This window comes from Megalops cyprinoides, chromosome 3 (genome assembly GCF_013368585.1).
Source record: "Megalops cyprinoides isolate fMegCyp1 chromosome 3, fMegCyp1.pri, whole genome shotgun sequence".
NCBI classification, from domain to species: domain Eukaryota; kingdom Metazoa; phylum Chordata; class Actinopteri; order Elopiformes; family Megalopidae; genus Megalops; species Megalops cyprinoides.
Genome location: NC_050585.1, coordinates 19,953,969 through 20,013,851, shown reverse-complemented (window position 1 = coordinate 20,013,851; position 59,883 = coordinate 19,953,969). Strand labels below are relative to the sequence as shown.

At 43.0% G+C, this 59,883-nt stretch overlaps 2 protein-coding genes across 2 annotated transcripts; one reads left to right on the top strand and one right to left on the bottom strand.

The window, feature by feature from the left end:
- Nucleotides 1–11,886: 11,886 nt before the first annotated feature.
- On the bottom strand, nt 11,887–33,910 carry gjd1a (gap junction protein delta 1a). Its single transcript, XM_036524310.1, has 2 exons — nt 32,297–33,910; nt 11,887–12,788 (listed from the first exon to the last, which is right to left on the bottom strand). Exons 1-2 carry the CDS (start codon nt 32,371–32,373, stop codon nt 11,948–11,950), a joined length of 918 nt encoding a protein of 305 aa, XP_036380203.1. The 5' UTR covers nt 32,374–33,910; the 3' UTR covers nt 11,887–11,947.
- Nucleotides 33,911–42,685: 8,775 nt separating this feature from the next.
- On the top strand, nt 42,686–47,318 carry h3f3c (H3 histone, family 3C). The gene is made up of 4 exons (XM_036523712.1): nt 42,686–42,781; nt 43,745–43,888; nt 44,852–45,005; nt 45,855–47,318. Exons 2-4 carry the CDS (start codon nt 43,761–43,763, stop codon nt 45,981–45,983), a joined length of 411 nt encoding a protein of 136 aa, XP_036379605.1. The 5' UTR covers nt 42,686–42,781; nt 43,745–43,760; the 3' UTR covers nt 45,984–47,318.
- Nucleotides 47,319–59,883: the final 12,565 nt, after the last annotated feature.

Here is a 59,883-nt window from a genome sequence, read left to right as displayed (position 1 = left end):
TCTCAAAGTCTACAAAATAGAATTGTGGTTATGTAACCATTATTTTATAATTAAGATTGAATCCTATTTTCTGAGACCAATCAATTAATCTAATACAATAATATTAATAGCTCCCCTAATGAAGTTAATGAAGCAAAAGCCCTAATAACTACGCACACTAATAAAATATACAGAACAGATGAAATAAGCAGAAAGTGGTACAGGGAATTATTTGCATAGGAGATGATGTGTAAGCAGACAGGGCAGAGAAGGGGCAATATGTTATGTTTCAGCTGGATGGGAAGCAGAGGACAGCACGTGATTTTCTCCAAACACACACACACACACACACACACACACATCCGATCTTCTCAATTCAACATTTCAAGGTTTTGTCCCAGAAACTTCACATGAATTCATTTATTTCTTTATATGTTAGAATTAGTCATCTGTGTTACTTTGAAAGAACTTTGAAAAGAAAAGACTTCGAAAGTTATTGTACTGCTCACTATTCTCTATGAAAAAAAAATACTTTCAAGTTTATTTTGCATGCATGTGCAAAAACAAAAAAAAAAACTAATTCATTATTCATATTTTGTTAACAAGCAGAAGAACATGAACAGCTGCTTAAGATGTATAATGCAGAGAGAAATAGAGTGCATGCATGCATTTGGTAAGGAGGCCTCGGTGTGCTTTTCTGGTGTTCCGTGGAGCACGCATGCTTTAGTCAGGCATTGTCCTGATTGTTTTCAGTCAAAGCTCTGTTGCTCCCCCCTGAAGACAGGGCGTGAGCAGCCAGGCGAGAGAGACGGCTGCTTCCCATCCTCAGCTGTTCCTCTCCTCCATCCTCCATCCTTCATCCCTCCTTTCTTCAGACCAGCGTGGAGGAAGAAATTGTTCTGAGAGGAAGCATTTGTTGTTTTTTTCTTATTCCCTTCAGTGTCTGCTTTATCTTGAGACGTTGTGTTCCTATGAGACATTGTGACATGCGTGTGTGCATGTGTGTGTGTTTGTGTGTGTGTGCACGCGCGTGTGTGTGTGTGTGTGTGAGAGAGAGAGAGAAAGAGACAGTAAAAGAGTCAATTAATGAACGCTGTTGATTAATAAGTGTTTTCATTGAGTATATTCATGTATATATTCTTATTCCTTATGTGTACTGTGTGTGAATGTTTGTTTTGTTCTGGCAATATGGATGTACATTACCAGTAGAGCTTATTGAATTGAACTGAACTGAACTGAAATTATAACTGAAATGAAATGAAAATATGGCTGTGCGTATTCAGCATGTGGGACTATTAAAAAAGGGGAGAGGATTGAATATTATTTGGCAGCTGTAAGTTCACAGTTCTCTGCCTTAGACATCCAGAGCCTGGAGAGCTGGGCCCCAGATGTGTTCGTAGTAGCCCAGAGTGCAGGTGAGTTTCGACCTTCTGTGAAAGGCTGGTGTTTGACTGGCACCTGCCAGCGAGCTGTGCTTCTCACACCACATTAGCCTCCTCTTTACCTCTCATCAACCGCCCCACAGCCTCCGTCATCTTTCCCTCTGACTCTCTCCTTCACTCATTCTGTCTGCTTTTCAGACCCTCTCTCCATTTCTGCCAGTCTTACTTTCTCCTTCTCCTCCACCTGTCCTTTGGCCTTCCCTCTCACTCCTTACCTTCTGCCATTATGTCCCCTTTTCGCAGTCTTCTTGACTTTCTGTAGTTTGTTTTTCTCCCTCATCCGATGCTGTCCATTTTCAGACCCTCACATCAATGTGCTACATTATTTCTCTCTTGTTCATTTCCATTCCTTCTTTGTCCTTCCCTCCCATCTTGCCGTCACATCCACTTGTGTCACGTCTGACTTTCTGCGGTTTGCTCCCCCGCCTCCACCCTCAGACTGGCCTGGAGGAGGAGACTGTCTTAGTGTAAAGGACTTTCTATTTCCAATCTGCCCTTTCTGTTGCTGGGGCGTTATACCAATAACATTATGTAACCCTATGATATTGGTGTAATATCAGGTAGGCTGATCATTTATTCTTTTTCACTTCATTTATGTGGTTGGCAGTAAGAAGTCCCATTATGAAGCACCAACAAAGAAGCGAATGACTGGATGTTGATGAAAGTTGTAGTCACCCATGATTGGATTACACATCCACAAAATACATTGCACATTTGTCATCTGTTTGCTTTCTATTGATCTTTTGATTGATGAAAGTCAGCAACCTAATATAATATTCATCTCACTGTGTTTATTGACCCTTTCTGCTGACAGTTTCTTGACATTATTGATCTGACACATCTGCATACAATTTTTGAATAAAATAAATAGATCCCAACTTAAGTCTTAATAGTGTGCATTAAATAATAATTGAATTTGTCTTTTGGTGTAATTGATTATTGCAGGTTAGATAGTTACACAGCTATAGTTACACAGCTGTATGTGAGTTTGTATGAAAATATGTGTTTAATTTAATATGGCTAATTAAAATGTTATCAGGGGCATTTGAAATGTGCAAGAAAAAAACTGGCATACGCACAATGTATAGTCGCCATCAAGAGTGCACAATTAATACTGTATGGATAGTGACAATCATAAAGAAGCATGAGGAGGAGATGATGATGATGATGACGGTGACGGTGACGGTGACGGTGATGACGGTGATAAGGACCGATGAGGACAGTGACAGTGATGCTGCCTTGCCTCTTCTGTCCCCGGCTGTCTCTGTGTTTTAATCCCAGTGGAGCCTGGTGTTATTACATCATGATTTACTGCTGCAGCACCCGGCTTTACATCCTAAACCTGTGCATTGGCAATGTGAATGAGGGGGAGTATAATCAGATCCGGTTTCCACCCTTTCCCTCATTACAAAACCATTAAAAAAGTCCCATTCCCACACACAGCCCTCTTTACCCCACCCTCCCTCCCATGTAAGATCTCACTGAGGTGGCACAGGAAATGGGAAAGCACTCTGAGCATATCCCTGCTGCTCTCTCCCTCTCCTCACTTCCTGCTCAGCTCAACGGTTAATCCCCGTAAAAGCTCTCAGCATCTCTCACTCAACACACAGCTATTATCACTGATACCATCAAGTACAGGATTATTGCTATTGTCATTTCTATTCAAATCTATCATGATGTGATTGTAATTTAGGATTATTGCGGAGTAATGCTGTTATCTCGAATATTGTTATAATGACAGGGAAAGATTGCTGTTTTAATTTGCAAATTGTGTTTTTCTTGGAATTCTTTTTTTTTTTTTTTTTTTTTGGTGATTGTTTTCCTTTCCTTCCACTGGAGTCGTGGAATGTTCATTTCATTAATGATCTCACAAATAAAAACCTAGAGAACAACAGTGATGCTTTCAACATTCACAATTTTTATTCTTTCCTTTTAAATGTGTACACGTCATATGTATATACATGGCGAGTTATGTACAGGAACCAACCTTAAAATAAGGTCATTAGCATACAAAAATGAAATCTGTGCTGAAAACAACAGATTCTTTTTTTTCCATTGAAAGATATGTTTTTTAAAGACAATGTCATGTGTATTAAGGACAGTATGGGGCTACATGTGTGAAAGACAGTGATTTTGGCTTTGTTCTTTCTTACATAGCTACTCTAACTGTCAGACTGGCAACTCTCATAAACTTCTCATCAATTGAGTTTCCTCTGATACCAAAAAAATTTAATGATCCCATTTACAGCAAAAGAAAAAAGCTTAGCCAAATGTTCAATACTTGGGTTGTCTGCTTTTGAACTGATATTTGATAAATAAACTAGATATTCCACTCTTGCATTTCTATTATCCTTCCAGTTGGTAACAGGAGGTTCTGGGGCTGACTGCATAGATATTCTTGCTGTGGGTGTTTTAAACCAGGGCCTTTCAAGAATGCACTTATTAAACCAGCAAATCAGGATACTTCCATCCTTAACATTTAAAGTGACAAAAAAACTTCCAGTGTGAAGCACGCAGCACTGAATATCTGGGCAAAATGTCGAAAAGCTACATGGGAACCTCCTGTTGTCTCCTAGACAAGGAACTACGGACAACGAAAGGACAGCAGGAGCTGAACATCTGGTCAGAATATAGAGTATCTGTTGTGTCACCTTCATGTGCTGCTCTCATTATTCACACATGATACATAATGGCAACATGATTTCTTTCCAAATGATCTGAGGGCAGAGAGAGCCTTCAAAGCCTGTCTTATGCTCACTGAGCAAGGAGGCATCAGTCAGATGAGGATCTGGTTTGAGGATCACAGTGTCATACAATTAAAGGGGCTCTGCAGTCAAAATCTCTCATTTGATGTGTTATATAATATGTATGAAATACTACCTGACCAGAGCGCCCCTTCAACTCCCACAACCCATCTTTTCATCTGTCTGAGTGCCTCTGCCTGGGCGCTAAATCCTTGCATAATTCCACACAGGCTGCTATCTTGGTGGGATGTCAAATTGTAGGGAAAACAAATCCAAGCAGTAAATTAATTTTTCAGATGATTGTTCTGTTGCTGTCATGGGAGGTACAGGTTGCAGGTTGTCATTTTAAACCCTTAACATGCATAATCCTACATTTGAGATATTAACAGATTAAAGGAGAATCCACATTACCCCAACAGCTCAGACTCCGGTTCATGGTATTTACCAAAAAGCTAGCCATCTGTGTAGTTTTTTTTTTGTTGTTGTTGTTTGTTTGTTTTTTGATTGTTACTTAATGGCTTGTCTTCGTGTTGCCAAAGTGTCATTGACAAAAATGCTCATGAATGCCTTTGCTACTGCCTGCTATTGCCTCACCATCCCTGGGAAAGCGCAGAGCAGCATGTGCCATGTATATATATATATATTCACATGTCCTCCAGGTCCTCTCAGTGTTACCTGTCACACTGTTAGTATGAACAGGGCAGTACATGAGAGATGGTGCCGTACCACCTGAATGGCAGGAAAAAGGCACACTTGCCACACAGTTGCATTGAAAAAGGAGTAGTGCCTGCACTCTGTAGCAGCTCAGAACACTTCCACCCTGTAAGGTCTTCATTGGGTGAATGATGAACGAAGAGGCTGAACTGCTGCCTTTCGCTGGCCTGTGTCCTTCAGAATGCTACAAAGGCAGTTTTGGCTGCTGAAACAGAGTGCTGCTCCTTTCTCAGTGTGCCTATCATTCATGCGGCACCTGGACACAAAGGGGCATGGGTATGCCCTCTGCTGGACTTTGCCACTCAGTGTGGGACATGGCTGATTGCCCCTGACTCTGCAGAGGGGCCAGAATCATTCAGCTCAGGATTCCCTCTGTCCAAAACCTTCATCTGGACATACCATGACCAGCAACTGACACCCACAGTAGTGAAAGGTTTGGATACTATCAAAATGCGGGAGATGTTATGCCAATTTGAGGCCAGTGTCCACAGACTCTGGTCTGAACCAGAATCATCCTGCCCTTGTTTGAACTGTTGCGTTCCTGCACCCTCTTGAACTGCCGGACAAGTAAAAAAAAAAAATTGACGGAGGGACAAAAAAATCTATTGCTAGGGATTTTGCCCCTGATCACAGGCTCTCTGTGCATATCACTGCAGGAAACAGCAGGAGCCACAACAAAGCATCAACATCGCTTTCTGTTAAAAAAGGGCTCTGTGCCACTCTCGGCAACACTCATATGCATAATGCATAAATGGTGTAATGCGATCAGAAGCCTGTGAGGTGAACCATCAAAGTCCATTTTTAAAACCGTGAGGCAGTGCGTTTTTAATAATGCATGAACGAAAATACGGATATTCTGAGATTGCGCTTTGCGTCTGTTCCGTAACTTCCAAGAAATGTATATCTTGCACATTTTCAATTATTCAGGATTCGTGAGGCTCTGATATTTCTGAACCTCTGAAACGTCCTGGGACCACTGTAAAACCTGACCCTTTCATGCTAAAAGGCTCAAGAACAGAACTGCTCTAAGGACCAGTGTGGGTTTTCATTTTACATGTGTTCGCAGCTACCTGTAAGCCTGATCAGGAATATTGCTGATTGTCATCAGATCATTCAGAAATAACAGCAACTCAGTTGCATTTTAGCCTGTATTTTTAGAGCAGTTGTTGCTAAGTGGGAGTGGTTGTGGGAACTGAGTAGTGATATCATATTGCAAGTGTGTATGTATAACAGTGTGTTACAAAAAAGGACTGTGGGAAGGAGGTGTGGCAAAGAGGAGAGCCTGTAACCAGAAGCTTGCAGGCTTGATTTCTACCTGGGGTAGTGCTGTACCCTCAAGCAACTTATGTAATTGCTGACTGCTTATGTAAATATCCAGCTGTTTAACTGGATAAAATGTAAGCAATGTGAGTTGCTTTGGAGGTATCTGTCTAGTAAGCAAGTAATGTAAGGGTTAGAAAACAGAGCCATGACCCATCTCCTTCTGCTGATGGGGTAAACAGGCTCATCCTGTTTTGAACTGCATCAGTTATGCCACAGTGTACAGCTATACCTCTCTGGCACGGCCATAATTTAAGTGTTAAAGCAAGGCAGGCAAAGATGACAGGAGAGAGGCCAACTGATGAAGCTGCACAAAGCTAAAACACCCTGCAGCTTTGTGGAGGACATGCTCCAGTGGAAGATCTGTTTGCTGCAGAGATGCTGGGTGGGGCGCCAGCCTCCAGAACCCGTGGCAAAACCTGCCGTTCCCAGCATTTCAGAGAGCAGTGCAGTGGGTGTGGCACCCGCCCATCTGCTACCCTTGTCCGTTAAACCACAGGCTACCTGTCAAAGAACCCTTCCCCCTCCCTGCCAGCCACACTCCACACACTCCCCTTCCAACAGGGCCTTCTGGCAAATTCCGTAATTATGCCAGAGCCCGCATCCTCTGCTCTGCTACCATGCCCCTCTCCTCTTCTCATTCTGCATTCGCTCACTGTGACCGTGTGCTGCACCTGAAAAGGGGCTGACGCAGCTTAATCACAGGCTGTCAATCACCCGGCTTCCAATACCACCAGTCTGTGCTACACAAGTGTACACACTTAGCTTGGAGAAACAGCATTATCTAAAGCCATCCTTTGGATTGAACTCCTTGGCATGTTGTTTCCAGCTGGGGGAGGCGGGCGACGGTGTGGGGGGTGGGGGGGGGTGGGGGTTTGGGGCAAGGTGCACTGATCAGTACCAGATTTGGACTGATTGAACAGGTAGGGTTTTTGCATGGGTCGCTCCTTGGAACCAATTCCCCTCCCTGCTATTCCTAAAGCAAGTTTAACACCTGAGTCCTTAATGATCAGCACCACCTAACCACAAATGATGCCTGAGACAGCATCATGACCATGTCCATGACTACGTCACGACCATGTCCACGTCCACACCATGACCATGATCACGCCCCCTACACCTCTGTCTCTGCCATCCTGCATCTGGTGAATGCGAATCAAGTTCACAGCCTCGGCAGGCACAGACCACTGAGCTGGGGAACAGGGCATGAGAGTGTGGGAATCTCCTGTGGGTGGACAGCCCAGAGGTGGGAGGCGTCAAAAGCTTCCAAGGATATGAAATGGTAAACAACGTCTGTGAATCGACGTCAGGGGATAGCTGCTTTCATGTGACAGAAAAAAGGGAGGAGGCTCAGGTGGAGTGCCTCTGTAGCATTGACAGCACACATTCACCATGTTTCTCATTCTCAGAGCAGCTTGGAGGGTGGCTCAATTTTGGTAAAGGTGCTTGAATATTTTGGCATACTACAAATTCCTATCATCAATGTTGTCATGCACCTCTGTATTGTGAACTCTTCCGGTGTTAAAATGTAGCCTACGTTGGATTTTTTTTCTGATGTATAAAAATGCACTAAACTTTTTTTCTACAGTAAGTGCTAGTCACTTAAGAGTATGGTGGCAAAGTAATTACTTTTCATAAGGCTATCTTCCTGAGACCACTGGGGATGTGATTACAGCAGACAGTTTAATCATTTTTCATATCCTCAATGTCTGATCCTGCAACTTTAGCAGTTATGAAGGAAGGTACGGCATGGCACCATCCACTCAATTCTAGAGAAAGACTTTGTCTAAGCCAGCTCTTTCACTATGTAATTAGCACTTAGTTGATTAAACAGTTACTTGATTAATTAATAAGCCATGTGGCAAGTGTGATTGGAGCTCAATCACTTAATGGATATAGGATTATGGGAAGGAGGTGGACTTGAAATGGACAGGGAGAGTCAAGGTCACCTGCCACTAAGCAATACTGTACAGACTCCAGTACTGCTTCCTATGGGTTTACAAGGGACAACTGAACAAAGTCTCGTTCAATGCATTTTTACCATAAAAAAATCATGCTTATTCTATCCATATCCCATGCACTAAGCATAGCACTTTTTCCAAAATCCTAAATTAGTACCATTAGTTGCATATTATTTTTAGGCCAGGGTCGGCCAGCTATGTTGCTCTCATGAGTTGCATTCATTGTTATATAAAACAACCTTCACCCAGCCTGTTTTGATTAATTTACAGTACTGTGCAATAAAAAATACACACAAGAGTTTAGTCAATTTGTGAAACCAAATGAAATGATACAAGTTACATTGCATAATTTCCTGTTTGTACACATTATCTTCAAACAGTAAAAAAAGACAAAGACTTGACATCATGAAAACAACAGCAGCCAAAGCCACCCCTGTACTGCTGCCACTAACGAGACCAGAGTAAGCAGAAAGGGGGTGAGAGAGAGGAAACGAATTAAGAGAGCTCCCCCAAATAACCATCTGATTGGAGGCTGAAAGTAAGTACAGCCCCCATCTGTTTAGCTTTTTGTAGGACCACAAAATGACCCTGAAGGAACATTAAGTCCCACCCTGGGCCGAGAGAGGACACTGCTGACTGAAAACCACCTGTCAATCACAACGAGGGCACTATAAAAGGTAATGGTGGTCTTCCAGAGGGTGTCATATGAGGAGACGCCTGGTAAGGAGCTCAAAGGTCCCATAGGAAGCGATTTTAGCTTCCAGCAATCTTCTCGTCACTTTTCATTTTGGACCAGGGACAAGGACTATGGACCAGGAAGTGCAGCCAGAAACTTACGCATTAACTCCTGTAAGCCCTGGTGTTCTAAAACTGTCTTTCAAAATGAGAACCCTAGCCCCTGACATCATAATAGATAATGTCCAAAAACAATCGGAACATAGTGGAAAAAGCCCTGGAAAGGTAGGGGTAACTCTGACCCTGACCCCCCTGGCTTTAAGTCCACAGTTAGCCTCACTTGTGGTCCCATTCTACCATAAAAAAGACAACAGGGAAAGAAGGGAGGTCATTAGCTCCACTTCCTCAGAGTTTGAGCTCTGACAGTGGATAAGGGGCTATTATTACTGTGTGTCTCTCAGTAGCTTTGTCCCAAAAGCTGGCTTCAGTCCAAGAGCAAATCAAAACCTTCACCCATTCCCTTAATCGCTCTTTACAAACCTCCTGCATCCCCCCTGGGGGAAAACAGCTATCAGACTCCATCAAAGGGAGGGTGAGAAAAGCCAGCATCAAAGCCCCTGCTATGTAATTTCTGATCAGCACTCGGGTCAGTGTTTCTGATTTGATCCCAGCTGTGATGAATTCAGAGAAGACTGCTGCCTAGCCACCGACTGCATAGGCCGACTGCATAAGTCCAAATGACCCATACAGAAAATTTCATTCCGGAGATTTCAGTGCTGAGAAAGTATAGTGTGAGGACTTGCTTTGTCTGTTTGGTTAATTTTGCCATTTTTATTCCAATCAGACAGAACTGCAAAGCACAAGGTTTTGAAATTCACACTTAGCCATTGGCTGCTGTCTGCTCTATGGGCGTGATTGCTTTGTTTGTTGTTCTGATTTTAGAATCACCAGGGCGGTTTCTTAGCCCTTACCCAGGGCCCCATCTCTGATACAGTCACAGCCAACAACTCAAGGCCCTCAGTACTGCACTTTCATGTGGGGCCACATGTCATAAAAGAACTGAATGTTTCACAAAATGGACTGGACACTTTCAGCTCTCTTTGTCTCGTTTCATCTTCCTCAACAAACCCCTCCAAACATCTCAGCAGTGACTTCAGGAGAGCCGTAGACACCTGTGGGATCCTGGGAGCATTGTTTATGTATGTGTGTAAATTTGGTGTACTTGCCTTGCATATGTGTGTCCTGCGTTTGTGTGTATATGTATGCGTGTATGTGTGTGTGTGTGTGTGTGTGTGCGTATCATGTCTTGTGTGTATGTTTGTGCATGTCCTGTGTGTGTGTCAGTAAGACAGAGAGAGAGAGAAATGTACACAGCTGTTCCTCCATTATCCATGTTGCAGGAGAAGCACATGGTGCACATTTGAGCTCATGCAATCACTTATATGTAGGTACAAGCATGTATGGGGCTCATAACTGTTTCTGTGGTAAGGACAGTGACCAAGCTCGGCATGCTAGCTCCAATGAACAGCATCTGCATCAACAAGAGCAACACTTTGCATTGCATGAGGCAGCACTGCGATGGAAGAAGATGCACTGTGATACATCCTCAAGGGTTTAGCTGTGTCACCAGGGCCTGGGGGAGGACAGGGCTTACGGCTAACCTGAGGCCACTTGGAGGCAGGAGTCTCCCAATGCCAACATTCTCTCCACCCCCCACCATACCATGGCCGCTGTAACATGGAAACCAGGGCTGGGGGCAGTGCCTTGAGGAATTAAGACACTCCTGCATCCACACAGTACCAAACAGCGTGACTCAGTCCACTTCTGGACTGGACTGGCCTTATTGTGCTTTAGGGTCACTCATTCCTGTTACAGTGCAGCTACTTTATTGCATAAATGCTGAAGCTTTATCATACTGTTATTTTTTTTAACTTATTTTGACATACAGTAGATATTATTGCAGGGGCCGCAGAGGATTTCCCCAAGGTGAGTATTTTCCCCATGTCTGCAGGGAAGAGTGCTACACAATTCTCATATACGGTTTAATGCATGCTGTATTTACATAGTCACCAGAGCAGGATGCAAATTAAAGAAAATCAGTCTCTCTATTTTTACAAAAAAATGATACCTCATAACATGATCTGTCCATTCCATTAGTGCTTCGAAAACATGCTCTTTTCAAATTACATACAAAAACACTTTTTTAAGGGGGAGGGGGGTGTGGGGGTGTGGGTTGGAGTATAAATTCATTTCCACCCAAGGACCAAAGCTAAATAAAAACGAAACATAAAAAAACATAATCTATATAGATATCATAAAACATGGAACCACCCACCCCCACCCTGCAACTCCCCTCCATCCCCCCAACCCAACCCCATAAAATAAATCTGAATGATGTCTATATTTATAAATAATTGGGTTGTATGCAGTCATTTTAAATTATGGCACCAACTCTGGCACAAAACATTGATAGTTACATGATAATAAATGTTGGGTGGGCTAGGATGAAACACTAGGAGAGAAAAGGGGTTTTGGTTCTTCTGAGTCTTTCTTTTCAAGTTGAGAAGGGAAAAAGACATCTGCAGTGTTCATTCCTCTTTCTTAGGGCAGAGCAGAAGGGGGAAGCAAACATTACATTGGGAAAAAATGTCTAAACTCCTACAATCATCTCATTTAGACCAGGTCCATTATTTTCTCCCTGGTCATGAAAACGTGTGACCTTGTAGAGCCACTACACTGGAAAATGTCCTATAGTAAGTAATCCTTTTCAATGGTTTGAGCCGTTAGCTTGCAGTCAGCTGGTAAAAAATGAAAAGAGAATCTTTCCGTTGTGTGATGAATGTGAAGAAAACAGTTCAGCGTTCCACTTCAGAAGTTCAAAGCCACAGAGTGACAACCTGATAATGACCCTTGTTCCTCCAAGGGCTCCTCTCCAAAAACAAAGCCAAAAAGGGCCTTCCCCATCTTTCCTCCTCATTGTCTGAAATTCTGCCTGAATACTTTTCTACCAAAACTATGCTATATGAGGAGCAAATGGGGAAGAGGCCCAAACGTTACCTGTCACAAGAAACTCAAGCTCTCCGGCAGCCTGCCTCAACTCAGAGGCCGAAGGTCAAACATATGCAGACTCGCTGGACTGGGTCCTGCCCAGGTTGGGCGCCTGTGACAGGTGAGACAGGTCCTTCTTGCGCACCTCGCAGATGGACTTCCGGCGGGCCTGCACGCCGCGGATGGCCGTCTTGATCTTGCGCCACCCGAGGTGGTTGAGCTCGGCCAGGTTGAGCAGCACGCAGATGCCGCTCACGGCGAACATGAAGACCAGGAAGACCGTCTTCTCGGTGGGTCGTGACACGTAGCACTCCACCTCCTTGACGCAGGGGTAGCGGTCGCACTCGAACATGCCCGGCACGTTGAAGCCATACAGGAAGTACTGGCCGGCCAGGAAGCCTATCTCCAGGGCGTTGCGGAACACCACCTGGATGACGTAGAAGCGGGAGATGCCCTCCTGGCGCCGCACTTTGGCGCTCTTGGCGTGTGTGAGCCCGCGGGGGGCGTTAGGGATCTCCTTCACCTCCAGGCAGTCGTGCTCCTCCTTGCCGCTGTCGGGGTTGTGCACCAGGATGCCGTTGATGTTGCGGAGCTTGCGCGCGCTCTCATGCCTCCCGTGGTCCCGCTCCATGTAGGGGTGCAGGAAGGAGTAGCTGCGGTCGCGCTGCTTGGCCGACTGGTGCACTGAGTAGGTGATGAAGCACAGGCTGGGCGTGCACACCAGAATGATCTGGAAGACCCAGTAGCGGATGTGAGAGATAGGGAAGGCCTTGTCGTAGCAGGCCTGGTTGCAGCCAGGCTGCATGGTGTTGCAGATGAACATGGTCTGCTCGTCCTCGTAGACCTTCTCACCCACAATGCCCACGATCAGGATGCGGAAGATCACCACCACAGTGAGCAGGATCCTGACAGAGATGGAAAGAGGGGAGGGGAGGAGAGGAGAGGAGGAGGTCAATTTCATACTTACACAAAGGAGTATATTTTTTATTTATACGCAGGGGGTTATTAATGCATGAAATTGATAAAGCCTTATCAAGAACTCTGGTTCAGTCAATACGTTCTTCACACCTAGATGCTACCTTCACATAAAATGCAGTTGTGAACTGTATATGTAAATGTAACTCACCCTAAAAGTCTTACATATGTATGGATAAGAACATTCAACAAATTCATAAAAGATAAACAAAGACAAGAGAGCTAAAAAGAGCCTTTTCCCCCCAGTGGTTTGTGTATTGTCTGAAAAGAACATGAAAAGAAAGTGTTTCGACTCCCCCACAGAACCAAATTAGACATCTGTAACAAACCCGTTCACTGTTCTGTTCCCCAACTCAAAGGCAGACATTTTTACATCTTTAAAAAGCATGCATTGCAGAAAAACGTGAACTCAACAGGCCACGCTGAGGTGAACGTTCAGTCAAAACAACCCGCTGAACACAAACACGGTGGCAACAATGACAGAAGCAATAGCATACTAAACACCTGCCAGGGCATGAAGCATGACTCTACATTTTTGGTTTGACCAAGGATTTTGATGCAGGGGTGATTCTATTAATTTCTTTCATTTCAGATGCTTCAATAAATATTTGTGCCATTTAAGCTTTTCATGGAAAATTCATGTTAGAAACAAATACATGAATGAGGTACTTGTTTCTAAACCTGCACCCTAAACACACTACTGTAATTTCGCCAACTGGTAAAGCTTAGGTTCATAATAACTAAATTAAAATTCGTGTTAAAGCCCACATAAAGAGGAAGGGCACATACATGCCACCATTTGTGGAAAGAGTAAAACAGTGAGAGATGTCAAGTTTTTGTAGAAATTACAACATAGCTGAGTGCTACACTGCACAAAATGAGTATGTTGTACAGACGGGATGCACTTCCAGTGGCAGAAGGCTGGGAATAAAAACATTATACGTACAGAACATGGAGAAGGAGAAGCTAGCAAACAAGCATACATTCATTAATACAGTTTGTGCTGGATGAATATTAAAAAGCATGCAAAACAGAGAGATTATTTTGAAATTTAAAAGTGGCTTGGGTTTTAAAGATGAGGTGAAAAAAAATTACGTCTAAGAGACTGAATTGCGTAATCGTTTCTACATGCAATCTACAATATTATTTCGCACAAAGGCGAGTCAGGCGATTGTTACATTAGTGGTCCTTTAATCTGAAGCCAGGTAATGGCATTATCGTTGCGTAGAATATATATTGCAAAATAAATGAATAGACATTTTGACCATATTTGGGATTTTATGCATATTATTTTGACTTCATCATGCCTAACGGAATATTAACATACGTTGTTTCCGTAAACGAAGAACCGTTTTTTATATAAATAGCGCCCACTCACAGCCCAGTCTGTGCTTAACACACAAAAAAGCACAAAACTGGCAACTAGTACAATGGTTAACACTAGGCCAGGAGGACGTGTGTGTGTATATATATACATATGTGTATGAATTCATCCATGCCGCCTTCGAGTAATCATAACCATATACAGTACATTCCAGTTACTATATATGGCTAGATTGATAAAGGGACTTGATTTATTTTCATTGCGCTCATTATAACACGTCATTGATTTTTAACTGCGTCGTGAAATTCAAGGCTCGAGTGATTGCGGGTGAGACGCATCCGATCGCACCTACTAACAAATGTCAGCGAGTACATAACGTAACGTCACTTTATCGGTCGTTAACTGAAACCGGTTGCTCTCCGATTAATGTCAGCATTTATTCTCTTCACGTGAGTGTTGCCACGGTGAATTATGCTTACGGACCTGCGAGCCACTCCTAAAGCAAGTCAGTTGAGGGGGGATTTTATTCTGTGAGTCTAAATTAGCTGCATCTCCCCCACAACCGTCTCCCGTGGCCAGTTACCACAGCAACTGCATACTTAGCCATTAGGCAGAGTGTTACAGTGAGTGTGGAACCGAGGTAGCGACAGACAGAACGAGGTGGCCGACGCAGTGCCGTCATTAGCCATGGAGAACAAGAACCTGTCTCGTGGTGCATTCTGTACCTTGCGCAAAACACATGACTGTTATATTAAAGCGATTCTTTATCTATGCATACTCTGTTATCACAGTATCTCTGTTACTGCAGCCGACAGATCACAATGGTACAGAGTGGCCCCACCAATCCTAAAAGACTGTTCATCCTGGCAGACTCATTTACGCTTTTAAGAAACACAAATAAAAGCTAGTTGTTTCAATAGTGAGGAAGAATATGCTATTTTACATCCAAATGAGGGCAAATGGTTTGTGGGTTTTGCTAATTTCGCACAATTTTGACCATTTAATCATATTTAAACAATTTACAGCCATGTCATGCTTAACCTTTTCCTTGTGGTCCACTGTCTACATACACTACAGAATTTATGTACATTGCATCCTCATTACTCCGTTGTATTTCCTTAGCAGACCAGATTCAGGGCAAATGACAAATCTTTCTTTTTTATACAGCTGGATAATTTACCGAAGCATGCCAACCGAGCATTCTCCTCAAGTAAGTCAGCAGTTCCCTCACCTTGCCTGCTTTGCGTTACAAGGCTTAACCCTTTGAGTGATGAGCACTGACTTGCTTACGTGAACATTTCACACCCGAATCCAGAGCGTATAAACGAACGTTGGTATCAGGGGCGCTGCTGTAGTTCGCATGAGCAGGTAATGTAATGTGTCACGTAGACAAACGGAATCGAAAAGCAAAATGTGATTGCTTGCGATCACTGTTTTTGTCATGGCAACCTGCCATCCCCGAATGGCTCCCTCTTCATATCAGCATTTTATCGTGTAGTATGCGTAGTTTGAGGCAGCTACGAAAACGCTGAGCTCACAATAAGTACAATGATTTATCAAGAGATGAATGTAGGCCTAAATACGTTAAGTTTTTTTATACAACATGGTCTTTTCTGTTTGTAAGAAATGTTAATATTGTTGTCTATTCGTGAGCGTACTGTTCAGTGACTTTGAGGAAACTGCACGACTGCCTTGCAGTACCAGTTAACGATGCTGATATTTCAAAATCTGTGTTTTTTTGTGTGGAGAGGCGTCGCCCCACTGCCAGTCATGCTGACGTCACCAGTCACCTTGCTTCCAAGTCTCAAGCTGTCATTTTCCCTGTGTGAGCGCTTGCAGTTGTGCGAGAGACCGTTCCCAATGGAGAAAACAATGCAGATTGCTATATGCAGAGAAACAAGGGTAGAAAGACCGGAAGGCAAAAGTCTATGAAAAGAAAAAAAAACCACGAGACATTTAGCCCATTTAGGCTCGTCATTTTGCTTATAGTGTAAAATTTGTCGAATTTTGGTAAGCCGTGTCATGCTCTAATGGCTCTGTGTAGAAAAAATACTTTCTACTGTGAGGTGACATAATTTACATTTAACTAAATTTTACCTGTCCTTCTTGTTCTGCTGGCAGAACTCTCTTAAAATAGCTTCTATTGTGCACGTTATCAATCCCTTCGATTCAAAATTTGAAAAAGGGAAAAGATGAATGGACAGAAAAAGAGAGTGAATGAGAGTGAGGAAACAAAGAGAGAAAGAAGCAGGAGATGGCTGGGAGAGGCGGGGTGAGGCGGGGCTCGTTAGCGTGGAGGCTGCAGTATGAGTGTGAGCCATGTGTTAGCAGCTTTAAATATAGCAGCAAGGCGCTGGAGGACTTTCACACACCACCTGGGCCTGATGCACTTACCAGTCTTTGTGTGTGTGTGTGTGTGTGTGTGGGTCTTTGACTGTGCCTGTGTGTGTGTATGTGCAGGTGGTTGTTTGTGTGTGATGCATGTATGTGGCTGTCTGTTACATTGAATCTCTGTGTGCACACTTTCAGGTGCGTGTGTCTGTGTGTGCGCACGTATGGGCATGTGAGAGTGCTTGCGTTGGTTTGCATATGTGTATTTGCACATCCCGGTATGGCAGTTCAACCAGAGGTGCAGGTGTCTGTTTGTGCATTGTGTTTGTGTGAGTCCACGTGTGCGTGTGTGTTTGTGTTTGTGTTTGTGTGAGTCCACGTGTGTGTGTGTGTGTGTGTTTGTGTCTTGTGTCTCTGCATGTGTGTGTTTATATGTGTCCTTTTGTATAGGTATTAGTGGAGGGCAGCTTGTGTGCTTGTAAATGCATTTGTGCCTATGTACACAGCCATGAGTTTCTGTACATTTGTGTGTGGACCAGCAGTGCTATATGCTTTTGTGGTTACTTGTATATGTCTCTCTCTCTCTCTCTCTCTCTATATATATATATATATATATATATATTCCTTTGAACATTTATCAAAGGTAACTATGGTATGATTACACAAAAATTTCAATATCAGTCTGTGGATATTGCTGGAATAAATTATATTGCAGTATTCACACTGAATACTGATAGGATACTGCTTATTACTGTTATACAGAAAAATGCAAGTAACAATTTTGAAAGAAATTAGGGAAAATAATTACAAAAATATATATTCTTATATGACTAATGGGGTTATTTTTAAACTGTCAATACTGTAAAAAATGGTTTCATCATTTAAATGTAAACATGGCTAATGTAACATTGAAATATACTACATAAATTTGGGGATTGAGTTAGATTAATTTTTCTGGTGTAATATTAAATGTCATAATTGTAATCTATTAGATTTATGTTTCTTGATGAACTGATTATGCTGCTGCTTTTGTCCCTACTGAGGAATTTTACTTGACTGAATTTAAGTTGGCTGACGTGTAATGTAATGTAGTTAGCATTGGAGCGTAGTTTGAAAATATTAAGTTCATTTGAAATAGACTAAAAGGTGCTTGTTTAAGGGAAAGCAACAGTAAACATTTACTGGTAATTTTCTGGTAAGAAATTAGCCACAGCAATATTCACATGACGGCGTGAGAGCACCTTGTGCTTGTAGCTCAGCAGAGTTCATTTCTGTGCTTTATCGGTACTTCCTTAAACATAACTGTTTAAGGAGCTCTTTGCATTCTCAAGCAGTGACCCAAAACTCACTCAGTATAACAAGGCTCAATGACAACAGTAGCTCTCCAGACTCATTTCTACCATACCCTCCATTTTCGTGGCTAACGTTTCTCACAGAAATGCAATAAAGCAAAAAAAAAAAAAACTTCATGCTTTGTTCATTTTTGGGAGTATGTGCAAACAAAACATAGCCTAATTACTTATGTGGCGAATTTAAAATCAAAACACTTTACTTTTTGATCAGGATTTGTCACATTAAGCATCAGGTAGGAAAGACGATCACAGAGACCTGTCTTGTTCCAGTCTGGGTGCTAGTCAGGGCATGCTACAACAAAAACAACAGTGTGCTGATGTGTAGCTGAGGGCAGGACGGTAGAAACATGGCCAAGGAAAGACCCCCATTTTTGTTATCCCTATAAATTCCATTGTACTGTTCAGTTTCAGTGCTCAGTGATCACATTTGAAAGAGGTAAAACTCCATTAAAATGTCCCATGAAAGTGTCTTCAAAATGCCCCTCACATCAGATCGTTTCGGGTTAACTTTGTGGTCTGATGCACTTGCACCGCTTACCAAATGCCTTCTAACTCCTCAGTTTACCTCCTGAATTTTAAATAGTAGGTTATTACCTGATCAGTTGGTGATTAGGGCTGGTTTTCAGGGGCTACCAGTAGGATCCCTTTATTCTAAAGGAGTTACAAAGCCAGTGCATTTGATGTGAGCTATTTGGGTGCTGTTCTTGAGGAATTTTTCAACGTTTGAAAGTGCTCACATGTCCTTGTACTTTTTCATGATTTTTTTTCTCTTGTTGATCCTTGTCTCATTTCCCATGCAATTTTAAATCAAGTTCTAGGAGTTCACAAACCCTCTCTTTTGGCCTTTGACTTTTGTTTTACCAGTTAATTAACTGTGCTGGAATCCACCTTCCTGCTGGGAAAATAAGCCAGCACTTCTGACCCACCTTCAACACTTCTGTCCACACTGAGCTCCCTGATGAATGGCAGGAAAGACAGCACATTGACCATACCTTATTTACTATGCAGGTATTTGCTTAAGGATTTACAGTTTTTTACAATCATTTTCACACGTGTCTCAATACCACGTCCACTTTTTCAAAACATTAAACTGTGTATAATTTGCATTGCTTTGATACAAAATGCATTCAATCACCACTTCTTCCGAAATTCATGAATACCTCTTTCAGTCAATGTTCACCACCAGCAAAATTCTGTACAACTACAGCAAATTTTGCAGACATTAAGATACTCTGTTCAAAACAGTTAACTTTCAGTTCAAAACCTAATGAAATTTAAATCACTGTAGATGGAAATATGCTGCATTTTGACAGACAAATGAAAGTATGTGCTTGAAATAAGACAGATTATTCTGATTTTAGCAGAAAGTTTATTCAGTATTTTTGTTTGCAGCCTTGTTACCACTTATGTAAGTGGTCATATTTGCTTTGAAATTTGCATGTATATAGCAAAATATAGATGTAGCTGTCACTGAAAAGATTTTTCCACTATTACTGCTGTATATGTAAATCATGGGCTATCAGTGAAAGAAAGTGACCCAAGAATGCAACTATAGTAAATTTACCACACTCAATTGTGGTATCTTAAGTATTGTGACAGGCAAAACAACAGATCAAAAAGTTTGGCCTTTGTGTCATGATAGCTGCTTGGACTCAAATATTTATGGGGCGTTGGGGGGGGGGGGGGGGGGGGGGGGGGGGGGGGGGGGGGGGGGGGGGGGGGGGGGGGGTGGCATATAAGATGCTAATTTTGTAGGGGCGGATAAGATATGCAAATTTTTTTTTTCTAAATGTTCAAGGCAAGGGAGAATGTTGCAGTAAATGTGAATGTAGCAAAGGGCCAGAGCAATCTCCCCACCCAGCGTTGAACCCAGGTCTACAAGGTACCAACCATGCAACTTTGACCGCGACACCAAAGAACCAAGCTTGTTGATATGGCAGTCAGAGCACATACTCAGCCGTAGTGACAGCACTCTGTCGCAGTAAAATCATAAAAATTTGACCCAAAATACAGAGTACACCATGGATCAGCATTAGGGCTACAGCAGACTTCTAGTGGTAGTATCATGTGTTGTTGTTTCACTTACTGTACTAGAAATGAAAAGTATCTGCAGACTTTTTGTTGTACTATAGTATACCTCAGAAATTGTAGCATAGAGCTGCCATGAGGGATATTGCAGCTTTTCAGATTTGTTTGGTATTACAACATGTACTCTAAAGAGGTGTCATTCTTTTTTTTCTTTTTTTAAAATGCAACACTACAGTAATCTATGCTAAAACAGAGGATACAGCAACACGTAATATATATGCATTTTGCAATGCTTCAAGTTGTTTCTGTTCTTCAGTCCATTGTACTTTGAGTGACAAACTAGTCTGCTGGGAGAGAGCATTTGCTATAGTTATGGCAGCACAAGTCACTTTTGGGTGAATTGTGAAGTGTTTTGGTGGTTGTAGTGCATTTTGCACAAAAGATTAACTGATGTGCTCATATGCATGGTTGTTAAGCACACGGTGTTAAGAGATTTGAAAAAGTGGCCATGGTATTGACCTAAGCGTGAAAACAGTTGTAAAAAACTGTAAACACAGTTATTCATCAAGTGAGCCGTAAACAAGCCTCAACAGATCTATTGCATGTGAATCAGTGGAACAGCATACAGCTCTAAATCTGAGAATTCTGACACACCCCTTTATGTGGACATGTATACAAACAGAGCTTTGTTGATACTGCAAACATAATTGTGACAGAGTGCTGTTTGTGCTCGCCCTTCGCTACAAATGGTTTCAGAGTGGGATGGCCATCGGAGGCGTGCCCAGTGTGTGAGCTGTATGAGGGACCCCCAGGTTAGGTTGACCCCGGTGTGAGGGACCCCAGAGATGGGTGGAGCACGGTGTGAGGGACCCCAGAGATGGGTGAAGCACCAGTGAGTGGGGCACCCTGGGATGGGAGAAGTACGGTGGGGGATGCACGAGGGATGGCTTGGTGCGTGAAGCACATGGACGTGCTTTCCGAAGGGGAGGGCAGTGTGACAGAGTGCTGTCACTACAGTTGAGTATGCGCTCTGACTGCCATACCAACGAGCCTGGCTCTTTGACGTTGCAGTCAAAGTCGCATGGTTGGTACCCCGAGGACCCGGGTTCGAGGCCGGGTGGGGTGACTGCTCTCGCCCTTTGCTACAATAATATACTGTGGTAAATGTAGGTTATTTGTGCATGTGTGTTCTGGTATTTGTGCTTGTGTGTGTATGGGAGTGTATGCATGTGGGAGTGAATGACTGGAAATTTGTGTGTGCATAACAGAGTGTGTGTGTCCTTATTCGGATGTAGAGGAAAAACTGTAAAAAGCTCAGCATGGTGGTTCATATGCAAAAATAGTCACTCTGGAGGTCAGCTGCTTGACTTCAGAGACACTCAGAGGAGAGCAGGGAGGGGAAAATTGGTAATAGGCGCAATGAAAATATAGTCCAGATCTTAAAGAAGCCTAAGATGATCTAATCTGTGTGATGAAAGGCAAGGAACTCAGAAACTAACTTCATCACAAGCCAACACTGTCAAAAAACGAATCAAAATAACTTCAAAACACATTAACACCATCTGCACAGACATGATGTGGTGAAAAAAGAAATTCAGGTGAAAATGTTGACGGCAGAGCTCTATAGGAAATGCAGGTGGAGGATTGTTTGTGTGTATATGTGCGTGTGTGTGTGTGTGTGTGTGTGTGTGTGTGTGTGTTCTGGATGAAGACATGTGAAAGAGGAGTTACAGCCATGTGGAGGAACTCAAGAGAAATGCTCACAGGGGAAAGGGGTAACAGCTAAACACAGCCACCAGAACTATTACCATCACACAAAGTGAGTACCATGAAACACAAAGAACATGACAAGAGAGGTGAAGAAACCTTGCTAAAAAAGACTTCCTAGGCCTAGACATCAAACCAGAAACAAGAACTGTAGATGTAAGTAGCTTGATGCACCAGAACATCAAGGTCTTTGCGGGCTGGCATACCTGGGCTCATCTTGTTATCTTGTTGCTATTGCTATTCACTGACAGTTGCTCTTTTGGTAATTAAAAACATTGAAGTAACACTTATTACAATGTATATACCTGAATGCACCCACACAAAAATCATTGAGAAAGCTATTTTAGAGAATGCATTTTTAGCCTTATCAATATATTTTTATTTTGCAATATTAACTATTAAAATTTATTATAGTTATAATGTATTGACCTATATATTATTGGATGTAACTAAATATCTCAATATACTACAATATATTTCATTTCCATAAGGGCATAGTTTATGATGAAAGAAATTCTCTCTATATTAAAAGATATAAGAGCTTTTCAGGCATTGATCAGTGAGGAATATACACAGCGTGCAAAAAAATAATACACAATCAGTCGCTGCGCACATTGGTGCTGTGATGTTGAATATTTACATCCAGCTGTCTCTGTTTCTCCCCTCCTCAAATGCACATGACGGTTATTTTCCTGACAGCAGCCAAATCAACAGGGTGTGGTGAGGAACATTAACCTCTGTGCCATAACATCTGATAAGAAAAATTTCTGATTCAACATGGGCAAGTCAAGACATGCAGGCCATCCTAAGCCATATGGCGCTAGCGCAGCGCGGTCCAGGAACAGCTGGGTGTACATTACATCATTTTACATTATTCATCTGCTTAGCGGACACCCTTCTCCAGAGCGACTTATATGTCATCCATTCATATCAATATTTACTGGAGCAATTTAGGTCTTGCACCGTGCTCAGGGGGACAACAGCATGGACCCATCTGGGAATCGAGCCGGTGACCTTTTGGTTACAAGCCCTGATCTTCAATCGCTACACCACGCTGTCGGATCTGTGGCATGCTGCCACCCTTAATGGAACCCTGCATAGTGGAAACATGACTTTGGAAAAACCAAAGCAGGTGGGGGCGTGGCCTCCAGGGGAACTGGAAAGGCAAAGAGAAGAGGAAGTGCAGTGCCCTCTCTGTCTGTCTATCCCTCTCTCTCTCCCTCTCTCTCCCTCTCTCTCTGGGGTGTGCAGAGATCAGGCTGGCTGACTGGGTGGCTGGTGGGCTGGCTGCAGACGCAGACTCTAACACTCACATCAGCTCCTCTCACTGTGACTCACCCACACAGCAGCTGCTGCTGTCAGCCTCCAGGGCCCACAACAGGCCCAGCAAGCAGACGCAGCACACACTCACACACACTCACACTCACACTCACACACACACCACACACTCAGACACTCACACACACTAACACACACACACACACACACACACACACACCACACACCATTCACTTATAGACACATCACTCTCGCACACACCACTCACTCACTCACTCAAACACCACACACATACACACTCACACACACTAACACACACACCACATGCTCACACACTCTACAAACTCACACACACACCACAGACTGTTACAGCACCAAATATGTCAAGTATCAAACATAAAGGTATACTCAAACTGAAAGGACATGTTGACATCACACACACTATTTGTACTTTTATTGCATGTCCTGTAAAATATGAATGAGCATGTCACCTAAATTCAGAGACATAGTCTTCATGTTGACTGTTCATGCCGTATCATTACTGCAGTGCACTAACTGAAGAATGAAGGTCATACACTCTTCATTGGTTTGTGATTTATTTATTCCAATGCTTCAGTGCCACAGAAAACACTGCACTAACTGAAGAATGAAGGTCATACACTCTTCATTGGTTTGTGATTTATTTATTCCAATGCTTCAGTGCCACAGAAAACACTGCACCCTGTGTTGTCCAGATAATTACTTAAATGCGCCTCAGGTTTCTAGCTCTTTCCCTCCTCAGATTATGTTCATCCATCCCCCTGTGGGTGTACAGTAGTTCTCCTCTGCTGCTGAAAGCATCCCAGTTTGCCTGCCACGCTTGAGATGGTGGTGCTTCATTAACAAATGGAAGGGAAAAATCTGAGTATGTCTCGGCGAGCATGACTGGAAGGCAGTCAGCAGGGATCGAGAAGGCAGGATCTGCGAGTTTCACTTTTACTACTACAGATTGGCCGTTTCTCTGGAGGCTTCTCAAGGTCTTTTGTCCTTATGTGATCTCGCTGTCTCTGTTTCGCTCTCTCTCTTTTGCTCTCCCTCATTTCCTCCCTCTCTCCCTTTCTCTCTTTCTCTTTCTCTCTCTCCCTCCCTCTCTCTTCCTCTCCCTCTCTCGCTGTGATCCATTTCAAGGCTTACAGGCAGCTTCTTCAGGATCAATGAAGAGCAGGAATGCTCTTTTGAAAATCACCTCGATAGACCCACTTTCATTTACTCAGCCCTCCCTCCCTCTCTCTCTCTCTCCTCCTCGCTCTCTCTCTCTGCTGTCCCATTTATTTTACTTATAATCAGGACCTTGCAGGGACTTCTGGCGTGGTTCAGAATACACTCAGTCTGGAGAATATGGGAACTGACATTTCTCACTTAGAGGGGTCAATGACCCCCTTTTCCCATCTGTGAGTGTGTGTGTGTGTGTGTGCATGCATGTATGCCTGCAAGTATATTTGTGTGCATGTGTGTGTGTGCATGTGAGCATATGTGTGTGCGTGCATTTGTGCTGTGTGTGTGTGTGTGTGTGTGTGTGTGTGTGTATGTGTGTGCTTGTGTGTATTCGTGGGTGAATTTTATCTTGGTAGAGAGGTCAGATCGTGCTGCAGTGTAATTTGTGATCCTGTGCGTTTAGTGCAATGAGCAAAGACATAAATTATTCTGTGCACTGCAATGCTGTCTCTCTAAATAATACTTAATGCTGGCCTGTGCTGAAAGCATTAGTGCCAGCAGATACAAGCTGAAAAGTAATTTAGCCTGTTTTCCTGCCTTGTGTTTCCTCTCCTGTCTTCCTGACCCTCCATACTGCAGTCAATCCCGCTCTCTGCCCCTCTCCCCTTCTCTTCTCTTCTCTTCTCTTCTCCTCCTTTCTTCTCTCTTTCTCTCTTCTCTCCCTTTCTCCCCTTTCTGTCTTTTGCCCTCTCTACCCCTTTTTTGCTTTCTGTCTCTTTCTCCCCTTCTCTGTCTTTCTCTCCCCCCTCCACACCTGCTCACAGCATTGCAGCAGTTCTGATGGCAGAAAATGATGCCTCGACAGGTTTGCTTTCCTACCTGCAAGCTGTTTAGTGCTGTGTTAGTACACTACTGCTCCTTTAGGTCTACCCATGCTCCACTGAGGACACAACTGGCAACCACAGCAGTTCAGACTGAATGTGTGTGTGTGTGTGTGTGTGTGTGTGTGTGTGTGTATGTGTGTTGAGTGGAAACAAAGGGGTGTGAAGGAAAGAATTGCATGAGAGTGAGTGTAAATGGAACAGAGGGAGAGACAGAGAGAGGAATGGAGGTGATAAGGATGATGGAGGGAGTGTGTGAAGGAGAGAAAATTAGTGAAAAAGATGAGTTTGGGAAGCAGAGACAGCAGGGGGGAGGGAAGGAGAGATGGCAGTCTCGAGGCGAAATGACGTGCTGCTGACGCGGTAGACCTGTTATCACCACCGCTCCCACCGTTCATTTAAGAGATATTGCCTTGTGTGTGAGTCAGTGAGTGCGTGTATGCCTGTGCATATGTATGTGTGTGCCTGCGTGCATATGTACAAAAGTGTTGATACAGCAATTAAAACAGAAAAGCAGTTTTGGTGAATGATTACTTTCCCAAGGTCATGCATTTTTGGGGAGTAGTTGCTTGAAGGTTGGGGACTTATATTTCTTAGTGGCTCAGTGAGATCTGGGTGCCAGTTCAGCTCAGGACAGAACAGAGGGCACACATCAGGGTGTGACCGTTTGGCCAGCTGATCACTGCACGTCTCTCCTGCTTTCACCGCCGTTCTGTATTTACAGCGTTCATCTGTACCCGAGGCACGCCCCGCCCTGTCTCTGTTTTGAGCTCCATTCATAAATACAGTTCTCTTCTGTCATCTTGGGTGAAGAACTGTCAAGGAGAACGTCCTTAACAAAATTACTATAATATAAGAGCACCTGTTTACGCCTACAGCAACCAGCACCAAGAAACAGATCTCCTCATTCACAGATACCTCTTACATATTCACACACTCTCTCCTTGGTTCAATCAACATTTGTCCTTAATTCAACTGAAGAAATAAAGGCAATTGACTTTTTTGTAATACAGAAAAAAGGTATTTAATTTAGCTTGAAGATCACTGACCTCTGAATTTTTTTCTGTGGGGAAAAATGAAAAAGTAGGAATTAACCGTGAGTCAAAGTTAAGCGCAAAAGTGTAAATGATGATGTAACACGACAAGTGCAGAAAGTGCTCCTCCATTTCTCCACAACACTCTAAGAATTATGCTCCGGGAGAAAAGATGGCCTCATCTTCATCAGATCTTTGACCTCCTGCAGGGTTCTGTTCTCACGAAAAACATCAGGGTGGCACTGTGCGCCTTGGAGCAGAGTGCTTTACCCAAGATTTCCTCATTAAATATCCAGCTGTATAAATGGATAAAACATCTAAGCCATGTAAGTTGGAATAGACTAGGGCTTCTGCTAAGAAAATATGTATAAAAAATATAAGTATTAATTTGTATTTTATGTGTTTTTTATATTGTTTAAAAAATCACAACTCCTGGTTATTGAACCAACTCCAGCAACCTCTCACCTTTTCACCTTCCAAAAATAAAAGGCCCTCTGGCCCTCTCTGGGGTCACATGAGCCCCAGCACCATGCAGGACCGCGCATTGCGGTGGGCTCCTCTGCTCTGGCAGGTGCCTTGTCCCTGATGGAGTGGGGCTCACCTGAAGGACACTACAGACACAGTGAACTCCACCTGCATCGCAGTGTGAGGTAGGACTCTGTACTATGCCCACACTCCCGGGCTGTGGGACGGGGTGTCTCCTGAGCCCGCACGGGACCAGAGAGGAGCCCATTGGAACAGAGGCACCGGTATAATTTTAGCCTGGTTATTTTTGTCTGTGCTGGGAGGCAGAGCGGAGCTGGATGAGAGGAGACTGCAAGGGTGTGGATTCTCACACATAAGCACACACACTCACACACACACACGCACACACACACACACACACATAAACATGCACACACACACACACACACACACATAAACATGCACACACACATGCACACACATATATACATAAAGACACAATCATGCACACACAAACAAATAAACATACACACAAACACATTGTCACAGATACCTGCACCTGTGCAGACGTATGCGCACACACACACACACACACACATACGCACACACACAGGCATGCATGCACACAAATAAACCAGCTACTAGGTAAAGCACAGATCACTGCAGCAAGTGTTACGTATGCATTAGTGAGACTTAAGCCAAGAACACAGCGTAGGATTTTTACAATGATGCTGCATGATAAAGCTGGGGACACTCTGCCCAAAGGGATTTATTGCGACGCTGATTTTCTGATTTTTCTGCCATGTTCAAGGGCTTCATAGAATATTAAACATGTTGAATCCATGTGAGCAGACTGAAATCCATGCCGATTGTGTAAGATTGCTTTGTAAACTGTTTGCACATTGCTGAATATAACACTGGCACAGTGCAACCAGTGTTGCAAATGCGAAGCATTTGTAGTAGAAGCAGATTGTGCTCTTATTTCAACTTACAGGTTAAAAACTGAATTTTCTGACTTCCTGGCATGTTAACAGCTTGTTTCTCATCTTGTGATGCTAAAGTATCCATTGGCCTTACCTGTGGAAGTAACCTGTACACCTGTGATCATGTGTTAGAAATAGGCATGAAAAACCTGCCTTAGTAACACCATTTTTATGGAAAAGAAAAAAATGCATGCAGAGCTTGTGTGAATTTAGCAAAACTCCGGCAAAGGCAGAGGGGTGATCATCGTCAGAGCTGAAATGGCATTGTGTGTTCTGGGCCTGTGTTGTGCGTCAGATCCGACTCCACGTATCACACAGAGAGAAATTGCAGCCAACTCAAACACAGCGATGCTTGCACTGCCCGCTCCCTTAAGATTGGGAATAATCTCACTGTGCGTCCCAACGCATCACAGACACAACGTCACAGAATTACGTCACAGAATAATGACATCACATCATTGGTAGCTGTTTCTATATTAAAAAAAAAAAACTTGACTCTTTGGATGTGAAGACCTGTTGTACTTAATTGTAAATATTTAACCTTTATTGCACCAGGAAGGGGAACCGAGAACTAATTTCTGATTTACAGTTACAGCCTCAGGAATCAAAACAGGTTGGAAATGCAAGGGATTGCACAGCCAATCATCTGTCAGGGAAATTTTAGGTGACCAAACATAAAGCAAGAGTTTTGAAATTTGACCATCATCCTAACATTAGCCATCCCACTCTCTTGAGGTAGGGGGTATCTTTAGTGTTGGTTTCATTTGTAGATCTAATTTGAAGATTTGTCATTTTACCAAAGTTTTATGTCCACTTTTCACTTTTATCTGAAAATGCCATTGCGGTCTCATACTGTACTAATGCTGTCAGTCTAATCCTGTCAATAGGAGCAGGTTGTAATTGTGACACAACAAGAGCAGCATTTGCACACCAGCCACATTGCTTAAAATGATTTTGAAACACACATGCATGTAGTTGTGACCTGGAACTCATCGCTCCCTATCACAGAATCACAGAACATGTGCCTGTATTCATCATCAATTTGTCTCTAATTCTGAGTGACAAAAAAATGCAAATGTTTCTTTTCTTCCCTCAACAATACAGTTCAGTGAGTTCAGCAGCCAGCAAAATTAATTTTAAAAAATTGTGTTTGTATTGAAAAAGTGTTGATTGGATGCAGTACACAGTCTCAGAACCTGCCAATAGTCATTCTGTGATCTGGTTGAATGAATAAAGCCAAGTGTTCTTGCTGAATAGAAAAAATTCTCAGCTTTAACAAAACAATTAAAATCATTGGCAGACATTTTGCTGGGAAATGACCGATGTGTGGGTGAACTCTTTTCAGCTGACATATTTATCAATTGGTTCATTAGAAAGCCTGAGTGTTCTTAACCGCCTGAAATCTATGCCCTCCATCATCTGTGATGCAGAGCGATGTCTGAACTCGCTCAGCAGGATCTATCTGAATAAGTTATCGGCTAACGCTGGAGATCCATCGACACCGAGGTTGACATATTTTATTTTTCAATGACTTTGTTCACAGATGAAAGTGTTTGTGATTAATGCAAAATGGCTTATCATGAAATTTCCATTATCCTTGTTGCCTAACAGTAAAAAAAAACATGTACATACATTAAACCATAGTGGAGGATAAATGCAGATTTTAACCTATGCTGATGTGCATTGGAGGTAGGCTTCTTTATCAATCCACATTCCACAATCGGCTTGAATAAAGTAAGATAGACATTAACATACGCTCCCATCTGGGTGATTATGTTCTCTCCCTATTCCTAAGGATAGATAAAAAAGTGATGGAGAAACTAATTAAAGATTGTTTGCTGGTTGTGATGAGTAGGGAGACTTCAAAACCACATGGCCTTCACATAGCCAGACAAGCAGCACATTGCTCTGTCTCATGTGGTGTGAACTGAATTTTTCTGTATCTGTGAAGGAAATACTGCTCCCACCCTGGTGCCTCCTATGTGATCTGATGTGTGTCTGCGTCACCGTAACAACTCCTGGTGTAACAGACACGCGCACACAGAGCGGGGGGGGACACACGCTTCTAGCGACGTCGGTGACACGACGCCGCAGCAGTGTTGCGGTAACGTTGCTGTGACCTTACGGGAGCGTGATCAGCACCAGCTTGGCGCTCGGAGTGGACGGTGCGGCTCCCAGCAGGCACCCGCCCCCGCGCCGCATGCGCTGGCCCGGCGTTGGCCCGCGACGAGGTCTGTGCTGCGGTCTCCGCGTGAGAGGTGCACGATTTGCCCTTGCTGATAAGACAACGACCTTTAACCCCCCCGCAGTGTGATCAGGGTGTACGAGGTGTCTGTATCAAAGAGCACAGAGGCCTGAGGCCGTTGTAAGCACAGAGACCTTTGGGCGATCGCTGACAGCTCTGATCAGGGAGGGGAGCGAGGTGAAGCCCTGGCACACAGCAGACAGTAGTTCTCTTTGCTGTCCTATTCTGTTCCTGAAAGTGCTGTACTGTTTGCACTACCAAATACTTGCTAGCAAAGACGAATAGCTTAATGGATACCAACCTCTTCAGTCTCTTAATATGATATGGTTCCATCAACACATTTGACAGAGTTGATGGTGAGGTGAAACTATGAAACATTTGCATATGTGCCATTGGAACATAGCATTAATAATTAGGACAAAATACAACCAATCAACAATTGACAATTAATCAAATAGCAAAGAATATATCAGCTGTCATCTGCATTACCATCTCAACACTTACACTTAACACCATTGTCAAGCGACTTGGTTCAAGAATACATAAAAAACAACTGCCTCTGTTAAACTACTACAACACATAAATTATGAGGACATCCTTTGTCATTCATCCCCCTGCTTGCTCACACAGATAAACATGCTCACAGCTGGTAAAGCACATACCTATGGGCGCACACACACACACACACACACACATACACACACGCACAGGCACACACACACACACACACACACACACACACACACACACACACACACACACATACACACACACACACGCACAGGCACACACACACACACACACACACAGATGCAAACAGTTCCATTTGGGAAATATCTGTGTGTATGTGTGTGCCACAGTGCCCCCTTGCTTCCTTGTGTGTGAGAAAAAAAAAAACCTCTGTCCTTGTGTGAGGTGAAACAAAGGGCTAGCAGAAGTGAGTGAGAGAGTGTGTGTGTGAATGTGTGAGAAAGTGTGGGTGTGAGTGAGTGTGTGGGTGAGTAAGTGAGTGAGTGAGTGTACGAGTGAGTGAGAGAGTGTGCAGACGTGTGAGAAAGTGTGGGTGTGAGTGAGTGTGTGAGTGAGTAAGTAGGTGAGTGAGTGAGTGTACGAGTGAGTGAGAGAGTGTGTGTGTGAATGTGTGAGAAAGTGTGGATGTGAGTGAGTGTGTGAGTGAGCAAGTGAGTGAGTGAGTGTATGAGTGAGTGAGAGAGTGTGCGTGTGAATGTGTGAGAAAGTGTGGGTGTGAGTGAGTGTGGGAGTGAGTGAGTGAGTGAGTGGGTGAGTGAGCGTACGAGTGAGTAAGTGAGTGAGCTTGCGAGTGAGTGTGTGAATGTGTGACTAAGTGTGTGTGTGAGTGTGTGTGCAGGTGAGTGAGTGGTTGAGTGATTGAGTGACTGAGTGAGTCAATGAATCAGTGAGTGTGTGAATGAGTGAGTAGCCAGAAAAGTAGAACAGCTCCTGTGTAATGTGACATTGCTTCTTTTCCATTAAAAAGGTTGAGAACAGCAAGCCCTAAACCAGCCAATGATGCTCATTTGCGTCATCAAGCAGTTTTCTAAGCCTTGCAGAGGAAGAAGGAGAGCAGGTACCTTCTCCTACACACACCTTTACTCCCCCTCCCCTCCCCAGCCCTCTCTCTCTCCGGCTCCTGCTGTTACCTTGATGCGTCAGAGAAACTGCTGCCTTTAATCACGTCACTGGAAAGACCAATAAGTGGTCTTTACACAAAAGCGCGTCCGAATTAACCTTAACGCCCTTGTAATGCCTGCTATTGATTAAATGCTGTTCGCTCATCCTCAAACCAATAAGGAGAAGAGAGAGTAAAGATTCTTGGTAAGAACTGGAGGCACTGTGGGTCTCCCCAGACACCGAGCAGAATGAGAGCCAGGCAAACCCTCGCTGCTCATCTAACCCACGTACAGCTGGGGCTCCACCTGACCAATCACAGAGCCTGTTCCTGCTTCCAGCACCGTGGTCTGATTACGCACAACAGTGGGCACTCAGTGACAGATTGGGACACGGTGACTGACTCACGTGCAGCACACTGAAATGCAGTCAACCACTAACACCCACCCCCCCCTGCCAAAAACTGTAATATTTCAGCACAGGAAGGCTTAATACTTGTACATATCAATAGTATTTTAGCAGCAAACAAGTTAATGTCGTTAGACATACATACACACAAGCGCAGAGAAAAATTTCAACAGCATTTCAGCAGAGAAAAGGTTAACATCCCTTTTTGCCAAATGCTACTATTGTCCCCCACACAGTGACACATTGCAGTGATACTGGGTTGACATCCTAAATTATCAGTAGTATTTCAGCAGAGACAGGGTTAATGTTCCTGTAGTATTTTAGTAAAGGGTGAAGCAGAGAGAGGGTTAATTTTCTTATATCCCAATACTACTACTGTTCCCCACACAGTGGCACATTGCTGTCGTAAAGCCTGGGCTGATGTCCTAAAATATCAGTAGTATTTCAAAGGGTTAATGTTCCTAGACATCTGTAGTATTTTAGCAGTGGGTTAAGCAGAGAAAAGGCTAATGTCCTTACCGTCCAATCATGGTAGAGTGCTGCTGGACAGCAGCCTCCAGCAGCCTCTCCAGTATGGTCCACTCCCCCATGGTCATTGAAAGATGGCGGCAGCTGTCCTGAGCACAAATTTTCTCACCCCCTCCTCGAAGACTCTGCACCACGATTTACTGGGACCCGGCAGAGCGGGCGCGTCTGCCTTGGTCCCGTTCGCCTGTCCCCACTGCCGTCTGGGGAGTGAGAGTACTTTTTCGGTGACCTGGCTGTTCTGTCCCCAGTGGGCGTCCCCCACCGGGTCGGCCCAGTCCGTCCGGGATGTCCTGACCGCACCTCTCCCTCCCCTCCGGACGTCTCTGCCTTGGCTGCAGTGGTTTGCGGTTTGTGCCGTGCCGGGTGCCGCGTGGGCTGTTTCTCAACTTTCCCGCCGCTGTCAGGCCGGTCCTTTCCCTCTCACGCCAAGCAGCCGACGCTGTGATTCGCTGTGTGCGTCCGCTATGCTCTCCCTGTCTCTCTCTGCGCCCCACCCCCCTCCCAGCCCTTACATCCTGGACACTCTCCCCCCCACCCTTTATGCCCAATGCACCAACTCCTGTTACTGTGAAACACACACTCCTGTGTTGAGCGTTGGGTGTCTAACGCCCTGAGCACGCCCTGGTGTCCTCCCGCTCAGCACGCTGCACTGATCTGACCCCTCCTCTTCTTGCTAGCGCAGCATTGCGCGCACACGCAGTCTGTCGCGACCATGGCTGCTGTCGTTGACAGAGCGTGTACTACGCCCGCGCCTCCGGCCGAAGGGCGCTGAAATGCACTGCGTTGCGCTGGTGAGTGCAAGCTCTGCCAAACTCACGGGTGCCTCGACCCGCTCCAGCCCTGGCCACAACCAAGCACCCAAAACACACGCATGCATGCACACACACACACAAACACACCGCAGGGAGACACACACACACACAAACACACACGGACACACAACACCTGACCTAGCGCATATATACAAGCAGGGATTGTTCAGTCACACAGATGTAAGCACACAGACGCACGAACGCACCAGCATGCCCTGCAGAACCCTGTGTCTAAGTCCAGCGTGGCTGTCTCCCTGTCCACACGGTCATGCATGTGGCGGAAAGCAAAGATCAGTGTCTATCCTATTAGACTGGGTTATCTCCTCTGCTCTCCCTCCTTTCCCTCTCCCCCTCTCTCTGTCTCTCTGCGTTAAGCTCCATGTCTCTGCCTCTTCTCACCGCTGCGGCTACCTTTTTCCCTCCTGCTGTTGCTCTCCGAGCGCATCCCTCTCTCCTCAGCTTGTTCTCCCTCTGTCAACCTCAGAGAGCGTGCTACCCTCCCTCTCTTCCTCACTCCCTCCCTCCCCCTCTCTCTCTCTCGCTTGCTCAGTCTTGCTCGTGTCCTCTCTTTGGCTCTCTCTCTCTCTCTCTCTCTCTCTCTCTCTCTGGTAAAATTGTGCTTGGATTGCTACTCGCTCTGTTGCTTCATTGCTGCTTGCAAGAAATGTTCTCCCCTGCGCTGGCTGTGTCCTCTGCTTTCCGCCTTTGCGCCTCTCCCCCTTGATGTAGAGTCAGAAAGGGATTCAACTGCCGTCCCTCCTCCTCTCTGCAGTCCTCTCTCTCTCACTCTCTCTCACTCTCTCTCTCTCTCTCCCACGTATGGGGTCCTGGTTGCTCTCTCTCTTTCTCTCTCTCTCTCTCGTCACCTTCTCTTCCACCTGGCCTCTCTTTCTCTCTCGTGCACAGGCACCCGGCTCTAGCGTGTGTCAAGCGGATTAGAGAGAGGAATCACGCTCTGTTCCTCCCTCCATCTCCCTCATTCTCCTCCTCCTCCGCCCCTCTCCCCCTCACTCAGTGCAACTAACCTAATCTCATACCTATTCCTTTCTCAGTGTTCCTTTCCTCTGTACATTCCACCCCATCTCTTTTAATTCCCCACTCTTTCTTCTTTTAATTCCCCACTCTTTCTTCCTCATTTTTCAATCCACCCCCCCCCCCCCCATATCTCTATGCCTTCCTCCTTCCCTCCCTCCCTCTCCCTCCATCTCTCTCCCTCTTCTATGGCCAAGGCAGTGCAGTATATTTCGCACAGAGCTCTATGACATTGAAAGCTGCGTTTTATTAGATTAATGGCTCTGGCTCTCTGCTGTGGGTACTCAACACACACCGCCCTCCCTCCTTCCTCTGCTCTCACTCGCTCTGTCACCTCTATGCACGAGTGGTACGCACCGTCATTCACTACACACACACACACACACATACACTTGCGGACCCCATCACACAAATGCACAGCTACCACCAGCCCAGTCCCCCTAACAAGAGGAGAGAAAACAGCAAGGTGTAAAGCTGACAGAGGTAATAAACAAAAGACAGAGAGAAAGAGAATTTACATCACTGGATCTACTATCTCTCCTTGCTGTTCATGATTGATTGGGGGGGGGGGGCGTGTTGAGTAAGAGCAAAAGAGGGAGACACTCTCCATAAGTATTTCCTGCAGGTTTGCAATCGCAGTGCGGTACGGTGTTGGATGTAGTCTTCTACAGTGAATCATAGCCCAAGCCTATCGCTCCCTCTGGCTCTGCTTGGCTGGGCTCCTTACAGGCCAGGTTCTGATTCAAGTCAGTGTTTTAAACCAGAGTCAAAACCGAAACCTGGGAAGGACCTGAAGCTCTCACATTTTTTTTTTTTTTTCCTTTCCTGAATGCGGTTCCAGAGCGGTCATGACACTGCAGCTGCATTTTTGAAGTGTGACCGCTTCAGGAGGATGCTGTTTATTGTCTTGGTCAGATGACCGCAGAGGAGCTTTGTGATTGGACAGAGCCCATTACTCAGTGGCCCATCGGTGAAATGCTGCGCAGGGGAGTGACGCAGGTGTGCTGTCAGTGACCCAGAACGGTCAGAACACACACACACACACACACACGCACACACACACATGTGTGCAAAAACAGCAATGCTGAGGCAGCCATGAGAGGTTTTCCTCTGAGTAGAGGCTAATTTAATTATGGATCCATTTGTATCATTACATCTCACCATGAACAGCAACATTTGGTGATGGGGAAAAATTATATTCAGTGTTTAGACAGCATTACTTTTCTCAACTCAGACTCATCCCTACAAACATATCTACAACAGCACAGTACTAACTCGCTGCTGTTAAGGTTTCTTGTGTCCTAGGTTAATATTCTTTCAAAAGTCAAGAATTATATACTGTTACAATCAAAGACATTAGCAAAGTTAATTTTCTTTTTCAAATGTGAAGAATTAGAATCAAAGATAATGGCAAAGGTAGTATTGTTTCAAATCTCAACGCTAATACGAATAATAACAGCGTCCACTGGAAGCACAATGCGGGATTACAGCAGATATCTCTTACAGCAGAGAACGTGTTTCAGATTCTCTTTCCTCCGACCCGTGAGCTGATATCCTGGTTTTCCCATGGCAACCACTTTCATCTAGACACACTGTTCCTGAGCCAGTGCCCAAAAGCTTTTTCCATCGACCCCATTCTATACTGGTAGTGCATGGTACACCATTAACAGTAAGTGTTAATGGGAAGACGTTTAAATGAAAATTACAACGTGCAAGTTTGTTATAGACAAGGATTGCCGTGCGTTCACTAAACACAGGAGAGCAAAGGTGCAGGACCCCCTGAGAGGGCGGTGTGCTCCATGTCAGCGTGTCCCAGCTGCCAATGCAAACAGTCGATGCCATTGATGCGGTAATTAGCGGGCCAGTTCAGAGGGGCCGTCAGGATTAAGTAGATGCCTAAAATAATCCTGGAGGGCGTCCGGGGTGGAGTTGAGAAGCCGGCCGCAACTTAGGCAAAGCTTACGAACACCTAGCCGGCTACCTCACTAATATAACCATAATCAGCTTTGCCGGAGTGCAGGGAGCACGCAGAGACCCTCTGACACAGCCAGGGGGTTAATTACAGGCGGGTCTAACGGGGATGGAATCTTAATTACGCCCATCGCCCAGCCCCCGCTTAACGTCTTCTGACGGCGCTGTCGGGGGTGAGGAAAGCTGTGTGCTTGTGATAAAGTGCGACGGGAATTCTTTCCGTTCCTTTCCCGCTTCGGTTACCTGCGTGTTAGAAATGTGAGACCTCTATTTACACTGTATATTTACATTTATATTTGTTTTTACACTACAGTTATGTATGCTGTTGCTTGGTAGGGACAGGAAGCAAGCCGTGTTGGTGCAGCGTTGCTAACCAAAACAGTCTATCCAATCTAAATCCAGCACTTCATTTCATCTCTGATTCAAAAAGCAAAACACAGGTCACATGAGAAAGGGGGGGGGGGGGGGGTATCCCCCCATGGACTATCCTGACGGACAGACACTATCACTAGAGAGGGAACATGGGAAGACGTTTAAATGAAAATTACAACGTGCAAGTTTGTTATAGACAAGAACAAACGGCAGATGAAGTCTCACACAAACCCATCCCTGCTTTAATAAATACAGCCACTGCTCACAGCAGCTGACTGTCATTTCTGATTAGCACATGGCACAAAGTTACGATCAGCACCAGGAGGAGCAGACGGAGGAGCTGTGGGTGCTTGCATTCAGTTACATGAGGGGGTACACACAAATGGATCTTAGAGTTGGATCAGGGACTTAAAGTTGCCTTAAAAAATTACAATAAAGCACTGGGATTGGGCTGTTTTGTTCCCATTGACAGAGTTAACAATCTGTAATTACATTTTAGCTGTACAAGTGGGGTATATTACAGGTGAGAAGCGATTCAATTTACATTCAGTTTTTGGTTTAAACCTGTTCAAGGCATGTGACAAGTCATGTCACCTCAGTGATTTCTCTCATTGCTTATATCTCGTTTTCCGTCAACCTCAGTGTTTAAAATGCCAGTCCAATTTGAGATTAGAAGCAATTCCACTGCAAAACTGAAAATGGGCATTTTCAGTTGCTGACACTTCTTCCGTGTTATGAATCGACGTTTGTGTCGAAATGTATCCTGGATGTCTCTGTATTGTACGTAGTGCTGCTTTGTGTGGTTGTGGTTGTGTGTGTGTGTGTGTGTGTGTGTGTGTGTGTGTGTGTGCACGGACACTGTGTGGTAAATGAAAAGACACTCCCTCTCCGGCTCATTGTCGTGGTGTAATGGGAAGATGCTTCTCTCTGCATCATTAAGTGATGGAGAGCCACTAATGACTCTAACCTACATATTTTTGTCGTAGAATGGATTCTGGATAAGCAATGTGCATTTTTTTCCTTGAAAATATTCTGGATTTCCCTTTAAATGTAGGACTGTACACCCAGCTGTACAGCACCCAGCTGTACAGTTTTAAGATTTTCCTCCTTGGTCCACCACTCATTGTAATATCTGGCATCCCTAGTGTAGGGAATGGTAATGATGTGTGCAGTGCCAGATGGAAGCATGGTCTTGTCTAGGTGGGATATTACATTCTTCAGAATCCTACATATCCATGTTCTCCATAACACTTAACATCCATTTCTTCAGCTCTTGTCTGACCTTACTGGATATAAAATCTTTCATTCAATTCATATCAACCTCTTGTTCTGAAGAGTTCATGCAGCTTTGACTTAATTTAGTAATGAAGGAGGCCAGTCACTTGCATTTCAATGAGAGAATTTTTATTCAGCACAGTGTGGTGTGACAACGTATGGGTCTGTTCAAAACCAGCAAGGGAAACCTCAAGCAATCACACACGTGTACATGCAAGCACACAAACACACTAGCATAACACACACACACACACACACACTCAAACACATGAAAGCACACACGCACTAGCATGAACACATGCATAGACATGCAAATATACACACATGCATACATGCACACAAGCACGCACACATATGCACGTAAACACACACACTAGCACAGTTATACACATGCACGCACATACACACAGACACACACACACACAAGCTCTGCAGCTCACACACAGGTGTACAATCAAACACTCCTCCTCTCATCTGTACCTCATGCTGTTCCAGGTCCTCTTCTTCATATGGCATTTACCATTAGCAAACATGGTCACACGCGCACATGCATGAGAACACACATAGCCTCTCAACGGGAACACACACAACATTAAAAACTGCACCGAAGACTCGGATATGCACATCAAAGATTGATTTAAGCAGATTACATTAGCTCCCAAATGCAATATTCAGCACGCACTCACTTCTTCTGTGCGCAGAATTCCACTACAAAAATTTTAGGCAAACTCAAGGAAGGCTCATAACCGTATTCGTGCTGCACATGGAGCTAAGCTTTGCTTAACAGTCAACGTGCCTACAGCACGGTCACATATGGAGACATGGAAACAATGTAACATTGTGTTAGTGCAAAGTAAAAGGAAAGAAAATGGCGTTTTGTCCTGCCTCAAATGTGCAGATGCAACTCGCAGTGAGGTGAGTGCAACAGTTCCATCTGTGGACTATCCAGCTGCATCATGGGTAATGTGTGAAACTGTAACCAACATATGTGCCCCTGTATGGGTTATCACTTAAGAAATTAAATAACAATATAAATCACACTGCCCTAAACATGACCATGATAACCAATCTATAAATTACATTTCAAACGTATGATCCACTGACACACAGAGTTGTAAATGTAAAAGAAAGTGTATTTGTGTTTTTAGCTGCTGCTCTAAATGTTGTTATTTATATTCTCTTTTTTTAAATTATGTGCACCGAGCTTGATGCTGTTTGTATGTTGAAGCTCAGGAGCATGCCTGTAGGCTAACAGAGCCGGGAACTTACCTGATCCTTTCTCAGGGCTCAGGCAGGTTCTTCAGCAGTCCTTGAGGATGCTGCCCTCTGGTGGCAGTTATACAAAACTCCAGGTCGTCAGGCCACACAAGAGAGATGGGGCTCCCCATATGGATTTCCAGCTGGCGCATAACTCTCGCAACGATGACGTCTCATCGTATCATAGTAACAGCCTGCAAGCAATACGTGGAAGCTTTGAAAAATGACAGAGGTTCCAGAAACTGAGGTCCAAGAAATGACAGATTCATCTTTCACTTGCAGCACGTAGCCGCACGATCGCGAGTGGAGTATAGAGGGTGAATGTGTGTTGAGAGTCTGTATGGATCACTCCAGGGGAATCTGTGGTACAATGTGGTGTGTGGCCAGATCCTATCCCGTATGATGGCTGAATTTACAAAGGGACCGGCAGCCGGAAGGCTTTGATCGTCCCCGGCTTAAGTTGCACGATATCATTAGACAAGAGACTTATGATCTTCCAACTGTTCCCTGAACATGGACAGAGATGACCTGACCTTGCTGTCAAACAGTGGAGAGAATTATTGCATGTACTGATTCTGGTGGCCTAATGCAGACTGATGGGAAAAGAATGTGAGCTCTAAGGAAGGCAGACTGGGAACCTCGACTAACAATTAAATTAATTTGCACCTTTTTTAAAGTATATTTTTGTCATTCATATTGGTGACCACTGAACTCACTGATCTGTCTATGAATTAAACCACTTGTGTTTAAATGTTTATCAAAACTAAGTAAATATTTAACAAAGATAAGACAAATGTTGACAGACTCACCACCTATGTTCAAAGGGATAAGGAATGGGGGAAAGGGGCCATTCATTACACCTGTCTGAAAAAGTAATGGCTTGAAGGAGACCCTACTGGAATGATAACTTTAAACCACTTGTTGAGTGGAGGTGTTCACTATTCAGTTTGTACGAATGCTGCTGATCATGGTTACCTCTCCAAGATGGCTAAACCACACAATTGCATACAACTTAGAATGAACCCTCCCTCTAACCTTCCCACGCATCTGATTGGGTCTCTTATAAGTTCTGGAAATTTGCAGTCACTTTGTCCACCGGGGAAAGAATATGTCACACAGGCTCACAAACCCACCAACAGTGTGTGCAGATCTCTGAGGGACTCACCCTCAATATTCATCACTGCATATGTTCTGTATCAGGCATTATGAATGCACTGAGAAATGCACTGAGATTTTGAATGTGGTTGTGTTTTGGACCTAGGTCTAGGGAGATTATCCCCTTTACTGTGCCCACTACATTGGCTGATCCACATGTCATCAACAAATCTGTATAACATTGACCATTTCTACAGACCTGCCTTAGCATTTGGTTAGCTTTACCCACAAGAAGCCAGAGGCATTTACACAGGAAATCAACCCCAGTCCACAGCACATTGGCCAATCTCAGATGTGACAGCAGTTTGCACCTACACTCAATGAGTCAATGCAGGGTAGGCTTGAATGTAATATTTAATGTTATATGTAATTGCATTGCTTGAAGGTGTCTTTAACAATACTCCTACAGAGGTAGCGAGGTCATACTCATGTTTCAACAGTTCATGCTAGTAAACAGTGCAGGTCTAAGCAGTGTTACTTACATCTGCAAAACAGCATAAGCACATTACTGATGCTGTTGGGTCTTTAAGCTAGAGAGCACATGTACAATTCTGACAAAGCACCTTGTGTAATTACAGACAGATGTGATACAGGCAGATGCAGGCACCTCCAAAAAAAGTTCAGCTCCAGTGATGTCCCAGGTTCAGTGGCAGCTGAGTAGTACACTTGGTCAGTCTAAATGCAACCTGCCACACTGGGTTTCACTGACTGCTGGGTCAGTAGAAACACAGCTTTGAAAAACAGGAAAAAAAATGACCTGACTTTTTGTACCTTGATGTTCTTTAGCTCCTGTTGTGGTTGGCCACACATTGCAGCCATAAAAGGGCTTGCCTGGCGATTATTGGCCGGCATCCTCTCCCCAGCTCCTAAACTGTCATCGCTGTCTCTGGGAAAGCCTCTGTCTCTGTGGCAACATTCTTTTGGCTGCTTGCCTGTCTCCACCGGGTTGTTCTGTGTGAAATCAGACTGATTCTGCCATAACCCTCCTTAAGTGCACTCGCATACCTTTCTACTGTTGACATCACTAAAAATGTACAAAGTTGAAATTTTTCTACCCTTTTTACCATACCCTTATGTCATTTTAAACACTATTTTAGGTTATTCTGTAAAAATTCTTATCTTTAAGCACTGCAGACTTTCATGATGTCATATAAATCTGTGCACACAGTTACACGAACTTGTGTAAACATTTTCTCAGAAATATATTTACATTTCAAACAATTTTTCAAATAATCTCCATTATTTATATTTCATATTTTATTTTTATAGAACCATTGGAGCAGAATATTACGTACTGCAGATATTACCCACAAACACAATACAAAATGAATACTAAAGTACTTTCACTTTTGGCATGATGTTCTGCATACAGATCTAAAATAATTTGAATAAAATAGTATGGGAATTCTTTCCCATAGAACTGCTAACTGCCTAGTACAGGCCATTGGGGTGTGGTTTACATTTATTCTGTCAAACTGACACGTTGAACAACAGTACCGACACTTATTTTAGTCTGATTTGATGCACATTTATAATATTCACACGTATCGACACAAAATATACATGAACATATTACCATTGGTTAAGACTGAATAAGTAGTGTTAAAAACACTATTAACTACGTACTGCTTTGTGTTCAACTTATCTTATCTCAACACTTAAACATTTTACCAAGCCATAATACGAGTGAAACTACATGAAAATTTCAAAATAAAAGTTAAAACTAACTAAATAAATAATGCTATGTACATCCGCCATATCTGGCAATGTTACCGTGTACTAACACAATTTTACAGTTTGGCCTGTTTCTCCTATCTACAGCCAAGCTGGATTTGAATGAAGTGGCAATTATTTAGCTAAACCACTGCGATCTATGTTCCTTGAATGCATTACTATTAACAAATTAACTTTTCTTTCATCTTCCTTTTTTACGTATTTCTGAAACTGTATGCAGTAAAAAGATATTACATATCCGACGAGTTTTGTAAATATTAGCTGCAAGTTACAAAATGTGACTGAAAAAAGTGACAGAAACGACTATATACATTGTACATTAAAGCAAAATAAATAACTGTATGATGCATACAGTGTGTCAATATTTAACCAATTCGTTCAGATATATAACAGTTATGAACACATAACAGTTATGAACCATATCCTCTCATTAGCGCCACACAGTCAAGTCGTTTCAACGTGCGACTATTTAGCTTGCTCGCTAATCTAACGTTTGCTGTTTAACATGTTTCCTTTCTATAAAAATACAAAGTAAAGCGTTCACTATTGTAAACATAAATGCCCTTTCACAACCTAAGTTATGTGTTATCACAGTGGCATACTGGAGTGCGTTTCATCCGCGACAGTCGTTTGGATACATATATTACCAAAATGTAGCGAAAACTACAAGCCCTCTATTGAAAAGCGCTGTAAAAATGGCTTGACTACCATGAATTCAGGTGCATTGTGGGAAGATAGCCAGTGATTGACACGGCGGCCATTTTCCCGCTGGATGCCCCGCTCCCATTGTGTGAGAGAGACAGTAAATACTGACACGGCTAGACTACTAAACATTTATTTCCCTCCCTGTAAACGCACTTTTTCTAAGGTAAGTGACCTCAAATAGCGGAATTTTAAATCCAAAATACTTTTTTACACATTTATAAAACTTTGGTATTTATTTGATTTCATCCTATTTTTGAATATTATTTTATTTTCAACGGTACAGAAAAAGCAAATCCGACTGCAGAGACGCTTGAGAAAAACAGGCTTTCTACTTCTGAGGAGACTGAAAAATCCGTTTCACTTTGAGGGGCATTTTCGCTTCGGTTAAACACAGTTCCTCAGCGATGATCCTGGACTCGAAGCAACTTTTCGGGTTCCTCTGGATCTCTACTTTAATCTCATTTGGGTTTTGGGGGTGTCAGTTGTACAGTTTTCTTGTGATTTTTGAAAGTTTTGGTACTGCTCTCTTTCGCTCGTTTCAAACAGGGCTCACCCCGGCTGTGTTTCAAACAGCGGCCATCGTCTCACGGGTAGAGGCGGGACTTAGAGAGGGAGAAAGGGGGTGGATGTTCCGCCCCTTTGCCCGCTCAGCGTGTGCTGATTGGGTTGAAGGTGCAGTTTCTATGTCTCGATTGGTCATCTGGGTTATTGGCTTCGCTTGATAATCCTTTGGCGAGTTGGATTCGTCTGAAAGGTGCATTAGCCTACCTTATCTGATGTCGATTGGCTAGAGGCTTTGTTGCTAGGAGTGTTTATGCGGTGCGAATGCGAACGCTATGGATGCCGGGAATTGTTGTTTAGGGGCGAAGATTGTTAAAAGCGCGACTTTTGTCTTTAGCCGTGTAAACTCGTAGAGTTTTATTTATTTATTTTTTAAGAACACACTTATTTATTAACTATCATGAACACACACGCTTATATTTGTGGAAAGTAGTGCCCAGAAATCATATTAAATACGTTTTGTCAACATTTGAAGTTGCATCAACTTTAAAGGTAAGTGGTCAGTCTGTCCTATTTGAGATTGTGTGCGCGCGTGGTGATCACCTGTCTTCATTTCTTCTTGCAGGTGACATTAGGCTGCCATGGCTCGTACCAAGCAGACTGCCCGTAAGTCCACTGGAGGCAAGGCCCCGCGTAAGCAGCTTGCCACCAAAGCTGCCCGCAAGAGTGCTCCCTCTACTGGCGGGGTGAAGAAGCCCCATCGTTACAGGTGCGACTCAGGACTGCTGTCAGTGTGTGGCAGAATGGTTAGGCAGTTGTGTAACGGGTGGGAGTCAGCGAGCGAGTGAGTTTCGAACCGAGGTTGTCACTGCTCGCTGCCAACCCCTTACAGCCAGCGTCGTTACCAGTTGAGCTAAAGGCAAATTGCCCTTAGCCTGTCAGCAACAACGCTACTTAACCAGGTCTCGGGAGAGTGACGTAGCCGCTGCAACCGCTCGGCTACCCGCTACCCACTACCTAAGGCTTTACGCAGGACTCATATGAGCTAATCACTTCAGCTCTGCTACAGTTGCACTGGTCACCCAAGCATTACTAGTTCAATTCCCAGTTGTAGCACTACTGGTGTATCCTTGAACAAGGTTCTTGACCCAAATTACTTTTGTATCCACCCATATCCATGTATAACATTTCAAAGCATAAGCTGTACAATTGCAAAGGGTACCTGCTAAGTCACTCTTAATGCAGTTCATTCAGTGATCACTTGCATGCATATTGCATTGCATTACATTATGGACATTTAGCAGACACTTTTATCCAGAGAGACATCATTAGTTTTTTTTGTTTTTTTTTTTTACAATGTTATCCATTTATACAGCTGGATATGTACTGAGGCAATTGGGGGTTAACTACCTTGCCCAAGGGTACAGCAGCCGTGCCCCAGTAGGGAATCGAACCCACAACCTTTCAGTTACGAGTACTGCTCCTTAACCACTATGCTACACTGCCACCCATATAAACATTCATTGTTGTCACCACCTTTGCTTGTGCATTTACGTATATATTACATTTGCAAGCTCCTGTAGTATGTCTGGTTTTGGCTTGCTTCAGGAAGGTAGAGCTGCATATGTGCTGCAAAGTCAGTATTTTGTATAGTAATGCTCCCAGTGAAAGGGGCCTGGCTGGGGCTGAGTTATGGGGGTGGTGAGGTTTTGACCCTCTCTGTTTGGGACAGGCCCGGTACGGTGGCCCTGCGTGAGATCCGCAGGTACCAGAAGTCCACAGAGCTGCTGATCCGCAAGCTGCCCTTCCAGCGCCTGGTGAGGGAGATTGCCCAGGACTTCAAGACCGACCTGCGTTTCCAGAGCGCCGCCATCGGGGCCCTGCAGGTCCGTGCACGAAAGCCTTCCCCCTTCCCCACACACCCAGCAGCAGAACTGCTGTCTGTATACAACCAGCCACTAATAGGGCCTCCTCCACCTTCAGGCCTGTAGAGAAGCTGGATGCCACTTCTCTCATAAATGAGCCAAAAACAAAAAGGTTAAAAACCAATAATTGGATTTTAAAATAAAACAGACAAAGAAACCAGCCTATGCAAGCCCACAGCAGGGACAAAGTGAGCCTCCTCTGCTCGCCAGCCACACCTGTATTTAATCACATTTCAATTAATCAGGTGTGAGTCAATACCCAATAGGCTGGCTCCCCAAACAAATTGCCACCATCTGCACATAATTACAGATGATTGACACACAACTGACAATTTACAATTAGCATTTAGTCCCAAGGAAGAGGTGATGAGGGCTCTCTTTCACAAGGCCATTGGCCTCACCCTGTCCTGTAGAGGAATGTGTCATCTGATTGATGGGTGCATGAATGTTAACTTGTTGTCTTTACAATAATACAATTAATTAAAATAACAGCCCCACCACTTTTAGAAATTACAAAAATATCAGATGCTGGCACATTGTGGTCTGTGATAAATTTATCAATTTAATGTGCCTTTTACTGTGGTTTTAAAATCATTCTTTAATCAAAATTGTTCCTACACTGTATTTAAAATATGACATTTTCACCAGTGTAAGTTTTAGAAAGGTGTGAAATTGACAGTTATTTATAGAATTTAAATGGCCCCAGGGTTCCATACAGTGGCCTCAGTGTTCCGGCCGGTGAGAAGGTGCGTGCTGGTACCTGTTGGGACCACACTAAACTCTCCCCGCTCTGTGTGTGTGTGTCTGCAGGAGGCCAGCGAGGCGTACCTGGTGGGCCTGTTCGAGGACACCAACCTGTGCGCCATCCACGCCAAGCGCGTCACCATCATGCCCAAAGACATCCAGCTGGCCCGCCGCATCCGCGGAGAGCGCGCTTAGACACCTCTTAATGTCCACCCCTTTCCTTCATCCCTTCTCTGCTCCTCTCTCCCCACAAAGCCAGTCTGTCGATCCCCCCCTCTCCTCGTACACTCCCCCCTCCCCTTTATGTCGGTAGTGTTTAGAGTAACAATGATCATGATGAGAATAGACTGTGTAGTTGCGTCTTTCTTAGTCTCGTTGGCAGCAGACTTTTAGGGTGCCCTTTTTCGTGCATGTACCTTGCTTAGTGCTGATCGGCCACACGCAGAGGAGCTTCAGACTGATTCATACCACGTGTGGAACCACCGTGTCTGTCTGTCTATGTCTTTGTACAGTGAGAAAGCAGGATGGGGAGATCCTTTATGAATAGAGGGAGGGAGGGAGGGAGACAGGAGATGCTCTAGGAGGCAGGTAGAGAGAGGCCCAGACAGGTGGTTGGAGAGACAGACGGGTGGTCAGAACAGGACGGCAGTGGTTGGGGTTGGTCTGCTGAAGAGAGTGGCAACTCCCTCAGCAGGGTGCTAGAATAACTACCCCCAGCCAACCCCTCCCTCCACAGTGTACCGGTCGGAGCGGGAGTGGGTGGGGAGGACGCCCCAGTGATGTTGTGGGGGAGGGGGTGCTGTGATTGGTGTCGGCTTGCGGATGTGTGTTCTGATCAGCACAGCAATATGTAGTCAACTACAAGCATCTCTCTCGGTTGAAATATTGTTAATTGCAAAATCGATGATTACTATTATTATTGTTGTTATGGTGTCTATTTTTTTTATCCACGTACGTCTGTTATTTTCACCGCTACAGAAAAGACTTAAAAGAAGAAAAAAAAACAAAATTATCAACAATGTGGAACAATGTTTTTACAGGAAGAAAAAAGGCTAAAAATTTCTCATTTTCAAATGAAAGCTTCTGCTTAACACAGACAGAGGGGGACACTATATGGCAGCATCTAATTTTGTCTGTAATGTTAAATCTTTCTCCTCTCTCACTCTCCCCTGTTCCCCCTGTCTCCTTTTTCCTAATTTTGATTTGGCTTCAGAATTGACAAAAGTGTAATGTCAGATTGGTTCAGTAATGTGAGGTGACAACATGTAGCATAAGTTTGCTCACCCAGCATCACTTGTCCTCTGCACTGCCCTGTTCATTTTTCCATCTTGGTAGCTTACTCTCAGAACCTGGTCATCTCCCATTGTAGATTTATTTCAGCGGTTTTTAAGACTGGTGTGATGCTCTATATATAACTGCACCATTTTTTTCTTATTTTGATTTCAATGTTCTCAGATGTTTAAAAAAGCTGATCTTTGTAATTTCCAGATTTCTCATATTAAGGTGGTAATAAATAGATGTTACACACAATCACCTATGTCGGGGTTTTTTCTTGTAATGCTTGTGAGTTTAAATGCATAAATACAATACGAATTGAATCATCTTAACAAATTTATGACTTTAAAACGTAATTAGTGTGATGGATAGGAATTGCATTGTGTGTATTATTTTAGAAAGCACGCCAGGAGACTTTGGTACATGCCACAGCAAAAATTAAACCATGGTAAGAGCTGAAAAAGTAAGAATTGTTTAAGGTTTTATTTTCTGTATTTCTCGCATTACTCAGGGAAGACTATGATGCATGTCAGAATGGCCTACAATTACCCAAATCAAGTAAAACGTAAAACATTTGACACATTTAAAATCGTAATGCGAAGGACATATATGGCATAATTTTTAGAAATGATTGGAGGCTGTCCTTTGAATCTCAAAGGAAACAGGCAGTCATTCGCGATTCGAGAGATTCGCGATTAAATGTAGGACTGGGCTGCGTCAAATTTCTTGTCTTTGCTGTGTTACACCACAGGGGGGAGACATTGTTCAACTCAGAGTTAAGATGTCTGGGACTCGTCACTACCTTTTTCCGACGTTGTTTATGTGACCATTCGTCAAACATTGTAGGCAGAAGCGAATTGCTTATCAGAGTTTGTAAACAAGTCATAACATAAAGGTTTTGCGATCGTGAGTCCAACAGTCTGTATATGCTTGTATGTGTATCTTTAAGTATGCCTGAATGTAAACTGCGTTTAAATTAGAGAGCAAGATCCTGATTAGGTTAGATAGCTAGAGAAATATATTGCATTAACCTTCTTTATTTAGCCATCAGCGTGAACATACGTTTTATTCTTTTTTCCAAATCTGTGTGGAGTGCATGGCCACTTCACTTTACACACATACGCATTAAGGGAGATGAACACAGAAACTCTTCTGCAGTGTGTAGATGTACTCAGCAGAAAGGGGTGCTGGGGAGCAGATTAGCCTACATGTTTGTTATGAATGTTAACACCCCTCTCAATGGCTATAGCCGAGTTTCCATATCTAACTTCAACGGAAATTGGTGGAGTAGTAAGGTTTGGTGGCCATTTTGGATCTCATGTGAAAACACCCAAGTGTCAGTTCCTCAAAAACTGGAATGATGTGAAATTTCACAGCAGCAACAACAAAATCTTTGAAAAGGCATTTGCAAATAAAATGAGGCTGGCAGCAAACAAAACAGCAGGGATAACCCAATCTAAAGGTAAGGTTGCCAGCTTTACACAGAAAGCAAGCATACAATTAGAGGACTGTTTTATCGGGTTCACAGACACATCTGTGTGCCTGATGATAGGGGAAACTGATGGAAAGGTAAAAACTATGACAACATCATACAGTCACTGTGGTAGCACAAGAAATCACTACATCCACTTGCCTATAAAATCAATAACTCTGGGAAGACTATGGCATTATCAGACAATAACTGCAGTCAGATAAGAAATTGTAATAAATTTGTTCATCGACCGGTAAATAATGAAAGGCAAAACAGGAACTGCTTGAATTAATCTGTTTTTTATTTGCTATTCAATTTGGAACATAACTAAGCCACAGTTAGTGGCCACATGGTATAGCAGTGATGTTACTGCGGTTACTGCGGGAGTGAGTGGGGAATAAGAATTCCATTGTACTTGTTACACATGGCAATATAGAATCTTGATGTCGCTTGGCCCTTGCTTATTGCTGTTTACAGCTATATTTCTTTCAGTTTGTGTTACATTATTGTTTCTTTCACAATCATACATCATACTTTTTAGATTTTTGCCTGACCCCATAACCAAAGATAAATATCATTTTGTGTTAGTTTTTGGTAGTGTTTGTGTTTATCTGTGACTGGTTTAACCAGAATGCATTGTGTGTCTGTCTGGGGTGTGCAGGGATGCGCAGGGCTGTTGTGTGTCTGCTTGTGCACTGACAGGTCTCAGTGTGTGACTGTCTGGTGGAGGACGTTGTCGTTCTGTGCGTGTGTGTTGCGTGCTTGCGTCTGTCTGTATGCCGAATGTACCTGTCAGGTAATTTCCAAGGGTGTGTGTGTGTGTGTGTGTCTCTCTTCGTCAGAGCAGACGCGCTAGTCCATGTGTATCTCTGAGTGGGAACGCTGTGTATCTGTTCACCTTCCCCAAGGTCTGAGTGGTGCCCGTCCATCTGTGCTGCTCCGGGGGATTACGGCCGATCTGTCTGTCTGTGGCTCAAAGTGCTGACCGACAGATCACAGATTAGCGCTGTTCTGCATCCACAGAGTGAGGGTGAGCAAGAGAGCGAGAGAGAGAGAGAGATTAACAAAGCAGTGTGCAAAGAGGGAGGGAGAGAGGGAGGGTGGAGAGATTAGCGTGGGACAGAGTGAGATTAATACAGTACCGAGCACACAGACCGGGGGTCTGGGGAAATAAACCTGGTGCCGCCACAATCATGGTCTGGAATGAGACAGTCCGGCTGCATCACACTGCCAAGACAAGACCCCTTCCTGTGCTACTGCACTAAAAACCAGAATAGAGAGCATGCACTGAGGTGCTTGTTACCAGATATAGGTGTGTCTGTATAGCTGGATATTTACTAAAGTAATTTGGGTTGGGTATTCAACAGCAGTGCCCCACCTGGGAATCAAAGCAGTAACCATCTGGTCACAGGGACTGCCACTATATCACACAAGCATGACCCCCCAAGCCCCCTTGCCTGCTGAACCTCCAGAACCTGCAGTGTATTGGTAGTAAGATGCATTCATTTGTGGTCAAGTTTCGGTTGTCCAATGTTTTGAAGGTGAGTGGGCAGTTGCCTGTTCACGTGGTCACACAATCACATGGGAGGGGCGCCTCACATGCAGAGTGTGGTCTTTTTTTTTTTTTGACTGCACTGACCCCTGTAAAAGAAGGGGGTAAAGGGTTCACATAAGCCACGTGCCAGAGCTTTCCACAGCAACCCCCTCCCTCTGTGTCTCTCCTTCTCTCTCTTTTTGTCTTTTTTCCCCTTGCTTTTTTCATTCTGGGCAAAATGCCAAGGGAAAATCTGAAGAGGGTATTCTTGATCGGCTTTTCACAAATAGGGAAGTGGGGTCTTAAATTTGACTGTGGTTTTGTATTTTTGGGGTGCTGGTATGCTAATCATTTTTCCTTACCATTTGTGAATTCCCTTACAGCCATCCCCCATAACCACCAAGACATCCAAGTAAGACATTTATATTTACATTTATTCATCTGGCAGACACCTTCATCCAAAGCAACTTACAAGTGAGAAGAACTTGTAAAAGTACCCCTTTCTCTGTGGTTGAATGTACCTCTGTAAGGCTCCCCCTGCTGGGAGTGATTTTCTCAGCACATAATGTCAAGTGTGGGTGAAAGAGTGAAACAGTGTATGATCCGTACGTTAACGCTTAATAAGCAGGACACACAGAGCGCTGTGTCCTCACCAAACGCCGTTCACTCTGGCGCTTTTAGCTGGACATACTGTTTGCTTACGGGTATCAGCTTTTCACATTTGTGTGCAAATCCATTGATAATAATTTCCTTAGGACGCACTAATATTACATTTATGCATCCATAAATGCAACATTAGTGTATCTACATAACACATGCTTAAAAACGATTGGTGATAAACAACGAGCAAAAATGAACCGGCTGAGTCATTTACATATCCTGCTGAATAGTGTTGGATGAATCTTTGTACATACCATTTGCTTCAAGGCCAGAAAATTGTTTATGCATTGCTTATTTTAAAGTGATAGAAAATAACTGATTCAGCAGGTTGGCACTGCAGAGTTTTATGCATTCACTCCCATATATTGTTCTTTTAAAACCAGCGCCAGTGCACATTTAGTCACACTCACACAAACCATTACAAAAATGAATAATCGTTATGTTGTTGTAACACATATACAGATTGCAGGTGATACCTGTTACTCTTCAGTACAGTAAGGGCGACTAGAAATACCCCCTTGAAGATGAATTATGATTGCTTAATCCAACCATATAAATGGGTGTAAGTCATCCAGAACATTAACACACGAGAACAGAGGAAAGTCAAAGTGGAAAGGTGGAAGGAACCTATCCCATAATCCTTTGCTCTGAGTGATACTCACTTGAGTCCAGTATTTCAGATCAAGATTGGTTGTGTATACCCAACCCCCAGCCCACTCCCCTTAGACACGCATACACACATACGCACAAACTCTCCTCTCTCCCTGGTCACATGACCAATTGCATCACTGGATTGAGGTCAATAGTGGATTAGTGAGTTGCTTGCTGGTGCAGTGGAATGAGTTGGGGGGAGGTGGGTGAGTGGTGAGAGGGGTAGATTGTGAGTTCCAGAGAGTGGGCCCTGTCTCTGTGTTGCATGCATGTATTTATGTCCATATCTCTCTAAACAGTCCATGTCAGATGTTGTACAAGCAAAAATACCCTCACAAAAGAGAATATTATTCTAAAGAAGCGAAGAAAAAATCAGTTTTGACTCAAAATATAATTTTGGAAAGACTCAAGTGGAATCGGCCAACGTGTCATCAATTGTGCCTTCTAGCAAGAAAAAGAAATGCAGCGTCTACTCACTGCTTAAATGTTCTTGTTTTTAAGTATTCATTTATAACAGCTGTTTCAACCAGCCAGGCTGGCTAGCTGGTTAGTCAAGGTAGTCGACCACTGGACACTTTCTTGGGAATTCTTCACTGGCAATATTGTAAGAATGTTTGGGTATTCCTTAAAATAGCTCTTGGTCATATTTTCTGCTCACTGTGTGGTCTGATCTTTCTCTTGCTAAGTCCATCCATTTCTCTCTTTTTGGCATTTTATTAGATGTTTATATTTCATTCACATTTGTGTTACATTTGGACTTAAAGTACCAAAGAATGAGATTCAATCAACATTTACCCTCATATTTGACTAACCATTAATTCTTAGTATTACTTCTTCAGGACAAAATGTTTTTTTTTTCTTTCATTCATTTTGAAGAATTTTTGACTAGTCAGACTGCATTGGAAAAAGTCACACTTGCATTTAATCATTTGTTAAAGAACGAGCGTTGACTGGATTCCATACGCAGAGGAAATTTTTAAAGTTACGTCAACATTTTTCATAATTTGGTGATAAAAAGTAGGCATTTATTTTGAAAACATGCAATCACATGTTCAATGTACATATGGCAAAATATGTGGGGTTTGTGTTGTGTCTTAGCTGTAGTTGGATGTTAATGAAATGGGCGTTTCAACAACCCTGCCTCCCACCCCCCGCCCAAAAACTTGTTTTCACATCAGTGCCGTCTCCATCCATCTATCTCTTTGTTCTTGTTGTGTTGTTTCTTTTTATTAATCCATTTGCTTGCTGTTTATCGTGGCCATATGGAGTGCCACGCCCCCACTCCCTCCTGTTTTGCCATGCCAGCCTCACCCCACTCTCCTCCCAGAAGAGATTAACACCAGAGGTTGTTTATGATGTTCACTGACAAAATATCCTGGACAACAGTCAAAGGTCCCCTCTTAAAACACCTGCACAAGAAGTGCTGCGATTGGCTGGACTTCCAAACATTCCATATACTCTTTCTGGGTGTATTGTTCCACATGTCATAAGTGTAAACAAGAGGTATTTGTTTATTTGCAATGCTATATTATGTGTCTGTTTACTGTAATCCAGCTAACTCCTGTATAAAAATTGTAAATGTTTTTTTTTCTCTTCTCTTATTTTAAGATCTTTATTTTGATCTGTTCAAGTATGTTGGCCAATCTGCATCAGTCTGAGGCAGTGAAATATCAGGACACATCCAGACCTTTAAAAAAAGATCAGTGACGATTGCAGTTTTCAAACAGCATTTATTTGAACAAGGAGATATTCCTGCTTACTCTGTTCAAGCATGACAAGTTTGCAAGCAACTGCCCAACTGTAGCAGGTATAAGATTTAGCCTAATATTGTAGCTTTATTATGCATTTCACACATTTTTCACAGAATTTTTCACTGCCAGCACTGCAGTATGGTGGATTGGGACCAGAACCAGAACCAGTCTTTCAGAGTTCAAAAGAAAGAAAGAAGGAATCAACACTTCACCAGAGATAAGTCTTGATCATGGCTCACCTTTCTTTAGTCTCCCTAAACATCCATGCCATGAATGACCAGTCAAAATGGAAAACCTGAACAAGCTGAACAAATAAAATACAACAAAGAGAAAACTCAGTCATACTTCATTGAATCATTTCTGAGTGTCAGAGAGCACAATAGTGGTGTGGAAACTTGACAAAGAGTGGCCCCTGACAGTAAGGGACTGCATGACTTGACTATGAGGACAGGTTTATACTGACACATTTTGAGTGCCTTTTTCTTATTCAGAAAATCACCTCTCCTTGCCAATACTTTATATTCGAAGACTCACAGTGAACAGGAAATCCAGCTTGATTTAATCAATACATAATGGACATGGCACAATTATAATTAGACTTTAATGAGTCAGTTAATCAAAAACATTAAATAAAAAATAAAATACATATAAAATGCAAAAATATTGAAAACTAAAAAATGCATATATGTTTGCATGGGTGCTTAAACCTCTTTCTTATTGCTTTATGAGACTTCAAAGCATGTGCAGATGGCTATTCTGACACATTTAAGCCTTTTATATTTTATTGAAGGATTTCAAAAAATAAAATTCATTGTAGTAAGTGGACTAAATGTATACCATCCTCCATCATCCCTGTCTGCCTCCAGTCCCCATAATGCATTGCGAAACTGGTCCTGTCTCCTCCGTCTGTTAGCATAAGACAGTGAACTGTTGAAATGGACATTAAAATTTCATATAGTACAACCCAAACCATATAAACTACATCTACATCTTACTAAGTGCTTGGAATCTGTAGTTCTAAAGGAGACATCTGAAGTAATGCAGTTTACCAGCACAATTTCCCAGAATGCACAAGTAGCAGAGGTCGTGCAGTGCTCTGCTCTGTAGAGCATTCTGGGATTTGTGCGAAGGTTAAATAGCCAAATGAGCTCAGTTTGAGTGCATATTCATTGAAATCCTCTTTTTTAGTTGAAATCAGTTAAATGTCAACGAATTTCAGTGTGGACATAGCTATGGCAATGGAAATAAATATTTATAGTGTGTTAACTGTCAAACTGCAACCTGAAACATGGGGTATAACTGTTGTACAACTACATTACATTACTGTCATTTAACAACTTCTTTCATTTTACATTGTTAAATCAAATGGAAAGCTGAGCCGACAAGTGTCTGGTGTTTGATCACCAGGAGAGATGTTAATCTCATCTCAGGAATGATTCACTGTTCAATTACTCGCAACACTGTTATCTCTTGAATTCACTGCAGGATGTCCCAGACATTCATACATTTATCATTTGTGATCATCATTGACCAGGCATAGAAGTGGTAAGGAAATATGCTAGTAACAGTTAATGTTTTCATTGGCCTTTTCAGTGAGCTCTGGGAATTCTCTGAACACACCACTGTTTTTATTTTATTATTGACAAGGTAAAATCCTTTCAGATAAACCATCTCAGTTTTGTGGTGGGCCACTAAAGACAACATTAAAATAACCATACATACATTTTTGGAAACTTACTTTTGTCATTTTTAAAGTTTTTGTTAATTTGTTTGCCACTGCTGTCTACAATGCTTTATAACTATGTAATAACACCTATGTAAAATGATAATTCTTCAGATGTCATGTCCAGCTTTGTTGGCAGAAAGATCCAATGCCACCCAAGAAGATCTTTCAGTCATTCAGGAAATTGTAACTGGAATTCAATTAATTAACTGAAGATTTTTTTTTTTCATGGAAATAATGGATGATTGTAAATTCATGAACTGAATTGAAAGTCATTTCCCTGAGTTGACTTGAATTGAAATGGAATTACTCAAAACTCTGCCTCCCAGCATGCATTGGAGTGCAGGCGTATGTTGACATCAGTAATTTTAGAGATAGTGTTTTATTCGGAGATAAAAAGTACTCCTGTAAACAGAGGTAGAGAGAGACAGTGAGAGAGTGATGGAGAGAGATAGAGAGAGATAGGGAGGGAGGGAAAGAAAGAGAGGGAGGGAGAGAGAGAGACTAATCCTAACTAATTCACTTAGGGAAGCGCTGAGGGGGCAAGACAGTAAGAGGATTGGAACATTCTCTGAATTAGATCAGTAAAAATAACAAACTACAAGGATGACTGGGAGACAGATATGGAGGGGGACAGAAGGGGGAACACAGGGCTAAAAGAAAAAGATGATGGACAGGTGTATACTGTAACATCTTGACAGCTGACAACTGCTGCTCAATACTTCCTCCATGCTAACCTTAAACTAAACACCCTTTGACTTCTGTCCCATCTCTAACTCAGTTCTACTCCAGACCCTCTTCTGCCACTTAGTCTCACTGTTGCCCTAACACAGTGTAGATTCATGTGTATTTGACATGTGTATTAGATTAATATACTGTATATGTACATCTGTTGGGGTGGCAGTGTAGCATACTGTAAGGAATGGAGCTTGTAACCGATTGGTTGCTGGTTCAATGCCCCACTGATGCACTTCAGCTGTACCCTTGTGCAAATTACTTAACCCAGAATTATCTTGCATTGTAACAATATTCAGATATATTAAATTCACAATTCAAAGCTCACATAAAGCACATTCACTTTCAGAATCTCAGATTATTAACCCATGGTTTTTCACATTAATCCCTGAACTGTATTATCAACTTTTGGTCTTTGTTAACCTTGTAATACTTTGATTTGCATGTTAACTTTGACAGCAGATTGCTGAACTGTCATCTTTTGCCCCTGTGCTGCTAAATGATTAAATTCGCTTTGCTGTATTTCATTTTAGTAGTGTTTCAGTGAATGCTGACTCTAAAAAGCTGCTGATACTTTCTCTGTACTCTGCTGGTACTCATACCAACCCTGAAGGTAAAGTAATATGCCAGGTAAGGGGAAATGTGGGCTAGGATTCAAAGTATTAATACCTGACTTGCCACAGCTTTAAGGGGGCATCATGTGCCACATATCACATATGTAAGCATATCATTCTTCTCTGTAGGCCTTCTAGTCTGTGCCCAGAAACCCACAGCTCACTCTGACATAATCAATCAATCTATCTATCAATCAAAGTGTCTTTGTCTAAGTTTTACAAGTGAACTCTCACAAAGTAGCAAACAATTCCCCAGAGTGAATTAAGAAACCAGAAAATCCAGAAGGAAAGTTACAGCCTGGCTCTGGGAAAAGGTGGCAGTGAGGCAGAGAGGCTCCTGGAAAACAGGGCAAGAGAAAAGAGACTGAGGAATTTAAACACATGTACAGTAGTAGCTCTCAAATATGCCTCATTTTTGGTCTGTTGCGCTGTTTTTTTTCTGTGCAAGAGATAGAACGGAAAATTGGGATTAGGAATCGTTTAAAATGAAATTGTAGTGGAGGGCCGGTCTGCCTGACCTGCTCCTCGCACCGATTGCAACGTTTCCAGAACAGCCTGGTGGCCAGCTTGTTGGCAGAGGATTAGGAAAAAGAAATGAATCATAATTTAAGTCCAGAGTGTACGTGTGTCTCTCACTCTGTCCCTCTCTGCTCCACAGCCCATATGTTATGCTCTGGGATTACCAGGGTGATGGGGGAGGAGCTGTCTCAACCTGCCCCACCCCCCTCTTCACCTCTGAAAACATATGTGTGTTTATGACTCTATCTATCTATCTATCTATCTATCTGTCTATCTATCGATCCATCGATATTCATCTGTCATCTTTCTATCTGTTTGTTTGTCTATCCATCTAATATACTGACACAGTCCATACTCCAGTGGTAACCTGTTCACTTTTTTACTCTTCCAGCTGTTGAACAGCCCCAATGTATCTTAATTAATTAAAGTAATTAATAACTCACTCTTAATTAATGCTTTAACCAATAATTTGAGCACTGGGTCACACTGAGTTGGCTGGTTGGCGACCATACATGCCAGCTAGTTAGTAAATGTTGAAGTCAAATTATATTATTATCATTCAGTTATCGTGTAAGACTAAAAGGCCTTCTCGTCCAACATCAGTGCCTCATAAATGCTCTACAGAATGAATGGGCACAAATTCCCACAGAAACACTCCAAAATCTTGTGGAAAGCCTTCCAAGAAGAGTGGAAGCTGTTATAGCTGCAAAAGGGGGACCAACTCCATATTAAAATGCATGTATTTGAATACAATGTCATTACAATGTAATGGTCAGGTGTCCGAATACTTTTGTCCATATAGTATATCTATTAAAATATCTAAAGAGACAGACATTGTTGCCTGTGACAACCTAGTGCTAGCTAGTGATATTAATGTTCCATTTTCAACGTTGTTCCATTTTCAACGTTCACTCTTTCTGTTGGTACAAGGTTTCATCACCTTATACTAAGGTGCTATTACATGTATAATTATATGATTATGATTTACTTATTTTTATACATGATTTATCTGCACCTATAATGTGCCACAATTCCTATGGCTGTACAATACTGTATTATTCAAATAAGTATATATGCAATATGTATCATTAGTATTTTTAAGGGGCCACATGATATGGAAAGCTTCTTCATCCACACAGGAGGTGTTCTTAAATCACTACATGACCTTAACATTTGCTGTTAAAGAAATGATCACTATCAGCACAGTAAATGTTTTTCTAAATGATATTTGGAATGATTGGTCATTGAGTTTTCCCCTCTCTCTCTGCTCACATATAGTCACACAATAAGCTGCATTGTGCAAAAAAAAACAAAAACATTTCTAGCCTCCATTGCAGGGGATTAATGTCTCTCCCCGTCACAGCAGTTTAAACCTGTCTGATTTGAGAGATGCTGTCTAGCTCCCATTAACCCACAGCAAGTCTTTTTGGGCCAGAATTTGCAACAGTATGAAATATTCAAGTCACGTAACTAGAAGATTCATGAAAAATAAAAAAGCACTGTGTGACCATTTATAAATGAAACCAACAAATTAACTATGAAATAATAACAGTTAAAAGTTAAAAATGACAACAACAACAACTATTTATTATTTACAACAACTACTATTTATTTCTACCACTACCACTACTACTGCTAATGTTACAACTATTACTTCTAATAATACTGATTGCAGTTATCATCATGATAAATAATTACCGGCCATGCACAGCATTGTTAACTGTCCCTGTTTTTATTGATTCGTCCTGAGTCTGAAAAACCATGTTTAAGGAAGATGAGAAATCAGAAAATGTGTTTGACTGCTCTGAACGCCAAAAGAAACCACTGTAGTTGTGTTCTGTGTCTGTATCAAATATGGAATGCATCAGACATGATGGCATTTTAAAGTAAAGTTTAATATTTACAAAACAAACCCAAATAACAAACATAACGTCATTAATAGCAGTAGCAGTAATATTAATTATAACTGGAATAATAATTGTAATAACATTAGCAATAATAAAATTACCTCAAACAAATGACCACACGTTCACTCCAAAAAGCTCACAACTTTAAAGACACATTAATTGTTTAAGCCTAAAAAAGTAATAAATAATACATTAACATATACTGATAACCCTCGTACTGTCAATGAGAGACACTAAACACTTTCTATGCAATAGTGAGTTGCCTTCCCTGTCTGATCAGTAAGTCTGTTCTGCAGGAGTAGCACTGAAGCGTTGGTGGGATGAAAGCACTGAGAAACTGAACCAGGATGTAAAAGATGCCCCATGTCCTTCTTGCATGTCCCAGAATGCACTGGGGTCAAGGAGGTATGTCCCACAGGGTAGAGTTTGCATGCATGTGGAGAGGAGGGAGTTCTTGTACCACACACAGCCCCCAGCACCATACCGTGGTGGTGGTGGTGGTGTGGGTGTCCCCCCCGTCTCTCTCCTGTACTCTCTCTCCACGGGCAGCCCACCCCTTTGAGCCTCCTTTCCCAGCATGCCCACATGCCAGGGTCCACTTCTGTCTCTGTTTGTGATCCTGGAGTCTGAAAAGCGGCTTAATTTTTAAAAAAATGACAGAAAAAAGCACTGGAAGTCATTTTGGAAGTGCAGAGGAAGAGAAAGTCCATTGTTCTGTTTTCAGTTCGCAGTGTTGTCCTTCTCCAGCAGAAAAACACACATTTATGAGTGCTCCTTCTTCTGAGTCCACCACTCCCCCTGCCCAGTTACTTTAGGTTCCGTCAATAATGTTTATGCAGTGCCAGTTCTTCCAGAGTTTAATGCTGTTCTCATAAGAAAGACTTGTTCAGCAATAAGCTCCCTAATATCTCTAAGCAGTTGATATATTATCAAATGTCCAACTCAGAATTCCTTCCTCTGCCCTTTTCTGATGTTACAAATAAGATATGATAGTGTAGAATAGAGACGTTTTATGCCATCAACCAATCCTCTGCCATCATCAATGCCAATCTTAACAATACTGGGCTGGTCATTTAAAACAACCTCTTAAAACAACATAAATATATTTTTTTGTTATTTTCATGTCATTGTGTTTCCTTTCATGCCAAATTGTAGATTTTTTTATAATCATGAAATAGTGTAACATATTTTAAAGGTCAAATCCTTTAAAAATAGATTTTTACTGAAGACTTATTTTGAATTTCATTTTGTGACC

Bases quoted from the DNA above. Each gene is read 5' to 3' on its own strand.
- h3f3c (XM_036523712.1), top strand. From the start codon at position 43,761: ATGGCTCGTACCAAGCAGACTGCCCGTAAGTCCACTGGAGGCAAGGCC. The intron at 43,889-44,851 runs GTGCGACTCAGG...TGTTTGGGACAG, and splicing joins AAGAAGCCCCATCGTTACAG to GCCCGGTACGGTGGCCCTGC. The intron at 45,006-45,854 runs GTCCGTGCACGA...GTGTGTCTGCAG, and splicing joins CCGCCATCGGGGCCCTGCAG to GAGGCCAGCGAGGCGTACCT.
- gjd1a (XM_036524310.1), bottom strand. From the start codon at position 32,373: ATGACCATGGGGGAGTGGACCATACTGGAGAGGCTGCTGGAGGCTGCT. The intron at 12,789-32,296 runs GTAAGGACATTA...CATCTCTGTCAG, and splicing joins CACTCTACCATGATTGGACG to GATCCTGCTCACTGTGGTGG.